This window comes from Cannabis sativa, chromosome 2 (assembly GCF_029168945.1).
Source record: "Cannabis sativa cultivar Pink pepper isolate KNU-18-1 chromosome 2, ASM2916894v1, whole genome shotgun sequence".
Lineage (NCBI taxonomy): Eukaryota > Viridiplantae > Streptophyta > Magnoliopsida > Rosales > Cannabaceae > Cannabis > Cannabis sativa.
This window is the reverse complement of record NC_083602.1, coordinates 22626878-22698966: the sequence shown is the minus strand read 5'-3', so window position 1 is coordinate 22698966 and position 72089 is coordinate 22626878. Positions and strand designations below refer to the sequence as shown.

Genomic DNA, 72089 nt, shown 5'->3' with positions numbered 1-72089 from the left:
TCGTGAAACATAATTGAAATTTTGTTTTTGGAATTATTTTTATTGGATAGTATGGAAAAAATGAAGCAAGTTACTTTTTTTTATAGAAGTCAATTTCGATTTAATTTGAATTAGTTTTGATTTTTTAAAGATTCGAAAAAAAGATAGGGATGTTGCACATCACCCACGCGCGTAGACATAGGGCATTCAGACAAGCAGCTAGCCCAGCGCCTATCTGAAGCCCCCTACGTGCGCGGAAATGCTGCAAGTCCCCCTCAGCGCCGAGGTTTCTCGGCAGGCTCCCCCCCATGCGCCCACGGACGTGTATGCAATGCATACCGTCCGTACAACTCGCAATTTTTTTTTTCGTTTTTCTTCGTTTTTTCATGCTTTTTCATGGATTTAACTTCCGATTTTTTGTGTAGTTTTGTATTTAGACATTTACTATTCATATTTCAATTCTAATTATCATAATTAAATTATTTAATATATTTTTTTTAATTTAATTAATGATATTAGTGTAATTTGAATTTAAAAAAAATAGTAAATATCTATCTTTTTTGCTGAATTATCTATCTTATTTTTAAATTTGATTATATCTTATCTTATTTTTAAATTTAAGGTCAGATATTAAATTTTTTAAATTAAATTCTTTTTAAATTATTTGACCTTATTTAAATTTAAAATAAGATAACTATAATCATGTAATTTTAAATAGATGTAAGATATTTTGCTAACTTTTAAATTTTGTTATTTTATTTATTTAAATTAAATTTAAAATCTGAAAAAAGTATTTAATTTATCTTTTTTAATTTTTAGTTAATTTTTATTTTATAAAATAACATTTAATTTTTAAAAGTAGTTAGCAAATTTTGAAATGATATTTAGGTTAGTTGAAACCTAATTTTTCAAAATTGTAGGTTTAATTTTAAATATTTTTTTTAAATAATTTTGAAATTAATTTTATATTATTTTATTTATTATTTTTCGAAAATAAATAAATATTTTTTTTTATATTTTTTATTTTTCCGAAAAAATTATATATTTTTTATTTATTTAATTAATTATTTTATTTTTCGAAATTTAATTATTTAAAATTAAATAAATCCTACTTCCAACTATCCAGCTAACCTTGTTGCAGGAGTATGTGGTTTTAGCTTGTTTGTAAGTTTTCAAAACCTATTATTACTTGATTGCAAATAGCCATGGTTAACTTGTTGACAGATCCAATGATCTGATTTTAACTCATGGCTCCCTTGGTCAAGTTAATAATTTGTAACAGGTAAATTTAACAATCTTCTTTCATCTGTGTATGACCTAGCAACATGATACGATCCATCCAAGTGTGTGCCTGTGTGAGCCTATATGTTTATTTTATTATATAGATGCATATAGGTTGTTGCTAAATAAAATGTCACATCATGATAGATTTTATTTAGGTCCATTTAGTTTATGGACCTATTCAATTAATAACAATTATTTATTTTAAGGTTAAATTCCTCTCTTTTGGGCCTTGTGTGGGAGTTGGGAGCCATAGAAGTGGGTACGACATACTGAACCCAGCACCACCTCACATGAACTACCCCAATTGTGAAGGCCCATTTGCCTGATTTGAATAATTGTACTAGGTTAATTATATTAGTTTGACCTAATAAAATTGAATTAGCAACATAATTATCTTTTAAAATATATGAAAATTTATTTTCATTTTAATATTTTAAAGTTAATTTTAAGAAAAACACTTTTAGTTTTAGATATTATTTCTAGACAAACTATTTGTATTTTTCTTGTATTTAATTAAATAAAGAATTTTAACTAACTAGATTCTTTCTGGAACTTATTTAATTAAATATTCATATTTAAGTTATAAATTAGTTATTTTAATTGATTTTTAATATCTAACTTAAATTTGAATATTTTATTTAAATTTAAAATTTAAGTTGAGGAATCCTAGGCATTAGTTATTAAAGATTCTTAAGATATTTTTTAAGTTAGTTTTTAAACTTAAAATGGAATATTTTTCAAATTAAGTGGTTGCAACTTAATTTTTGATATTTAATTAAATCTAAATTTGAAATTATTTAAGTTCTATATTTTTTTTCTAAACAACTTAAATAAGATATTTTTCAAATTTTTTGTTGAAAAGATACTTAGTCAAATAAGATATTTTCTAGATAGTTATTTCTAGACTACTTATTATTTCTAATATTTAAATAGGAAAATATTATACATTGTGAAATTAATTATTTAAATAATTAATTTTGGTATAATTTTATTTAAGTATATTTTTCCTAGTATTAAACTAGAAATTAATAATTAAGCCTTCTCTACACTTAATTATTTATTTCTTGAATTTAATACATTTAATTAAATTGAAAAATTTAATTATCTAAGTTGATTCTTATCATGATACTTAAATATTTATTTTTCATGACACTTAATTAAATAGAAAATTATTTTTACTTGGAATTTATTTTTTCAACTTTAATTTAAATAATTTTCAAAATATATTTTTTTTTATTTTTTAATCAATTTCGAAAGTTGCATTTTAATTATGCAATATTTTTGAATTTTCTTGAAAAATAGATTGAGTTGTAAATTAATTATTTATTTTAATTAATTCTTGGACCAACTCAAATCAATGATTTTTTTATTTAATTGATTAATTTAAAATAAATGAATTAAAATATATTATTAGAAATTGAATTAACTAGTCAAAAGAAAATCTAGATAGGTGATATTTTTGCTTGAAGTATTTTTTTTTCTAAGTATTTATTATTTTCGAAAATTTGTATAGTTTTTATACTTTATTTTTCGAATACAATAAATATATTCTTATGGAAATTTTTAAGTTGCTAATTAATTTAAATTAATACAACTTAAATTAATTTCCTTAATATTTATATTTAAAATTACTACTAAGATGGAAACAATTCATTTCATTTCAATCACCATCTAAGTATAATTTTATAAATATTATATTAAATTCTTATTTTTGAATTTTTTAATTCTAAATTTGATATTTAATGAATATATTTATTAGAATAATAAAGAATATACATTTTAAAGAATGAGCTTTATTATTATTAAGATATTCGATCTCCATTGTTGGTTTTACATCGCGTTTGTTTTAGTGAGTAATCCTCCCTAATGGAGGAACGTTCATTAGCAATTTCGCACCGTTTAATCTCGAAAGATAAGTAGTTTGTAAGTGTTTTATATGGTATGGATCACCCTAATGGTGGCGACCATATTTGACTTGCAAATTGCGAAACAATGGTAGTAGCTCATAAAAATAGCCTTGACTCTCGCCTAAACGGGACAACGCTGGATTCCAATCTTGATTGAATAAAAAGTTGCTGGAATGTTTAACATTTTAGATGGTAACTTTGACTCTCGCCTAAACGGGACACTGATATCAGTTTGTTGAAAAACCTTGGAAATTATTTAGGATTGAATTTTTTTTTTAAGTATTTTCTCTTATCATTCCTACATGCTACGTGCTTATAATTTCTGAATTGATTTTGTGTTAAACCATTATTAATTTCTATTTGTTGATTTCTATTATTTTGTAGTATCCTGTATTAGCATGATGAATTCCATGTTATCACTGTTGACTGAAAATAAGCTGAATGGATCTAACTTTCCTAAATGGAATGAGAACATTAGTATTGCTCTCATAGGAGAAAGTGCCTTGTTTGTTTTAACTGAGCCGTCATCTGAAGTGCCTGGGGATAATGCATCCAAAGCTGTGAAAGAAAAGTATGAGCGTTGGCAGAAAGCAAATGACAAAGCTCTATACTTTATGCTTTCCAGCATGGTTGACACCCTCAAAACTCGGTTTTCTAAAATCGAAAAGGCTGCTGAAGTAATGACGAAGTTAAATGAGCTATTCGGTAAGGCATCACTTCAGTCTCGCTTTGACGAGACTAAAAAGTACATCAATGCATGGATGGAACCCCATCAAAACGTGTGTGACCATGTTCTCCTCATGGCAAGTTATTTCCAAGAAGCCCAGGATCATGGTGCTGAAATGGATAGCGCTACTCAAGTAAGCCTTATCTTGAATAGTCTGACTCCAGCATTTCTACCATACACATCAAATTATGTCATGAATAAGAAGGAAATAGACTTTCATGAGTTAGTCAATGACCTTCAAACTTATGAAAATTTGATTGGAGGACCCAAGAAGAAAGGGAGTAAACCTCACAATCCTGGGAATGGTAATGGGACGATCAAACCTGAAGCAAATATTGCCTCTGCTTCGAAACCCAAATCAAAGAAGAAGTGGAAGAACACCAAGAAGCGTGCAAAAGCCATGAAAAACAAAAAGGCTGCTGCTTCTAGTGATGCTACACTTAAAGGAAAGTGTTTCTACTGCAATGAGAAAGGTCATTGGAAACCCCAGTGTCCTAAACTTCTTGCAAAGAAACAAGGTATTTCTATTTATAAACTTTAAGAGTTTTAGTGAATTATTATCCACTTGGATTTATGATTCTGGACTAACTTTGTTTATTTGTTTTCTTCTTCTTATAGGCCAAGCAACTTGAACTCAGATGAATTGGATCGGAAAGCTGGACCAAGGGTGAAATCATCCAGATGAAGATGAAGCTCTTCTTTCTATTTTTTGAATTAATTGTTTTAGTTTAAAGACAATTTGGATTTCGAATTTTAGTTAGGGATATTTATCCCTGTTTTTCTCATATTGTTGTAATACATTTTTTTTTATTATGATTAATAAAGTTTATTTTAAATTTCCTTTTCAAACCAATTGCAATTAATGAGTTTGAGCTTCATTTACTTTATCTTTATCAACAATTACCACATTATATTTATATGTTTTTATATGTAAGTGTTTTTATTATTGATGCAAATTCTATAATATTTACAACTTTTCATAGAGTTATATTAAATAAACACTAGAAATTATTTCTATGTTTATTAATAATTGTTAATTCTAATACAATTATTAAGAATTTGTTTAATAAAAGGATTTATTGATCTGATAGGGGTGGAGAAAAGTTAAGAAAACTATGCAGTTCAATGATCTTTTATATCTAATGAACTCTGGATAGTATTCAACTCCACATAAACTCTATCACACTTATAGAATCATGATCTTTACAACCTTTAGGGGTGGATCATCATCTCTACATACTTAGGGGTGGAATTTATCCACAATACCCTATATGTATATTCTTAGGGGTGGAGTTTACTCCACAGTTCCCTATGTAACACATATCTTCTTTAAACATGTAAGTAATATAATGACTTAGCTATTATCAATATAAATCCTTGATCTTGATTGTATGTTCCATTTCGTTTTACTATTGTAAGTAAAAGTTTGATACCTATAAAAGTTCTTTGATAAAGTTTCACACTACCTTAATTGAGTGGGAGAATTTTAAAATTCTATTCCCATCTTCATCAGGTTGATACTTGTGATAGGTACTTAAGAACACTACTGAAAAGCAAATCTAACCATACACATGGATAGGTATAACTTATCAGAATTATGAGAATAAGATAAAGAACTCTAGTTCAGTCTATTCGAATGACTTGAACCAAGAATTCTTAATCCTCTTAAAATTTTATGGTATCCTAATTTTGATTACTTAATCTCTGGCATGTATTTTTCACTTCAAATACTAGTCTGCTATGTTGATGACTTAGTCTTAACTTAAAGTTTCAGACTAATACAAAAGTCACAACTAGATAACTCTCCAAACAATAAGAGGTTAATAGTATTATTTAACCAGACATCTGCTATTGAGTGGGAGCTATTTGAGATGTAATCAAATAAGGAACATTAGAAGATATTCAAGAAAGATTTATGAAAGTGATCTATATGTTAGATATTAAGGAACTGTGTATCAGTTGTCCTTGTATCTCACCAACTCTTTCGAAACTCATGAGATGGTGCTTACTTTGGGGGTGGAGGAGTTATTTCATAATAATTTAAGCTCTACCAGAGAAGAATTATAACTTTGTGAATTCGAAATTACCAAGAAAGTTATATTACTGAAGAAAAGTCTACACTGTATTATCTCAATTACATATTTTAAAATATGAGAGATATGTCTTCTGTTTATTCAGATGTACTTTAAAACAGTAAAGATTTCAGTATCCCTTGATGAGTAAAGCATATAGTAAAGGATGTTTCATAAGTGTATTTATGAACTAGTTTCCAGAAGTTTGGGTGGATTCAAATGTACTACAATTGATCTGAAGATCAAGACATCAGATTGACATATTTACACACTTTGTTTTATATTTAGTGCAAGTGGGAGTTTGTTGGGTTTTATGCCCTAAATAAAACTCTTTACAATCTGATTAGTTATCAATACAAGAAATTTGAAGTGATTTATGTTTGCATGAATTTTACATGCTAATGGTTTAATATGTTTATTACATTTACACACAAAATGAGTTAAATCCAGATCATATGTTTATTCACAATTACAGTATCGTCAACACAGTGGAATGTGATTGTGATCATATGAATCAAAAGACTAAGTCCCTGTTTCATCAGTGTTTTGGATTTACACTAATGTGATAATCAGCGATGATGTGTACTTACACTTGGAGTAAGTGTTATGTTCTTTCAAGGACATTAGTAAAGTATACAAGTTTTGAATGTATGGAGTATGCATTAGACTTGACCGATATTGCAACTTAGTTAAGATATTACAAACTTACCGTTATATATCTTTCCAAGTCAATATCAGTAGTTGATCTTAAAATTAAAAGAATCTAAATCCTGATATGCTTAGGCTCAACTCAGGAGTGCTATTCATGTTCTTTGATTTATTAGTTAAGCCTACTTTTGGGTCAGGGTGATACGTATATTTTGGGAACATGATAGTATGATTGAGTGGGAGTGCTGAACATAAATATGGAATCTATAGCTTCTACTGGTGTATAGAAGTCAAGTGATGATTCCCTTCGAGCTTAGCAAATAGAAGTAAGTGGATGAGCTCTTGTTTAAGTGACTAATTATTAGATCACTAAACACCATTTACAGGTAGCTAAGTGTTTTAAGGGGCAAAATACATTGAGGGGTGAGAACAGTAAAATTATCCCATCTCGATGTAAATCATCTATATAGAGGATCTTTGATTACAATAAGATTATAACAATGGTTAAATGAGATAGCATATGTATATCGTGGAACATATAATATGCTCTATATAAGTCTGAGAGTGCAATTCTAAGTTCTAAGAGTGGATTCAATGAAGAATTAATAAGTAGGAATTTACTTGGTAAATTCGGTTCACTTATTCGAAGCTCAGCATATAGATCCATGGTCCCCATTCTAGTTTAGAACATACTGCTTGTAAGACTCAATAATTGATTCGTGATTAGTCAATTATAATTCTAAAGTTAGACTATGTCTAATTTGTGAATTTTCACTAAGTAGGGGCGAAATTGTAAAGAAAAGAGATTCTAGGTTTATTTAATTATTAATGGACTTTATATGTCTTGTTAATAATTAAATTAAATGAAAATATTATTTAATAATCTATTTTAGTTATTAAATAATTAGTTTTGGCATTTAAATGGTTAGAATTGGAAAATTGGCGTTTTTGAGAAAATAGAAATAAATTTGTTAAAACTTCAAAATCAAGTGGGGCCCATTATCTACACCTTGGCCGGCCACTTGTTTAAGTTTTTCAAATTGATATTCTCATTATTTTCATGCCAAATAATTCCTAACCTAAACCTAGTAGTTGCATATAAATAGAAAGTGATGGCTCAGTAAAAACACATGCTTTCATAACATCTTCTGACAGAAATTTCTCTCTTCAGAAAAACTGAGCCTTCCCTTTTTCTATACCTTGGCCAAACCCCTCTCTTCTTTTTTCTTCTTCTATATTTCGACCCTAGTGAAAGAGTGAGTGCCCACACACAGCAAGTAGTCACTCAATCATAGATTGGAAGACTGTGAAGGATCAAACTCAAAGAGAAGGACATTTGGGCTCAGATCTTGATAATACTCTGCGTCAGAAAGGATACAAGGGTTAGAGATCTGAGTGGAAGGAGACATTAATTCCGCTGCATCAATGTAAGGTTTTCTTAACTTTATATGTGTTTATTTTATCGTTTTAGAAAGTTCATATTTAGGGTGTTAAACAACATACTTGTGAGTAGATCTAAGATCCTAATAAAATAAATTTCCAACAATAAGGTGAACCAAAACATACACAAATGAATGAAAAATACTTCTATTTCTTTATTGATGTTGAATAAAATAGATTACATTGAAATTGAGTTTTATTTAGGGCATAAAACCCAACAGAACTAACAAGATCATGGGTGATCGATCTAAATGAGAAAATATGTAGTTGCAATCGATTCCAAATTGACGAACTACCGTGTGCTCATGCACTTACTGTGATAAAAAGATATGAACTTAAATGTTTTCAACTACTGTTCACATTATTACACGACAAGAACATGGCTTGAAACATACAGTGGGTCAACATATCCGGTACACAATCACACAACATGGGATGTACCATCAAACAGAAAAGATATTCTTGTTCTGCCACCAAACCAGAAAATAAGATCTGGAAGACCAAGGAAAAGAAGATTTATAGGTGATTGGGATACAAAAAAATAGAATAGGTGCAACAAATGCAGTCAACATGGTCACAACCGAAAGACATGCAACAATCAAGCAATAAAATAGATACAACAAAATTATTTGAATTGTTTAAGTCTCTATGAGAATTTTAACAGGATGAAATGTTATATTTGATAGATTGCTATTAACTGGCAAAGTTTAAATAGTTTGCTAGTAGTTGCAAAATAGTTTCTGAACAATTTTGACACTTATAAAGAATTTATTACATAAAGAATTTCTAAAGAAACAGTTTGTAAAAGTCAGATATGAGTTTTTATAAGTTGTATAATAAGGAGAATGAAAAAGTTGCATAACAGTAGGAAATATACTGAGATAAGATGTCAGAAAATTAATTGACAAGTATTTTGACTACCAAAAATAGTTTGTACACAGTTGCATAATAATTTTTTTTATAGTTGTACGCCTAAAAATAAACCAACAACATTAAATGTAAAATCATAACACTGTTGCTGTTAAAACATAAAAAAAATGAACATATTATAATGGTTAATTTCAAATATCCTATAAGTTGATAACCAGTTCCATAATATAAAACGTATAGAGTACCTACAAACATAAAAAAAACTAAAAAAATTTCTGAAATGAAAATCAACCAAGAACAATAAAGTTTTCCTTAAAATGACCCTACTTTTTCAATTTAGAAGCCTTGGAAGACTTGCTTGCTTCTCATCCTCGCTATCAATACTTTGATCATTTTTCCTTTGACCGTAGGAGAATAAGAGGACAACAAGTCAAGTGCGATAAATTCAATATCAAAGTCACCAGGAACATCTTTCTCATGGATGAAGAACTCTGGAAATGCAGCCACAAATGCTCCGCAATCACTATTTCCAAAAAAGGAAAACAAAAAAGTTAAACAACTATTATACATCATAAAATAAACTTAAAAACAACAACTCACTATTTCTGCTGAGATGGAAGACTAGCAATCTCCACAACTCTTAAAGGAACTTTAGGGTCGGAACCTTAATCAATGGGACCTATTCTTCCAAAATCCAAGGAGATCAAAAAACAAAGGGAGTAAAACAGAGTAAGTCTTCATTGCATTCCTTGCTGTGGAATTCATTTTGGCAGTCCTCAAAGAATTATAAAAAAATATAATCCTCTCATTCAAATCAAGATGGCCAAAAACCCAATGGCTTTCTTTCCTAAGATTTATGATGAATAGGACTTGATCGGCTTCATACAAAGGCTTAGAACACGGAATTTGCAGGCCTCTTATATAATGCGCTATTGGGTGAGCAGCATGGATGTGAGACATCTTTGTTTTAATTTCCTTGGCTTTGCAGAATTTGTGGTATAACGATTGAATGGAATCATCGAAAATGCAGTCAGTTGTTACAAAATTCAGTGTAACAGCAGAAGAATATTTCCCTTTTTTCCTAAGGTAATAGAAGATAGTGTTCATATGCTGAAACAAAACAACAAAGAAACACAAAAAAAAAAGTGAACAAATATTACAGAAACTTAATAACAGTAGCTAAACTTAAAAGCATGTGATAAAACAACTATAGAAAATTTTAAAAGGAAAATGAAAGATTCCGAGTCATTGATAAACATCTGAAAGCAAGCCAAATGATAAAAGCAGGTTTTATCTTCAACATAATTAACACCTAATCTAAACCCAGGGGAAATTTTCTTCGCACCATCCTCGTAACAATGGTAAGGCCTAAATCAACAAAAAAACGACAAAAAAACAACATTGAATTCAAATAATTGGCAAAATAAAACGAAGTTCAAACAAATAAAAAAAATAAAAAACACAATAAAGAAAATTATCACCTAGGATGGTTTAGCAATCCTTTGCCAATCCAAGCATCAAACTTTGCCTCAATTTCAGGAGAGACGGGATCGGAAAATGTATCGTTAAGAGCGTAAAGGTCCTTCACATGCGTAACCATCTTAAAATCCCACTCATTTCCTCCAGATTGAGAACCTGAGGACATTACCTCCATTTGTAATGACCGCTCTAGTAAATGTGGATTAGTAAAGGCAATTAGCACTAATTTTTATTATTTTATTATTATTTGTGAATTAATTTAATTGTGGACCCCAATATTTAGAAATAAATATTAGAGTTATAATTTCTCAATTCCGGAGATTTTATTAAACTCTAGGGGTATTATTTAGCTTATATGTGAAATATGTTAATTTTGTAATTTTTGCTCGGCGACAACGGAAAATGCGATGGATGGCTAGATTGATCACATGGGTAAGTTTAGAACCTTATTTCATAGTGGGAAATAATTTAGAGAAAATAAATTATCGGGATTAAGCGGGGTTATGGATTTTGACCATTTTACCCCTAGCTTTGGAAATACCCTAGTTTTAAGTCTAAAGGGCAATTTAGTCATTTGGTCTATTTGAGGTTAGGTGGCTGGTTATTTTAGTGACACCTAGCATTTTTATTTCAGCAAAGAATCAACCTTATTACTCATTTATCTCATTTTTAGAAAATTAAAAGAAAATACCAAATTGAAGAACTCTCTTTTCCTTCCCTCTCTCTCTCTTCGAAACCAGCTGAGGCAAGGGGTTTTTGGAGCTGAAATTCTGTGTTTTCAGCAAGGGATTCAAGAGGAATCAAGACAAGGTAACCCTAGTTTCTTTCCCCTTAAGTTTTTGAAGTTGTAGTTTAGTTTCATTATGAAATTTCTAGGTTTAGTGGCTGTTAGGTTTTGAAATGTTTGGGGTTCAATTTCTAGGGTTAGTTTGAGTTAATCTAAGTCCCTAGCAACTGGTTTTGATGCTTGATGTTAGTTTTAAGCAAGCTTGAGTTTTGAAACTCAAGGTTTGAGCTTTAATGGCATAATTTGATTTATTGGTTTGTTCTGTGAATTATTGGTTGGAAATGGTTGTTTATACTTTGTATAGGTGTACTGGAGAGTTTGGTAAGGTTTGGGATTGAATTGAATTAAGGGGGATGATTTTTGGGTTCCCAGCACAGAACCGGAATTCCGGTTCTGGGGGACCAGTACCAACCGGTCGACCGGATGGTGACCCAGAACCGGATTTCCGGTTGGGAACCGGTCTGCCTATTGGGGGAAATTCCAGAACCCTAGTTTTGGCTAATTTTGAGATATTTAGGGTATTGCCATGAGGTTTATCGATAGGGAAACTTTTGGTTTCAAGTTTAAATCCCGGAAAGTGATTTAGCGAGTCACTCATCTGTGTTGCAATTATTGTGATTAGGGCATCCATCTAGCACGTGAATTCCGTTTAGGTCGGCCAGCACACTTGAATTTGGAAAACAGGTAAGAACTGTGTATAATGTATGATATGATTATCTGAATGTGTGTATATGTGTTTATATATGCATGCTTGAATTATGTTAAGCACTACCAACACTTGTATGAATAAGTTATAGAGTGCATTGGTATAGTGATTATTGTGGTTGTGAGTACGTTACAGTGATACCAACACGGGCACGGGAAAATGCTAAGGTGTGTGGTACATCACTCAGTATTACTCAGTGTTCGGGGTAAACCCTACCAACACTCGTACAGTGAGGTACGATGTGTATGTGGTATAGTGGTTGTACCACAGTATTGGACGTTCATACTCATACGTTAAGCTCTGTAAATAGGTGTATGGGCGCCTATTGACAGGTCAGAAATTATATGGTATGTTATATGCATTTCTTGCGGGTACGTTGACTCACGAGTTTATAACTTCCATGTGTAGGTAAAGGAAAGGCGAAGGCTGAACAAGAATGAACCTGAGCTCGGGTGAGATTGTACATGTCAAGCAGTGCGACCTGGAGTGTTCGGTCTCGGCACATCTGGGAGTCGTATTTTGATAGTTGCTGTGCGACCTGGAAATTATGTATTTTGAAATGTATAGTTTGAAAAATATATTTTACAAAGTTTAAAAACGGGATCCCGGAATCTGTAAATATTATATTATATTACAAAGTTTAATACTTAAAGCAAAAGTTTTAATTTGACACGTTTTTCGAGAAATATCTTTAATTAGCAAAGATTGCACAATATTTAAAAAGTACTGTAGCGTGCCTTAGTATTAGGGCGTTACAATTTTGGTATCAGAGCCGCCAGGTTTGTCTACCGAAGCTTGCTAAGACATGTACAATCTTCCTCAGAGAAAGCTCGGTTCACGGTTCAGTAAGCCCGTACTTGTTTAGTACTTTAAATAAATATGAATGTGAAAGCATTTTAGGAAGCATATTAGATTTTAATTAATTATTTATAAAAAAAAAGTGTCTGTTGCCTTTAAGTCTTTTAGAGCGGTGTTAAGTTTTGATCGCTGTCTAACCTGCCTGGCTTATGGATTCGCAGGCTAAGTCCTATTAAATGGATGCCCCGCGAAATACAAGAAGTCAGGGTGGCATGGTTGAGACCGGAGGCGGTCAGAGGAATCCTCAAAATCCTCGTGGTCGCGGCTGTGGCCGTGGCAGAGCTCAGGGTGGTCGCCCTGTAAATCCACCTCAAGCTCCTCCTGATTGGGTGCAAAGATTTGCTGAAATGCAAGATAGAATCCGCCAGCAAGATGAAGAGATCCAAAGATTGAGGAAGCAGGGTCCTCCTGCCGTGCCTCCTCAAGTGGTTCAGGCCGTTACAGTTCCTGCGGTGCCAACAGAACAACCTGTTGTTGGCAACCGTATGGAGCCGTTGTACGAAAGATTCTGGAAACAGGCACCTCCAGTGTTTTGGGGAGGCCCTGATGTGATGAAGGCCGAGCAGTGGCTTTCAGTGATTGAACGCATCCTCAATTTTATGGGAGTGGTTGGAAATGACCGGGTGACCTGCGCCACTTTTCAGTTTCAGGAAGACGCTCTCGTGTGGTGGGAGCTGATAACCCTCACTCGAGACGTCACGCTGGTGACCTGGGAAGAATTCAATGAGTTGTTTAACTCCAAGTATTACAATGAAGCGGTCCGCAGTGCGAAGCGGAAAGAGTTCACCGAATTGGTTCAAACCGAGGGAATGTCGGTTACTGAATATACGATGAGGTTTGACCGATTGGCCAAGTTGGCAGCAGAAATTGTGCCAACTGATTTTAGTAAGAAAGAAAAATATTTGGCGGGTTTGAGTGCAAAGATTCGGCATGATTTAGTGATTACTACCACTGAAGCAACCACGTATGCAGAGATGGTTGAAAAGGCTTTGAGAGCCGAGGGTGCAGTGAAATTCCTTCAGGAGCCCCGGGTGACTTCGAGTGTTGGTGGAACCCCCACTGTTCCTACTCCTGTTTATGGTAGGGATGGTGGTGACTCCACCACTGAGCAGAAAAGAAAAGTTGTTCCAGCTTCTGGTGGCTCGGGGCAAAGTAAGCGGTTCCGTGGGAACCAAGGCAGAGGAGGACGCCAGAGTTACTCTTATCCTGAGTGTCCACGGTGCAAGAAACATCATCCGGGAGAGTGTAACCGGAAGACATGCTTCCTGTGTGGCATGGTGGGGCATTTTAAGAAAGATTTCCCCCAGGCAAAGAAAGAGGAGCCGAAAGCTGAGGTGAAACCGGTTCCTGCTCGTGTGTTTGCCATTACCCAAGCTGATGCTGCAGGCAGTCCTTCTATTGTGACAGGTCAGCTTCCCGTCAACAACTTGTTATTTACAGTATTATTTGACTCGGGAGCTACACGTTCATATGTGGCTACAAGAGTAATTGATCTTTTGGGTAGGCCTTGTGATATTTTAGAAAGAGGGTTTGGAACCCTAATGCCTAGCGGGGAATTGGTTATCTCTAATAGGCGCATTAGGTTAATGCCAATTAGGATCGAAGATAGGGAATTGAGTACTGACCTCATAGAATTGAAATTAACTGAGTTTGACATTATACTGGGAATGGATTTTTTATCCAAGTATTCGGCCAGTATAGATTGTAGGCGAAAAATGGTGACTTTTCAGCCGGAAGGTGAAGATCCATTTGTTTATGTTGGATTAGTTCAGGGGTCTCGGATCCCGGTTATTTCTGTGCTGAGGGCTAAAGATTTACTACGCAATGGTTTTGTAGGATTTCTAGCGGTGGTATTTGACTCCAGCAGACACTACTACAAACAAAGGCCTTTAATCTCGGTTTTTAAGGCCTTTTATCCTGGTTTTCGCTAAAATTAAAACCGGGATATATGCCAGTGGGATAAAAAGTCCTTGAAAAAACCGAGATAAAAAGGGACTTTTTATCCCGGTTTTTTTATAACAACAGGGATAAAAGATACCCTTTTATCCCAGTTCTTATGAGAAAAGCGGGATAAAAAGTACCATTTTATCCCAGTTTTCTCATAAGAACCGGGATAAAAGGTCCCTTTTTATCCCACTTTTTTAAAAAAAAAAAAACGGGATAAAAGGTCTTAAAAGGTGACCTTTTATTCAATGTAGGTGTTTCACATTTTTTTTTCCTTTTAAATTTATTGCATTTGTATTTTTGCAATAATTATTAAATTTAATTTTTATATTTATAATTATATTGAATATGTATAAAAAATTTAACTAAAAATTAAATGATTAAAATAATTTTTAAAAATAACAATGATAATTAGTAACTTGAATTAATAAATAATATTTTACATTGTATACAAATCTCTCTAAAATACTACACATAATAAATTGCTAGTGTATAAAAAATACAATAAAATACTACTGATCAATATTTATAAATAAGGAAGTAATTGATTTAACCACTGTTGTCGAAGCGCTACGAGATGTTCTTCCTCACAACATTGGGATAGGTCGCCAAACTGTCAAATTAAAAATTTAAAACTAATTAAAAGGAAAGTATTTTTATATGTTTATATTTATAATAAAGATAAGTATATATTTATTTTTTCCTTTTATGACTTCAATAGGATTTAAATGTTTTGCCCAATTTTATCTTGTTTTGTCCACTTTTAAGATCTTTTATAATAAGGTCACTCTTTCTACGACATTTTCCAATTTCATAAGTACATAACAATACAACAAAAATAACACAACGAATTGGAAAACAAGATAAAATAATCATAATAGCATTTAACAAGACGAATGTAAGTTAGTACATAGTAATCTAAAGCTCTAAACTTATCGTTCTAATATTGATAAATGGGGGTGGCTTCTTAGGCAAAACTTTAAAAGATTGTTGTATTCTTCTTAAAATCGTGGTGTTTCTCTTCTATCATTCATCCACGATTTATCTATTCTAAAAATTAAAAAATAATTTCCTAATAAATAAGTTGCAAGAAACTTAAAAGTTTCAATTACATTCCTAGGCATGGTCATTAATTAAATAATAAAAAATATGTTCATTTATCAAATCCTAAAAAAAAATTGGGCAGAGTTTTCTCTATTTCTATGACATTTCCCAATTTCATAATTAAGTACCTAACAATGCAACAAAAATAACACAACGAATTGGGAAACAAGACAAAATAATCATAATAGCATTTAACAAGACGAATGTAAGTTAGTACATAGTAATCTAAAGCTCTAAACTTACCCTTCCAATATTGATAAATGGGGGGTGGCTTCTTTAGGCAAAATTCTAAAAGATTGTTGTATTCTTCTTAAAATCGTGGTGTTTCTCTTCTATCATTCATCCATGATTTATCTATTCTAAAAAATTAAAACATGATTTTCTAATAAACAAGTTGTAAGAAACTTAAAAGTTTCAAATACATTCCTAAGCATGCTTTTTAATTAAATAATAAAAAAATATGTTCATTTATCAAATCTTAAAAAAAATTGGGCAGAGTTTTTTTTCTTTTTATGACATTTCCCAATTTCATAAGTATGTAACATACAACAAAAACAATACAACAAATTGGAAAACAAGACATAATAATCATAATATATAGCATGTATATATTAATTCTTCGTTCACCACAGTATAGTATATCTCAGAACCTACTTCACTACAAATGAATATCTAATATATTCAAACTCCTCTAATATTTTGATAATTAGTAAATATAAATAAGCAAATAACGTACCTCTAAAAAGTTATTAATGATCACCGAAATTTTACTTTGTTTTCCAATAACGAACCAGAACCTAAAATATTAAATATAATATAAAAAGTTTCAATAAAAGTTAAATTATAATGGTAATAATTAGCTCATACATATATAAATAGTAACTAAATAATTATGTAACTAAGTAAATATAGTATCTAGTAACTACTTACGATAATGCTCTTGATGCCTCTTAAAAATCAAAACCAAAATCACCATGAAGTCACCCAATTCATCTATATTTAAGTTTAAACAAACACAATTAAAAATTATTCACATATAGTTAGTAGATAATAGTTATATAACTAAAAATTTTACAATATCCAATATAATATATCCTTTTGAAAACTATTACTCTTTTAGATAAAAAATTCTCTAAAATCTATTTGAGTTTAAGATAATTGTATATTATTTAATACAATTTCAAATAATTTAAATTTTTTACAAAGTTCTAGCATACAAAATAAAAAAGTACTAGAGATTTTTCCAACTAAGTAAGAATAGTAACTAGTAACTACTTAAAATAATATTCTTGAAGCTCTTAGAAATAAAGAAAAAATCACCACAAAATCACTTAATATATCTACAATTAAGTATAAACAAGCACAAATAAAATTATTTATATAATTAATAGACTATAGTTACTAAGACTTTCTCAATATCAATATATTAGAGCAATTGAAAACTAATCACTCTTTTAAACAAAAATTATTTTTAAAATATATTTTAGTTTCTAATTTACCTACACATTATTTAACTACAACATTCTTTTTTTTTTTTTTTGAAAAAATAATATTGTAACATATTCTAATTCTAGGTGTAAAATAAATTTTAATTTCTAGCATAGGTGTACATTATTTGTGGGTAATTATAACATTCTAATTTAAATAAAATAAATTACTCAAAAAAATACATTTATATGATTAGAACTAAATATATTAATTCAACAACAATAATAAAAAAGAAATAAATAAAAAGTAACAAAAAAAATAATATTCAATGTATTTTATTAAAAAAAAAAATAAACAAACAAATATTTAATCATACCCACTCACAAACCCACTTAAAATTTTCTTAAATTTTCGGACTCAATCATACCACTCAAAAACTCACTTTTTTTCTTCCTAAAAATATGAAAGAAATGATTTTTATTGGTATATTTAACATTTCAAAGTAAAGATAGAAGCAAAAAAAATATTTTTTGATAAAAAAAAAGTCATTAAAATGAAAAAAAAAAAAAGAGGAAGTTATTGTACCTGAAAATGTGTTTCTTCTTCCTTTAGTGATGCTGAAGGAGATGAGTCTTCTCCTTCCTACTTGAAAAAAAAAGAGTTATTGTACAACCAATGCAAAAAAAAAATAAATAAAAAAAAAAAAGAAGAAGAAGAAGAAGAACAACAAAAATCGCACTTGCGATTGAGAGGAGGCTAGGGTTAAAAATGGTCTGACGGCAGCGTGTTATGGTGTGAGACTAAGAGGCAATTTATTTACCTAAAGCTTTTATCCCGGTTTTTCGGTCTGTCCAAAGTGATTAAAGGGTTTTGGGTTAAACCCTTTTATCCCGGTTTTGAGCCAAAAAACCGGGATAAAAGGGTTTAACTAAAGCCTGTTTGGTACTTGCTATTGTTTTATCCTACTTTAAGAGAGAAAAATAGATTTTTAACTTACCAACCAAACAAGGCCCTTGATATACATAAGTCATTTGGAGCTTGTTTGGTTGGTAAATAAAAGTTCAATCTTTAACTCATTTTTTACTATGGTTTTTTTCTTTTTTAATGTTCAACCAAACAGGGCCCTTGTCTAAAAAAATATTATATATTATTTTTGAGATGCCAAATCTAAAAGTGGGATAAAAAGTAGTAACATATCTTTTATCCCACTTTTTATTTTTGTTAAGGATAAAAAGTGGGATAAAAAGTCTCCTTTCTTGTAGTGAGACTTGAAACATTTGGGCCTGAGGTAGTCCGGGTGGTGAAAGATTTTCTTGACGTGTTTCCCGAGGAGTTGCCGGGATTTCCGCCACATCGAGAGATTGACTTTGTAATTGATCTGGCACCTGGAGTCGAACCTGTTTCTAAAGCTCCATATAGGATGGCTCCAGCGGAACTCAAGGAGCTTAAGTTACAACTTCAGGGGATGCTTGACATTGGATTTATTCGACCCAGTGTATCGCTCTGGGGAGCTCCGGTTCTTTTTGTGAAAAAGAAGGATGGTTCCCTCAGAATGTGTATCGATTATCGGGAACTAAACAAGCTGGCGATTAAGAAGAAGTACCAGTTACCCAGAATTGACGATATGCTCGATCAGCTTCAGGGGAAGACAGTGTTTTCGAAGATTGATTTACGGTCTGGCTATCATCAACTCAGAATTCGGGAGGAGGACATACCTAAGACTGCTTTTAGAACCAGATATGGGCACTATGAGTTTCTGGAATGTCATTCGGATTGACTAATGCTCCTGCGACCTTTATGGATCTCATGAATAGGGTATTCAAGGATTTCCTCGATAACTGCGTTATAGTGTTTATCGATGACATTCTTGTATACTCTCAGTCAGAAGAGGAGCACGAGTATCATCTTCGAATGGTATTACAGCGACTTAGGGATCACAAGTTGTATGCCAAGTTCAAAAAGTGCGAATTCTGGTTGTCTGAGGTGTCCTTTCTGGGTCATATTGTTGGAAAGAATGGAATTATGGTTGATCCAAATAAGATAGAATCAGTGAAGAACTGACCGAGGCCTAAATCTGTGACAGAAATTCGAAGTTTTCTCGCAGGGTATAATCGGCGTTTTGTGGAAGGATTTTCTAAACTTTCTATGCCCCTAACCGAATTGACCAAGAAAAATCAGAGGTTTGTGTGGTCAGATAAGTGTGAAACAAGCTTTCAGGAGTTGAAGCAGCGTTTGATAACAGCTCCGGTGTTAGCTTTGCCATCAGATGAAGAAAAATTTGTGGTTTATTGTGATGCCTCCAGACAGGGTCTGGGATGTGTTCTGATGCAAGTTGACAGAGTCATAGCCTATGCCTCTCGCCAATTGAAAGATTATGAGCAGCGTTACCCAACTCATGACTTAGAGCTCACTGCTGTGGTTTTTGCTTTAAAGATATGGCGACATTATCTTTACGGTGAAAAGTGTGCAATTTATACTGATCATAAAAGTCTTAAATACTTTTTCACCCAGAAAGATCTGAATATGAGGCAGAGAAGATGGTTGGAGTTGGTTAAAGACTATGATTGTGAAATTTTGTATCACCCCGGGAAAGCCAATGTTGTGGCTGATGCTTTAAGCAGAAAAGGTCCTGGGCAAGTTTGTACTACGGTTATGATAGCCCCTCAACTAGCCTCGAAAATGGTTAGTGCAAGGATTGAGTTCGTGGTCGGGAAGTTACATAATTTAACACTCCAATCTGATCTGTTGGAAAGAATCAGAAAGGCACAGTTGGAAGATCCCGAGCTAGTTAAGGTTCGAGACGAAGTAATGGCTGGTCGGTCTAGAGGCTTTTCAGTCTCGAACAGTGGAATGTTATTATACAAAGCTCGAGTTTGTGTTCCTAATGTTAGTGAGCTTAAGAAAGAGATACTTGATGAAGCTCACACCACGCCTTATTCGTTGCATCCGGGAACCACCAAAATGTATCAGGATTTGAAACCCTACTTCTGGTGGTATGGGATGAAAAGAGATGTGGTGGACTACGTGTCCAAGTGCTTAACCTACCAGCAAATTAAAGCTGAACATCAGAGGCCGGCAGGGTTACTGCAACCTTTAGTCCTTCCAGAATGGAAGTGGGAGGACATTGCAATGGACTTCGTAACTGGTTTGCCTAGAACTACAGGGATGTATGATTCAGTATGGGTCATTGTGGACAGATTCACAAAGTCGGCTCACTTTCTATCAGTGAAAGTTACATATTCAGTGGATTAGTACGCTGAATTGTATGTGAAGGAGATAGTTCGTCTCCATGGAGCCCCTAAATCTATTGTGTCAGATAGGGATCCAAAGTTCACATCGAAGTTTTGGGTGAGTCTTCAGAAGGCTATGGGTACAAAGTTAAAGTTTAGTACAACCTTTCACCCTCAGACTGATGGTCAGTCAGAAAGAACTATCCAGATCTTGGAAGACTTGCTGCGAGCCTGTGTCATGGATTTTGAGGGTTCATGGAGTAAGTACTTGCCTATAATTGAATTCTCCTACAACAACAGCTACCAGAGTACAATAGGGATGGCTCCCTATGAGATGTTATATGGTAGAAAATGTCGTTCTCCTATTCATTGGGACGAGACAGGAGAAAGGAAGTACTTGGGTCCAGAGTTAGTGCAGAGGACCAATGAAGCTATTGATAAGATTAAGGCTCGGATGCTTGCTGCTCAAAGCAGGCAAAAAAGTTATGCTGATCTGAAGCGTAGGGATGTTACATTTCAGGCAGGGGAACATGTTTTCCTGCGGGTTTCACCAATGAAGGGTATTAGACACTTCGAGAAGAAGGGTAAGTTAAGCCCTAGGTTCATTGGGCCATTTCAGATACTCGAGAAGGTCGGGCAGGTAGCGTATCGGCTAGCCTTACCACCAGCGTTATCGGCTGTTCATGACGTATTTCACATTTCTATGTTAAGGAAATACGTGTCGGACCCGACTCATGTCTTGAGTTATGAAGCCCTTGAACTACAACCAGACTTATCCTATGAAGAGCAACCTGTTCAGATTTTGGATAGAAAGGAAAAAGTTCTTCGGAACAAGACTATTGCACTGGTTAAGGTGCTCTGGAGGAACAGTAAGGTGGAAGAAGCCACCTGGGAATTGGAGTCAGATATGAGGACTCAACATCCAGAGCTATTCAGGTTAGATTTTGAGGACGAAATCCTATTAACGGGGGGATAATTGTAATGACCGCTCTAGTAAATGTGGATTAGTAAAGGCAATTAGCACTAATTTTTATTATTTTATTATTATTTGTGAATTAATTTAATTGTGGACCCCAGTATTTAGAAATAAATATTAGAGTTATAATTTCTCAATTCCGGAGATTTTATTAAACTCTAGGGGTATTATTTAGCTTATATGTGAAATATGTTAATTTTGTAATTTTTGCTCGGCGACAACGGAAAATGCGATGGATGGCTAGATTGATCACATGGGTAAGTTTAGAACCTTATTTCATAGTGGGAAATAATTTAGAGAAAATAAATTATCGGGATTAAGCGGGGTTATGGATTTTGACCATTTTACCCCTAGTTTGGAAATACCCTAGTTTTAAGTCTAAAGGGCAATTTAGTCATTTGGTCTATTTGAGGTTAGGTGGCTGGTTATTTTAGTGACACCTAGCATTTTTATTTCAGCAAAGAATCAACCTTATTACTCATTTATCTCATTTTTAGAAAATTAAAAGAAAATACCAAATTGAAGAACTCTCTTTTCCTTCCCTCTCTCTCTCTCTCTTCGAAACCAGCTGAGGCAAGGGGTTTTTGGAGCTGAAATTCTGTGTTTTCAGCAAGGGATTCAAGAGGAATCAAGACAAGGTAACCCTAGTTTCTTTCCCCTTAAGTTTTTGAAGTTGTAGTTTAGTTTCATTATGAAATTTTTAGGTTTAGTGGCTGTTAGGTTTTGAAATGTTTGGGGTTCAATTTCTAGGGTTAGTTTGAGTTAATCTAAGTCCCTAGCAACTGGTTTTGATGCTTGATGTTAGTTTTAAGCAAGCTTGAGTTTTGAAACTCAAGCTTTGAGCTTTAATGGCATAATTTGATTTATTGGTTTGTTCTGTGAATTATTGGTTGGAAATGGTTGTTTATACTTTGTATAGGTGTACTGGACAGTTTGGTAAGGTTTGGGATTGAATTGAATTAAGGGGGATGATTTTTGGGTTCCCAGCACAGAACCGGAATTCCGGTTCTGGGGGAACCAGTACCAACCGGTCGACCGGATGGTGACCCAGAACTGGATTTCCGGTTGGGAACCGGTCTGCCTGTTGGGGGAAATTCCAGAACCCTAGTTTTGGCTAAGTTTGAGATATTTAAGGTATTGCCATGAGGTTTATCGATAGGGAAACTTTTGGTTTCAAGTTTAAATCCCGGAAAGTGATTTAGCGAGTCACTCATCTGTGTTGCAATTATTGTGATTAGGGCATCCATCTAGCACGTGAATTCCGTTCAGGTCGGCCAGCACACTTGAATTCGGAAAACAGGTAAGAACTGTGTATAATGTATGATATGATTATCTGAATGTGTTTATATATGCATGCTTGAATTATGTTACGCACTACCAACACTTGTATGAATAAGTTATAGAGTGCATTGGTATAGTGATTATTGTGGTTGTGAGTACGTTACAGTGATACCAACACGGGCACGGGAAAATGCTAAGGTGTGTGGTACATCACTCAGTATTACTCAGTGTTCGGGGTAAACCCTACCAACACTCGTACAGTGAGGTACGATGTGTATGTGGTATAGTGGTTGTACCCTGGTATTGGACGTTCATACTCATCTGTTAAGCTCTGTAAATAGGTGTATGTGCGCCTATTTACAAGTCGAAAATTATATGGTATGTTATATGCATTTCTTACTGAGTTTGTTGACTCACAGTTTCTGCTTCCATGTGTAGGTAAAGGAAAGGCGAAGGCTGAACAAGAATGAACCTGAGCTCGGGTGAGATTGTACATGTCAAGCAGCGCGACCTGGAGTGTTCGGTCTCGGGACATCTGGGAGTCGTATTTTGATAGTCGCTGTGCGACCTGGAAATTATGTATTTTGAAATGTATAGTTTGAAAAATATATTTTACAAAGTTTAAAAATGGGATCCCGGAATCTGTAAATATTATATTATATTACAAAGTTTAATACTTAAAGCAAAAGTTTTAATTTGACACGTTTTTCGAGAAATATCTTTAATTAGCAAAGATTGCACAATATTTAAAAAGTACTGTAGCGTGCCTTAGTATTAGGGCGTTACACCATTGGAGTGCTGCTCACATCAGCCGACCCAAAATTAGCAAAAGGTGATTTCAATGCCGGGGCACGCTTTCTCTTATCCAAAAGAGGAGTATAAGTAACAATGTCATCAACTTCTTTACCAGAAGCAATGGCATCTGCCTTTTCAACAACAACATTTGGATTGGAATCTGGAACCTGAAATATAAAATTTGAAAATAAAAAAAAGTAAAAGTTGCAAAACTAACATAAAACTGTCAACCAACTAAAAAAAAACTGGCATGCTAACACAACCTAACAAAGAATATAAACTACACTTACATTGATTTTAGCAACAGCCTCTAAACCAGCCAACACAACTTGCTCATCATCAATTTTAAGCTGGCTTAAACCATTGAAAAAATTATCTCCCTTTACACAAGACTCTTTGGCCTTAACATTTTCAACATCCTTAGCCCTCTCTTCACTGCTTGCAACAGCCTCAGTTTGAATCACATCATCAGCAAGAACATCACAAACAACCTTTTCAACTCCAGAAGCGTCACCACAATCTTTACCCAACTCATCACCATCATCAAAATCAGTATCAATATTCTCTGGATCAGGTAATCCCTTGTCATCATCCTCATCATAATCATCATCATCATCTTGGGTGACAAATTTATTAGATGACTTAACCTGGTTCAAAAACAGTATTGCAACTGAAATAAAACAGGAAAACAACTAATAATAACAGGAGAAAAAATATGAAACAAGACTTGTGAAAATAAATACCTCATCAGAAGGTCGACGATGAATGACATTAACTTTTTCTTGAATATCCTTAATAACAGTCATGATAGACTTGAAATTAAGGTCAACAAAACACCTCAAAGAAATAAAATCTTTGGCCAAGGATTCTTGATTAGAAATGACAAACTCCAACTTAAATTTCAACATTTCTATGTCCTCTGAATCAGACTTTTTAGAAGATGAACTACTCTCGAATGTTTGCTTAGTGGTACCACGATCATCAATAAATTAATCTTAAAATAAGCCTTCCAATTACAACTTCTGCCTCTCCTCATCAGTTGGACGAATGTTCTTAATCTTCAACTGAAAAACAGAAACAAAAAAACAAAACATGAAACAAAAAAAATTAAAAAAACAAAGATTAATAAAGTGGCACAAAAAAATATAAAACAGTAAAGAAACTGAAAATCACCTTGTTCAACGACAAATAAAATTTTTTGCCTTTTAAGTCTCTAAAAGTTGGATTTTCGATCCCAACATCATTGGTCCAATTCAGAATTCTTGAAATCCTGGATGAAACTCTTTTGCAAAAGGTGTTTACCATCGTAGGAAAACATTCATAAAACCAAACTATGAACACTCAAGGACAGTCCAACGCTCTATACCAACCATCATAGGACTGACCTCCCTTCTCCTCTTTTTTATTTTTCATTTTAATACCATGCTCTATTCTTCCTTTAAAAGAATCAATAATCAATTCAAACGACTCCCTACCCTAACAATACTCATCCTATCCACTGCTGTCAATAACATCTAAATCAAACGTAGAAACTTCCTTATCCGGAGTATTGCTAAAAAGGAAACATTGGATGAAATACAAAAATGATAGTTTCAAACTTAGGGACTCATCCTGTCCCAACCTACTACCCAAGAAAGCATTCTCTATAGCCTTATGATCAATGGTTTTTATGCAATGGAAACAAACCTCAATTAACTGGTTTAATTCTTGGGAAAACAACAGTTTATTGCAATCGCCAAAGCAATCAAGACCAATAATCAAGTAATACTCCTCAGCACTGAACCGTATACAATGGCCAGCAACCTTAGCCCAAAATTCTTTGGGATTGGGCTGGTAAACCTCCCTCAAAAGTAGGTTATGAACAACTTGAGGGTGAAAAACAAAGTCAGGAATATCCAATAAAATGCCCAAATTGGGTGTCTCAGAACATAGCTAACAAATTCACAGACAAAGTATCTTAATGTTATTAATTACAGAGAAATTACTCGTACATACACACTTCAATCTGTAGAAATCATTGGAATTGTATTTGTTAACCCAGTCCTGCATTTTACAAAGAAAGCAAATATAATGAAATAACATATGCAAGTAGCAGAACTATTTTAAAACTACAAAATAACTGTAAACAAACTAAAATATATCCCAAAAAAACACATACAGCAAGGTGTTTTAAAAACCCATAAAAGGTCGAATACGAAAAGGTTTTAAAAATGGGAGAAACCAAAAAGAAACCGAAGACAAACCTGAATCGAAGACCAACACTATCTTGATCATTTTTTTGAGCATTATCATGAGGAATTTTTTCCTGGGCAGCCACCTTTGATTTCTTCTTTGGAGGAGCTCGCTCACGTTTCGACAATGGAGGAGCAAAATCAGAGTCATCTTCCTGAACAACAGGTCGTTTGCCTTTGTTTCTATTAGCTAAAGATTTCAATCCCATTTTAGAACTTTTTTTTTGAACAGGGAAAGGAGTGGATGAAGAACGAGTAATAGCCATATTTATATATGGATTAAGAGACAAAATAAAAAGAGGGAAAACGTTTATGGGAATCGGTTAATGTGAGTTAAAAATATAATTGAAGAACTAAAAGAAGAGGGAAACCGAGTTGGGATCGTGGAGGGGGAAGTGTTCAACTATGGAGGTTATGATTTTTTGTTAAAAAAAAAACTGAAAAAAATGGAAAATAATAGAAAAAAGAAGAGAAAAAAGGAGGAAAATGATGTAATGAAGGATTGATGTAATACATCAATCAAAGACGTGTCATCTGCATGTATTGTGTGTGCATGTGGTAAAAATGTAATAAGCTAAAGATAAAGAGTATAAATGTTCATTTAACCGTGTAGTGGTATTTTGGTAATAAAGTGTGCATTTTGTATTTTGATGTAAAATTTCTAAAATTTATATATATTATAATACATATTTAAATATATATGTATATATAAAAAAACCTAAAAAAAAAAAACTATATATAAGAGCTAATATGATTTTTTTTTTTAATTTTACTTTTATACATTTTCATAATGAATAATTAAATGTTTATTATATTTCTCTCATTCAATCATGAGCTTTAAATTTTTTATTATCTTAACTATTTTGTAATAAATTACATACATTTATATTAATTTTAGTGATACTTTTTGATTTTTTTTAATAATTTATACAATATAACTATTAACTAATGCATTAAAAATAAATATATTAGTATTTTTTTTATTAATTATAATTATTTAACTTTCTAAAAAAAATCACATACCTATATATTAATTTTTTATAATTTACACCATTTAATTAATGTATTGAAAATGATATATGTATCATTTTTTAATTAATTTTAATTATTTAACTTTTTAAAAAAGTATTAATTTAAGAAGTTTCTTTTGTTATTGATAAACTTAATTTTGAATTATTAATATTTAATTTTAAGTTGTTTTCTAATTTATCTATTTATCTATATATTTTTATATCTACATATAAATCTAAAAGAAAAATAGGTGTGATGACTTAATTTCCTTTTAATTTTCTACTTTATCTAATTTGTGGGTTTTTAATAATTTTTTTCATTTAATAATATTAAGGAAGAAATTATAACAACCCAATTAAATATATACTTGTTAGGTTTTATGCCCTAAATAAAACTCCATTTCAATGTAATCTATTTTATTCAACATCAATAAAGAAACAGAAGTATTTTTCATTCATTTGTGTATGTTTTGGCTCACTTTATCAATTGCTTGTCTAATTGATTTATAAATTCATCTTAAACCCTTTTCACATACTTGATCATGTTTATTGTGCTGTCATCACATTGGAAAGTAAACATGACTATGTGAATAAAGTTTCCTAGATTTATCAGACACAGGGTTTTACTGATATGATAATCTACAACAAGAGTTTACTTGTATTTGGAGAAATACTATGTTCTTTCCAGAACATTGGTTAAAGTAAAGCTCAGGTTGGATGCATGGAGTATGCATCGGAAGGGACCGATATTGAACTTTGACTTAGATTTAATTAAACTTACCGTAAAATCTATTCAAGTCAATATCGCCAAGTTGATCCTAGATCAAATGATCTTAATCCTGTTATGATTAGGCTCAATCTTGAAAGGCTATTCGTGTTCCTTGAATTGTTAGTTAAGCCTACTTTTAGGTCAGGGTGATACATACTTTTTGGGAACACGGTAGTGCAATTGAGTGGGAGCGCTAGCATAAACATGGAATCTATAGCTTCTACCTGGCGAATAGTAAGCAAAGGATGATCTCCTTCGAGCTTGACCAAACGAAAATAAATGGTGGAGATCTCATTTCACATAAGCTGAAATATCATTTATACGGGGTCAAGTGTTTTAAGGATAAAATACATAGTAGGGTGTTACGGTAATTTAATCCCTTTACTGTGTAGATCATTCATATAGAGGATCATTGATCACATTAGGATTATAACAATGGATAACTAATGATGTGTCTATATGGTGGAACATATAGAGCATTCTATATACTGAGAGTGCAATTCTAAGTTCTATGCGTGGATTCAACGAAGAATTAATAAGTTAGTGAATTTTAGTGCTAAATTCTTGATCTACTTATTGGAAGCTCGGTTATATAGACCCATGGTCCCCCCACTAGTTGAGATAATATTGTTTGTAAGACTCATGTAATTGATTTTGATTAATCAATTATAATTCACAAATTAGACTATGTCTATTTGTGAAATTTTCACTAAGTAAGGGCGAAATTGTAAAGAAAGAGTTAATAGGGGCATATTTGTTAATTATGATACTTTGTATGGTTCAATTAATAAATATGATAAATGACAATATTATTTAATAATTATTTATAGTTATTAAATAGTTAGAATTGGCATTTAAATGGTTGAATTAGGAAATTGGCATTTTTGAGAAAATCAGATACAAAAGGTGTTAAAATTGCAAAATTGCAAAAAGCAAGGCCCAATCCATTAAAGCCATGGCCGGCCACCTATTGTAGTTTTTTTAAGTTGATTTTTTCATTATTTTAATGCCATATAATTCAAATCTAACCCTAGTGGAATGCTATAAATAGATAGTGAAGGCTTCAGGAAAAACACACTTTCTGAATCAGAAAAACCTGAGCCTCCACTTTCTCTTCTCTAGCTGCCACTCTCTCTCTTTCTTCTTCCTTTGAATTTCGAAATTACTTTAGTGATTAGAGTAGTGCCCACACACATCAAGCAATACCTCAATCATAGTGAGGAAGATCGTGAAGAAAGATCATCAGCAAAGGAGATTCAGCATCAAGGATTCAGAGAAAGAGATCCAGGTTCAGATCTTGATAATACTCTGCTACAGAAAGAATTCAAGGGTTAGAGATCTCAACGGAAGGAGTCATTTAATTCCGCTGCACCCAATGTAAGGTTTCTTAAACTTTATATGTGTTTAATTTATCGTTTTAGAAAGTTCTTATTTAGGATGTTAATAAACATACTTGTGAGTAGATCTAAGATCCTGGTAAAATAATTTCCAACAATACTCATATCTTACTACTTATTCATTTATATCACCATACATATTCAACTTCCACCTAAATCAATGAAAATTTTATTGACTACTATTTATATTTTTTTTTTCCATTGAATTTCTACAATTTTTTCTTTCTCTTAATTATTTATTTTCTAATTAATTGATATAATTAATAAATACTTTTCAACTTCTAATCATGCAAATAGTATGTATATAAATAGAAAACAACAAAACCAATCTTATATTAAAAGTAAGTATTCTTAAGCACTATTTTTGAAATTCCGTATTTTAATATTCCCAGTTTGATTATTTAATTAAATGATTAATTAAATGCGGAATAATAAAACTGGTACTGAAAACAGTTTTCTGTAGTTACAGAATGCAACTCCGTAACTCCGCAGAAACCCGGAAAAACAAACGAGGCATAAAAAAAGTAAAAACACACAAGATTTTTGTACGTGGTTTCAACAATCCTTTCAGATTGTTACTAGTCCACGGGGCCACGCCCAGAGATAAGATTCATTAGATCGGTATCAAAAATACAAAGTAATTGACTTATGCATAAATAGACTCCCTCTTATTGTATGCCGCAAGCTTGATGTATTCCACCTACTAACCGAATCTTGATAAAACTCCAAGAGCTCGAACTCCCTTCGATCACCTTGAAGAGTGCTTGAATCCTCCCGATTCAAGGCTTAAAGGCTATCTCCCGAAAGCCTATACAACCATCTCTCGAAGGTTGTGTGCTTGTATCCTCCCGATGCAAGACTTCAAAAGCAATCTCCCGAAAGCTTGTAAATACCCTTCTCCCGAAGGTGCACTGATGTTCTTCTTCGTTGTAGACTTGAATACAGACTCAAGACAATACAAACAACAAATAAACAGAGTAAGAGTAGAACAACTCTTCTCTACAAAACAAAGACACTCTTTTCTTATGATATGAAAGTGAATAAAAGAGTTAACATAACAAAGACACTCTTTCCTTAAGATATGAATATAATTCTAAGTGTATGAAAGAGATACAAAACCTAGCTACTATAAGATGTATTTATAATGAATATACATCTCATAGACAGCTTACATTCGGTCTGAACAAGACCTCAACCCACTAGAAACTTCCCTAAAATAATTCTTCAATCAGTCCAGGAATTTCCGTTTCTGTACCTACAGAATCGTGGGCAGTAACTACAACTTTCCTTTTATAGAAAAGGAAAGTCTAGCTCCGGTTTTCTCTTCAAGAAACCTGATCTTAGAAAATGGGAAACTCAACACAAGATCAGAATAACAGCTGGTTAGCAAAGAATCAATGTGTAATCAAAACTTACCATTTTTACCTCAATTTCCATAAATAGGAAAGCTAGTCAACTTTCCTTCCAAGTTTAGATTTACACAAAATAGGCAACCATATTAAAGTATACCAGCCGAAATTATACAAAGAATAATAAAATATTTTTGTCAATTAAATATGCCAAAAATGGAATTAACAATTTGAAATATATTTTTATTCTATTTGAAAGTCTTCTATAAAAATACACATGGAGATTCATGCCAAAAAAAATAAAAATAAAATAAACATTGGGAAAATAAGGACTAAATTCTCTAACTGTTAGGAGTAAAGGTTAATTTAATTGTGGTGCTCCTTTAATAAGACAATAATATATAGGGTGATTCTACAATGCACCCCCTTAAAAGGGATGTACTAATGCCCTTCTACTTGTTTCGGCATCTAGAAAAAAAAAATTTAGTCTATTTTTTTTTTCATATTCATGTACGTTATAGCTATTTAAGATATCCTACAAAATTTTGAGAAATTCGGAATAACTTACAATATAATGTTCAAACAGTCTATTTTACACTCGTATAAAATAAAATAGTCACGCGTGCAACACACTGCTTAAACACAATTTTTAGCGTGTTAAACTTTTTCGAATTTCTTAAAATTTTGTAGGATGTCTTAAATAACCATAATTTACATGACCATGAGAAAAAATTTGACTAAAAAATTATTTCGGATACTAAAACAGAAAGAGATGTATCGATATATCCCTTTTAAGGGGGTGGATTATAGAATTTCTCTAATATATATATAAGAAATTTAATGATGTTTTTTTTGCTATTTATATGTACTTTTAATATATTTGGTATTAAGTTGTAATTTTATTATTTTTTATATGTAATAAAAAAAAAATTGTGTTTTGTTGTACTAATAAAAAAAATATATAATAAAATTTTCAAAATTAGTATACATATGCACTTCGTGCTTTGTTAACCAGTTTACTTTAATAATATACAGTTAATAGGAAACGAGAGCCCCGTGACATTGTTAATAATCACACCCCTCATTCACAAAAGAGCAAGATAGTAATACCTTGTCAACACCAGCGATTTATTACTGCCCAAAGTCAGAGTCACCTTGAATATGTTTCGTGGTTGTGACTTGTGAGTCAGTGCCGTCTTTCCAACGGAAAATGTTGAGTGGTTTCTCTCCCAACTCCAATTATTTCAACCTTGATTGATATCGCCAACCAGAATCTTTGACATTACTTTTGTTCCCATTAGATTTTCTCGGTCACCACAAACTGTGTTAAGAGTCAATAGTAAAATCTGCCGATTTGAATATGGAAATTAATTAAAGACATTTACCTTGTATATATGCACTGAAAGTTCATTCAGTTAACGTGTGGACTAGGACTCCTACATTCGTATCATTCAGTAGTCTATATATAAAAATGCATAAGAAATTATGACTAGTTCATTAAATTAGGCAATAATGAACCAAATCTTGCATAAAAATATTCTTTACTTTCTTATTCTTCTTTTCGTTCAATCAACATTATGTTCATCCACAACAATCTCTACTAGCAATACTCTGAAGCAAGGTTCATCCCTAAGTGTTGAAAATGCAGACACTGACATTTTGGTTTCATCAAACGGAGATTTCTCGGCAGGATTTTACCCTGTTGGGGAAAATGCATTCTGCTTTAGTGTGTGGTTTACCAAGTCCTCTGTTCCCACCATAGTTTGGATGGCCAATCGAGACCAACCAGTCAACGGAAGAGGGTCAAAACTTTTGCTGACTGAAAACGGTAATCTTGTCTTGCTTGACATAGGCAGAGATCAAGTATGGAGTACCGACACGACACTGGGACTGGGGACCAGGTTCGACGCCGGCCTTGCTGTAAAACTGCAGCTCGATGATTCCGGAAACCTTGTTCTCAGAAGCGCTGTGTTTGGTAAACATGTTACTTACTGGGAAAGCTTCAAATTCCCCACAGATACACTTCTTCCTAACCAAAATTTCACCATGAACACCAACCTTGTGTCTTCAAAATCCCAGACCAACTATTCTTCTGGATACTATAACTTTTATTTTGACGATGACAACATCCTCCGCTTGCGTTTTCAAGGTCCCGACCCGCTCGTATCAAGTGTGTACTGGCCAGCTCCTTGGCTCGGGCCATTTCAGACTGGAAGATTTACATACAACAACACCAAAAATGCAGTGTTTACCTCTACTGGTGACTTTGCTTCATCGGATAATCTCGTGTTTTTATCCTCTGATTACGGTGTTAAGGTTAACCGGCGGTTAACTCTTGATACGGACGGAAATCTTCGACTATATAGTTTTGACATAGAAAATAAAACGTGGAATGTTACTTGGCAAGCTATATCCATTCCATGTAGTATTCATGGAATTTGTGGACCCAATAGTATGTGCTATTACGATCACGTTTTAGGAAGGAGTTGCTATTGTGTGCCTGGATATAAGGTGAAAAATTCTTCAGATTGGGCCTTTGGGTGTGAACCGGAATTCGAATGGAGGTATACACGGGACACCAGTTTTCACCGCATTGCCAACGCTGAGTTCTATGGCTACGACAAGTTCTACTATGAGAATCTTTCCTTAAAACAATGTAAAGAACAGTGTTTGAACGTGTCCGATTGCAAAGGTATCCAATTTCATATGAGTAACAACAATTTTCAGGCTTCTAGATGCTATACTAAGCATCTACTGGTTAATGGAGCTCACACTTCTTCTTTCCCAGGAGATGTCTATATAAGACTCCCTAGAGCAATGATTTCCTCTTTTCAGAGAAAAAATGAAGGAGATCATAATTGTTCTTCTTCTTCTCCCAAGATGGTGATGCTTCAAAGAACGTACAATAAGGCCAAAGAAAATGGACGCTTGAAGGTTTTTGTTTGGATGGCCATTGCATTGGGAGGGATGGAACTGGTATTGATTTCTATAGTGCTTTGCTTCTTGTATTTGACAAGAAAAGAGAGCAGAGATGACTCCCATGGTTACACCCTTGCTGCTGCTACACGGTTTCAAAAATTTACATATGCAGAGCTGAGGAAAGCTACGGCTGGATTCCGCAACTCAGTCGGGAGTGGAGGCGGAGGCACTGTGTACAGGGGTGTACTATCAGACGGTCGTGTCGCGGCAATCAAGCGACTGACAGACACTACCGGAGGTGAAGCTGAATTCCTAGCTGAAGTGAGCACGATTGGGAGGTTGAACCACATGAACTTGATTGAGATGTGGGGTTATTGTGTAGAAGGACAGCATAAAATGTTGGTGTATGAGTACATGGAACATGGATCTCTAGCAGATAATTTGAAAAGCTCAAACAGCATAGTACTCGATTGGGAGAAGCGGTTTGCCATAGCAATGGGGACGTCGAAAGGACTCGCATATTTGCATGATGAATGCTTAGAGTGGGTTTTGCACTGTGATGTGAAGCCTGAGAACATTCTTTTGGACTCTAATTACAATCCAAAGGTTGCGGATTTTGGACTATCAAAGCTGCTAAACAGAGGTGAGTCTCTCGATCCAAGCTTCTCTAGGATTCGAGGTACAAGGGGTTACATGGCGCCTGAGTGGGTGTATAATCTTCCGATTACCTCTAAAGTGGATGTGTATAGTTATGGAATGGTGGTATTGGAATTAGTTACTGGGAGAAAATCGACAGACATGCAGATTTATGATTACGGAGGAGGAATAGGAGATCAACATGGGAGATTGGTAACTTGGGTGAGGGAAAAGATGAATGGAGAAGATGGTATTTTTGCATCAAGGATTGAAGAAATAATTGATCCAACTATGTTGGAATTGGGTGAGTTTGATAAGGACAAAATAATAATTTTAGTTAAACTGGCTTTGCAATGTGTTGAAGAAGACAAGGATGTTCGACCAACCATGAGGCAAGTGGTGGAAATGCTTCAGTGCTATGAAGACGAGCGTGCTGTGTTGTTTTATTAGTTCTCGCTGCAATGGACAACAGCCATCAAATTTATGTCATTTTCAATTTTGTGTTTTTTTTTTGGGTAGAAATAAAAGAAAACATAAGGATAATAAAAAACCAGCTATTACACATTTCTTATTGTATTATTGTAGTACCATTAAAAATCTGACAATTGTTCAATTCCTATATTTCATCCAAGTTACCATATCATTTCTGTTAATTTGAACATGCATGTTACTGACTTTTCCTTATTATTATTTTAGAATGAAAAACTTTCATTAGAAAAGGCTATAAATCAGCCAAAATTATATTGTGCACTTAGTCTTAGTCAGAACCACTACCAATCATATTCACTAACAGCGAAAAATTAAAACTAAGAACTAGTTGTAGATCGGTCGGTTTGGGCGGTTTATTCTAAATTTTCAAACTCAATTTAAGTGCAACCCGCCTAATTCTTAAAAAAATTTGTAAACCGACCAACAGTTTGGGCGGTTTGGTCGGGTTAACCCGCCCAAATCGGGCAATTTTTTTTTTTTTTTTGGTTTTAAAGTCAATAAAAATTAAAAATATCAAATTTCTCCAAAGCACAACACAATATATATGACTTTGAAACTAACAATTAAGTATATAATTTTAGATTATTATATATTTAATCATTTATATTATATATAATGAAAAGTAAAAAGTAAAAAAAAAAAAACCAAAGTCGGGTTGGTCGAGTTATTCGGTTTAATTGGACGTGTTGGACCTATTTTCAACCCGCCCAATTAACAGATTGGGCGGGTTGTAATTTTTCGGGTTATTTCGGTGTGTAATTTTTATCGGTTTTTTCGATTCGGTTTGGGCGGGTTATTCGATTTGGGTGGTTTACTATTTTTTTTGTACAACCCTACTAAGAACTAAAGATTGAATGGAACTGAAACAAATGACAAGTAGACAAAATATCAATTACAACAATATTTGAAGAAAATAGTGTCTTCGGGAAGTAATAATAATTGGCTAAATTGCGGCATAAATATTTAATGTTTCAGATTTTATACACTTAAATACCTAATGTTTATTTTTGGAGGCAAAAATACCTAATGTTATAATTCTCTTACACCGTTACTACTACTTCCGTTATTAACTCATAAATATGGACACGTGGAGGGCCAAAATGCATTACATTTATTTACTTTATTTTAAAATTTAATATTTTTAATATCAAAAACTAAATACTACTTGTTTTTTTTTAAAAAAATAAGAGAAATGCAATATTAAATTATCATAACTGAGTGAACCAGTGTAGTATATGGAACATGATTATCGAATTGAAGTGCCAATATCATGTGAAAATTGTTATGAGAAAATTCTGATATTAAAAATATTAAGTTTTAAGATAAAATAAAAAATAAATGCATTGTATCTGAACTCTCCACGTAACCATATTTACAAGTTAACGGAAGTGGTAGTAACGGTGTAAGAGAATTGTAATATTAAGTATTTTTACCTCTAAAAATAAACATTAAGTATTTAAGTATAAAAAATCAAAAACATTAAGTATTTATGCCACAATTTACCCATAATAATTATTATTAATGTTAAAAAATGGACAAATTGCGACATAAATAACTAATGTTTCAGATTTTATAAACTTAAATACCTAATGTTTATTTTTGGAGGCAAAAATACCTAATGTTACAATTCTCTTACACCGTTACTACTATTTCTGTTAACTCATAAATATAGACACGTGGAGGGTTAAAATGCATTATATTTATTTTTATTTTATTTTAAAACTTAATATTCTTAAAATCAAAAATACTTGTTCAAGAAAAAAAAAACCAGTTCTCATAACAATTTTAACATGATATTGACACTTCAATTCGGTAATCATGTTCCATATACTGCACTGAATCACTCAACTATGATAATTTAGTATTGCATCTTTTTTTTTTTAAACAAGTAGTATTTAGTTTTTGATATTAAGAATATTAAATTTTAAAATAAACAAATAAATGTAATGTATTGGAGCCCTCCACGTGTCTATATTTATGATAAGTTAACGGAAGTGGTAGTAACAGTGTAAGAGAATTGTAACATTAAGTATATTTTTGCCTCCAAAAATAAACATTAGGTATTTAAGTGTATAAAATCTGAAACATTAAATATTTATGCCGCAATTTGTTGGGTTTTATGCCCTAAATAAAACTCCATTTCAATGTAATCCATTTTATTTAACATCAATAAAGAAACAGAAGTATTTCTTCATTCAATTGTGTAAGTTTTGGTTCATGTTATCAATTGTTTGTCTATTTGATTTATAAATTCATCTAAAACCCTTTTCACATACTTGATCCTGTTTATTGTGTTGTCAACACTTTAATAAGTAAACATGACTATGTGAATAAAGTTTCCTAGATTTATCAGACACAGGGTTTTACTGATATGATAATCTACAACAGAGTTTACTTGCATTTGGAGAAATGATATGTTCTTTCCAGGGCATTGGTTAAAGTAAAGCTCAGGTTGGGTGCATGGAGTATGCATCAGAAGGGACCGATATTGAACTTTGACTTAGATTTATTAAACTTACCGTAATATCTATTCAAGTCAATATCGCCTAGTTGATCCTAGATCAAATGATCTTAATCCTATTATGATTAGGCTCAATCTCAAGAGGCTATTCGTGTTCTTTGATTTGTTAGTTAAGCCTACTTTTAGGTCAGGGTGATACGTACATTTTGGAAACACGGGAGTGCAATTGAGTGGGAGCGCTAACATAAACATGGAATCTATAGCTTCTATCTGGCGAATAGTAAGTAAAGGATGATCTCCTTCGAGCTTGACCAAACGAAAATAAATGGTGGAGTACTCATTTCACATAAGCTGAAATATCATTTATACGGGGTTAAGTGTTTTAAGGATAAAATACATAGTAGGGTGTAACGGTAATCTAATCCCTTTACAGTGTAGATCATTCATATAGAGGATCATTGATCAAATTAGGATTATAACAATGGATAACTAATGATGTGTCTATATGGTGGAACATATAGAGCATTCTATATACTGAGAGTGCAATTCTAAGTTCTATGCGTGGATTCAACGAAGAATTAATAAGTCAGTGAATTTAGGTTATAAATTCTTGATCTGCTTATTGGAAGCTCGGTTATATAGACCCATGGTCCCCCCACTAGTTGAGATAATATTGCTTGTAAGACTCATATAATTGGTTTTGATTAATCAATTATAATTCTCAAATTAGACTATGTCTATTTGTGAATTTTTCACTAAGTAAGGGCAAAATTGTAAAGAAAGAATTTTAGGGGCATATTTGTTAATTATGATACTTTGTATGGTTCAATTAATAAATATGATAAATGACAATATTATTTAATAATTATTTATAGTTATTAAATAGTTAGAATTGGTATTTAAATGGTTGAATTAGAAAATAGGCATTTTTTTGAGAAAATGAGATGTAAAAAAATGATAAAACTGCAAAATTGCAAAAAGTGAGGTGCAATTCCATATTGCCAAGGGCCGGCCACTTTTATAGCATTTATAATTTGATATTTTCATTATTTTAATGCCAAATAATTCAAACCTAACCCTAGTGGAATGCTATAAATAGATAGTGAAGGCTTCAGTAAAATTACACTTTTCATTCAGAAAAACCTGAGCCTTCTCTCTCTATACCTAGCCGCCACTTCTCTCTCTCTCTTCTTCCTTGAGATTTCGAAACACTTAGTGATTAGAGTAGCGCCCACACACAGCAAGTGATACCTCAATCATAGTGAGGAAGATCGCGAAGAAAGACTTTCAACAAGAAGGAGTTTCAACACTAAAGAAGGAGAGAAAGAGATTCAGGTTCAGATCTTGATAATACTCTGCGACAGATTGGATACAAGGGTTAGAGATCTGAACGGAAGGAGTCATATTGTTCCGCTGCACCCAATGTAAGGTTTCTAATACTTTATATGTGTTTATTTCATAATCATTTTAGAAGTTCATATTTAGGGTGTTAATCAACATACTTGTGAGTAGATCTTAGATCCTGGTAAAATAATTTCCAACAACTGGCCTCAGAGCCATGGTAATTGATTTGCTTGGAAGAAATTTGGACTTAAAACGATTTGTTTGTGTTTTGGATGGTATCATGTTGTTTTGAGTGTTGTTTGATGATTGATTGATGTTTGTGAATTTTCGTGAAAAATAATTGAATATCTGTTTCTGGAATTATTTTTATTGGATAGTATGAAAAAAATTAAGCAATTTATTTTTTTTAAAGAACTTAATTTCAATTTAATTTGAATTAGTTATGATTTTTTGAAGTTTCGAAAAATATCAGGGCGACATCACTAAGACACGCGCGCGCGGATGGCCTAAATCCTCAGCCAGACGCGTGTTAGGACAAGTTTTTGTCCGAGAACACGCGCATGGGGTGTCTGAAACCCCATTCCGCGCGCGGAAATGCTGCTGGGCTCCTCCAGCGCCGAGCTTGCTCGGCTGTGCACCCTTCTATGCGCGCGCAGACAGTATGCTGTCCGTACAGCTCACGAATTTTTCGTTTTTCTTCGATTTTTCATGCTATTTCATGGATTTAACTTCCGATTTTTTGTGTAGTTTTGTATTTAGACATTTACTATTCCTAATTCAATTCTAAATATCATAATTAATTTAATGAATTTTTTTTTTAAAAAATTAATTCATGATATTAGTGTAATTTGAATTTGAAAATAGTAAATATCTATCTTTTTTGCTTAATTATCTATCTTATTTTTAAATTTGATTATATCTTATCTTTTTTTTAAAAAAAATTTAAGGTCAGATATTTATTTTTTTTAAATTAACTATTTTTTTTTTTAATTTGACCTTATCTAAATTTAAAATAAGATAACTATAATCATGATATTTTAAATAGATGTAAGATATTTGGCTAACTTTTAAATTTTGTTATTTTATTTATTTAAATTAAAACATAAAATCTGAAAAAGATATTTATTTATCTTTTTTAATTTTTATTTATAAAATAACATTAAATTTTTAAAAGTAGTTAGCAAATTTAGAAATGATATTTAGGTTAGTTGAAACCTAATTTTTCAAAATTGTAGGTTTAATTTTAAATATTATTTTTTAATTAATTTCGAAATATATAAATATATATATTTTTTAAAAAAAAAATTGGAAATATTAAATATTTTTTTTTATTATTTAATTATTTTTTCGAAATTTAATTATTTAAAATTAAATAAATCCTACATCCAACTATCCAGCTAACCTTGTTGCAGGAGTATGTGTTTTAGCTTGTTTGTAAGTTTTTAAAACCTATTATTGCTTGATTGCAAATAGCCATGGTTAACTTGTTGACAGATCCAATGATCTGATTTTAACTCATGGCTCCCTTGATCAAGTAAATAATTTGTAACAGGTATATTTACAATCTTTCTTCATCTGTGTATGACCTAGCAACATGATAGGATCCATCCAAATTGTGTGCCTGTGTGAGCCTATGTGTTTAATTTTTATTATAGATGCATATAGGTTGTTGTTGCTAAATAAAATATCATATTTTTTGATAGATTTTATTTAGGCCCATTTAGTTTTGGGCCTATTCAATTAATAACAGTTGTTCATTTTAAGGTTAAATTCCTCTCTTTTGGGCCTTGTGTGAGAGTTGGGAGCCATAGAAGTGGGTACGACATACTGAACCCAGCACCCCCTCACATGAACCACCCCAATTGTGAAGGCCCATTTGCCTGATTTGAATAACTGTACTAGGTTAATTAAATTAGTTTAACCTGATAAAATTGATTAGCAACATAATTAATTTCATTTATTTTGAAATTAATTTAAGAAAACCATAGTTTAAAGAATTTATATTCTAAGCTAAACTATATGTATTTTCTTGTATTTAATTAAATATAGAATTATAACCACCTAGATTCTATCTGAAGCTTAATTTAAATTTTTCATTAAATATTCCTATTTAAGTTGATATTTAGTTATCTATAACTAATAAGCTTAAATCTGAATATCTTTTGGATTTAAAATTTCAAAATTAAGTTGAGGAATTTTAGGAATTGGTTATTAAGATTCTTTAGATATTTTTTAAGTTGATATTTTTTCAAATATTAACTTAAAATGGAATATTTTCAAATTAAGTGGTTACAACTTAATTTTAATTTAATTAAATCTAATTTGAAAGATATTTAAGTTGATTTTTTAGATTCTTCTAAAACAACTTAAACAAGATATTTTCAAATTTGTTTCATTAATTTCGAATTTATTTTTCGAATTTAAATAATAATTGAAATTTAATTAAAGTTGATTTTTTTATTTAAACCAACTTTAATTTGTAATTTTTCATGGAACAGATGATTAAATAAAATACATATTTTTTTTTAAATAATGAGCTTTAATCAAAAGATATTCGATCTCCATTGTTGGTCTTACAATAGTTAAATTTTTTCAATATAACCTCGAGACGCTAGACTTCGTCCCCCTATGTATGGTTATTCATTGAAAACTTTTAACACCGTAAGATTTCATTTGATAAGTGTTTTGTGAGTTTTCGTCTCTATTAGACTCTCCCCGACGGTGACTACTTAGAGATAAACTCATAAAACATGAAACAATGGTGGAAGCTCATAAAATGAGAATAACCTTGACTCTCGCCTACCGGGACAACGTTGGATTCTCATTTTGATCGAATAAAAGGTTGCTAAAATGTTTTATTTTAGATGAGCTGACTACTCTATTCAACTAATGTTATCTTTGACTCTCGCCTACCGGGACACTGTATTTCATTATGTTGGAAACCTTGGAAAATAAACTATGTTAGATTTAGTATTTTATAACATATGTGATTATGTGTTATTTTCTGAACTTGTGTATGAATTTGAACCAAAACCTTACTTCTGTTTTATTGATGTGTTGTAGTGCCAATAACCCTCATCCCATTCCACTCCTAGTTAATATCTTAGCAATTGAACTTGAAGTTATAAACTCCTTGTCAGAGTAATACTTCCCATATGCTCATGATGAACCTAAAATTCAAGAAAGCAGGTAAGCTGGGAATTGTTCACTCTGAAGAGCAAATAGTTCATAACTCCATAAATCCTACTATTTCGAGCTTAGTTGAGAAGATAAGAGAAAGTGATTTCACTTCCTTAAGTTATACTTCACAACAAAATGAACCAGTAAGAACAACAATTAACAAACGAATAAGCAGTGATGCTTTAGTCTTCGAATCATGTGTGTTAGAGAATGATAAATCCTTTTGGATTCTTGATTCTGGGTCTACAAACCATGTAAGTTGTTCATTGCAATTGCTTGAGAATTGGAATTATTTGAAATCCGGAGAGTTGAAACTTAAGGTTGGTAATGGCGAAATGGTTTCGGTTAGAGCTAGAGGAAAAGCCAAACTCAAGTTTCAAAACAGAATTTTGGAATTAGACAATGTCTTATACATTCCAAATTTCAGTAGAAACTTGGTTTCTGTTTCATGCTTACAATTGCAACAATACAAATTAGATTTTTCGAGTTCTGGTTCTACCATTTCTCGAAATGACATTCATATTTGTGTTGCATCCATGGAACAGGGGCTTTATGTTCTTAGACCAGAAACACCATTTGCCCTACATAACGAACTTTTTAAAGTAGCTAAACCTAGAAACCACAAAAAGCAAAAGATCGATGATGATAATGAAACATATCTATGGCATTTACATTTAGTTCATATAGGCTTTGATAGACTCAATAGGCTAACCAAAGACGGTCCATTGAAAAATGTCGTCTTAGGTGAATTGCCAGTATGCGAGTCCTGCCTGGAAGGAAAGATGACCAAACGTTCTTTCTCTGGAAAGGGAGAGCGTGCCAAACAACCCCTAGGGTTAGTGCATTCAGATGTTTGCGGACCTTTTAATGTAAAAGCCCGAGGAGGTTATGAGTACTTTGTCACTTTCATTGACGATTACTCTAGATATGGACATATTTACCTTATGCATAAGAAATCTGAAACATTTGCAAAGTTTCAAGAATTTCACGCATTGGCTCAAAACCAATTGGGTAAAACATTAAAGATCTTGCAAACTGATAGGAGTGGAGAATATATGGATATGCAGTTCAAAGATCATTTAATTGAACTTGGAATTGAATCCCAATTGACCGCCCCTAGCACTCCACAGCAAAATGGAGTTGCAGAAAGACGGAATCGCACGCTTTTGGAAATGGTTAGGTCCATGCTTAGTTACTCAACTCTACCTACGTCCTTCTGGGGATATGCAATTCAGATGGCAACCGACATTCTAAATGTTGTTCCATCTAAATCAATCCCTAAGACACCTTTAGAACTATGGAATGGTCGTACACCTAGTTTACGCCATTACAGAATCTGGGGGTGCCCTGCTCATATCTTAAGAAAGAAAGACGGCAAACTTGAGTCACGAAATGAAGTTTGCATGTTTGTCGAAAATTCTAAAGAGACTAGGGGTGGACTATTTTATAGTCGCAAGGATGATAAAGTGTTTGTTTCCACAAACGCCACTTTCCTTGAAGATGACTATATTAAGAATTTCACACCACAAAGTAAAGTAGTGTTGGAGGAAATGCTTTCAGATATAAGTCCTTCCAATGTTCCGTCCTCTTTCACTCGAGAAGAGGACAATCCCACTCCCTCAGTCGAACCAATTAAGAAAACTACTGCTAAAGTTTCTGTTCAGAAGATCACCACTCCTCGTCGTAGTGGGAGGGTTTCAACAAAACCAGCTCGTTATGGCTTGGATGGTGAAATCAATATGGTCGTTAGTGACGGTATTGAAGACGACCCATTAACCTATAAACAGGCAATGGCTAGTCCGCAACGGAAACGATGGTCAGCCATCATGGATTCAGAAATGGATTCCATGAAAAAGAACAAAGTCTGGGAATATGTAGACGCACCTGATGACTATCATCCGACAGGATGCAAGTGGGTTTACAAGAAGAAAAGAGGAGCTGGAGGCGAAGTCGAAACTTTTAAAGCTAGACTTGTAGCCAAGGGTTATACCCAAAGAGAAGGCGTGGACTATGAGGAAACTTTTAATCCTGTTGCCATGCTCAAATCCATCCGAATTCTTCTCTCCATAGCTGCTACTTTCGATTATGAAATCTGGCAAATGGATGTCAAGACTGCCTTCCTTAATGGGGTACTTGAAGAAACCATCTATATGGAGCAACCAGAAGACTATGTTCTTCCAGGGCAGGAAAAGAAAGTTTGCAAACTAAATAGGTCTATCTATGGACTTAAGCAAGCTTCTCGCTCATGGAATAAAAGGTTTGATGAAATCATCAAGACCTACGGGTTTCTTCAGAATGAAGATGAACCTTGTGTTTACCAACTCAAGGAAGATCAAGTAGTAGTATTCCTGGTCCTTTATGTTGACGACATTTTGATTATTGGAAACAATATCAAGAAAATGACTCCCATCAAGGAATGGCTTAACACTCAATTCGATATGAAAGATTTCGGTGAAGTAGCCTATGTTCTTGGTATTTAGATTATCAGAAACCGGAAGAACATATTTCTTGCTCTCTCTCAAACAACCTACATTGACAAAGTTTTAGAGAGATTCTCCATGAACAACACCAATGGGGCAAACATGCCTTCTAGATATGGTATCCGTCTATCTAAGGAACAGTCTCAGACTGATCCTCAAGAGATAGAGGACATGGCGAAAATTCCTTATGCTTCTGCAGTTAGAAGTCTAATGTATGCAATGTTATGCACTAGACCTGACATTTGCTATGCTGTTGGAATCGTGAGCAGGTATCAGTCAAATCCAGGACAACAACATTGGAATGCAGTTAAGTATATTCTGAAATACTTAAAGAGTACAAGGAATCTTGTGTTAGTCTACAAGGGTGGTGCTTTAAATCCCATAGGCTATACTGATTCAGATTTCCAGGCAAGTCTTGAAGACAGGAAATCTACATCTGGGATGGTGTTTACTCTTGGGGGTGGAGTAGTGGTTTGGAGGAGTGCAAAACAAACCGCGATATCGGAGTCGACGATGGAAGCCGAATACATAGCTGCAGCAGAAGCTGCTAAAGAGCTTGTCTGGCTAAGAAAATTCTTCACCAGTATTGATGTCGTGCCTGGAATGGAAAAGCCTCTGGTCCTACTTTGTGATAATAATGGAGCAATAGCCAACAGTAAGGAATCTCGAAGCCACAAGAGAAGGAAACACATTGAAAGGAAGTATCACATCATCAGAGAATATGTGGCAAGAGGGGATGTACTAGTTGAGAAAGTGGACACAGAAGACAACTTAGCTGATCCATTCACCAAAGTCTTGGCCGTGACTACATTTGAAAAGCACCGTCAGAATTTAGGATTAATTGATATGTACTTATTAGTTTTATATTAGTGCAAGTGGGAGTTTGTTGGGTTTTATGCACTAAATAAAACTCCATTTCAATGTAATCCATTTTATTTAACATCAATAAAGAAACAGAAGTATTTTTTCATTCATTTGTGTATGTTTTGGTTCATGTTATCAATTGTTTGTCTATTTGATTTATAAATTCATCTGAAACCCTTTTCACATACTTGATCCTGTTTATTGTGTTGTCAACACTTTGGAAAGTAAACATGACTATGTGAATAAAGTTTCCTAGATTTATCAGACACAGGGTTTTACTGATATGATAATCTACAACAGAGTTTACTTGCATTTGGAGAAATGCTATGTTCTTTCCAGGGCATTGGTTAAAGTAAAGCTCAGGTTGGGTGCATGGAGTATGCATCGGAAGGGACCGATATTGAACTTTGACTTAGATTTATTAAACTTACCGTAATATCTATTCAAGTCAATATCGCCTAGTTGATCCTAGATCAAATGATCTTAATCCTGTTATGTTTAGGCTCAATCTCAAGAGGCTATTCGTGTTCTTTGATTTGTTAGTTAAGCCTACTTTTAGGTCAGGGTGATACGTACATTTTGGAAACACTAAGAAGGCAAATTGAAAGTGGGAGCGCTAACATAAACATGGAATCTATAGCTTCTATCTGGCGAATAGTAAGTAAAGGATGATCTCCTTCGAGCTTGACCAAACAAAAATAAATGGTGGAGTACTCATTTCACATAAGCTGAAATATCATTTATACGGGGTTAAGTGTTTTAAGGATAAAATACATAGTAGGGTGTAACGGTAATCTAATCCCTTTAGAGTGTAGATCATTCATATAGAGGATCATTGATCAAATTAGGATTATAACAATGGATAACTAATGATGTGTCTATATGGTGGAACATATAGAGCATTCAATATACTGAGAGTGCAATTCTAAGTTCTATGCGTGGATTCAACGAAGAATTAATAAGTCAGTGAATTTAGGTTATAAATTCTTGATCTGCTTATTCGAAGCTCGGTTATATAGACCCATGGTCCCCACACTAGTTGAGATAATATTGCTTGTAAGACTCATATAATTGGTTTTGATTAATCAATTATAATTCTCAAATTACACTATGTCCATTTGTGAATTTTTCACTAAGTAAGGGCGAAATTGTAAAGAAAGAGTTTTAGGGACATATTTGTTAATTATGATACTTTGTATGGTTCAATTAATAAATATGATAAATGACAATATTATTTAGTAATTATTTATAGTTATTAAATAGTTAGAATTGGCATTTAAATGGTTGACTAGAAAATTGGCGTTTTTTGAGAAAATGAGATGCAAAAAATGATAAAACTGCAAAATTGCAAAAAGTGAGGCCAAATTCCATATTGCAAAGGGCCGACCACTTTTATAGCATTTATCATCTGATATTTTTATATTTTAATGCCAAATAATTCAAACCTAACCCTAGTGGAATGCTATAAATAGATGGTGAAGGCTTCAGGAAAATTACACTTTTCATTCAGAAAAACCTGAGCCTTCTCTCTCTATACCTGGCCGCCACTTCTCTCTCTCTCTCTCTTCTTCCTTGAGATTTCGAAACACTTAGTGATTAGAGTAGTGCCCACACACAACAAGTGATACCTCAATCATAGTGAGGAAGATCGTGAAGAAAGACTTTCAGCAAGAAGGAGTTTCAACACTAAAGAAGGAGAGAAAGAGATCCACGTTCAGATCTTGATAATACTCTGCGACAGAAAGGATACAAGGGTTAGAAATCTAAACGGAAGGAGTCATATTATTCCGCTGCACCCAATGTACGGTTTCTAATACTTTATATGTGTTTATTTCATAATCGTTTTAGAAGTTCATATTTAGGGTGTTAATCAACATACTTGTGAGTATATCAAAGATCCTGGTAAAAAAATTTCTAACACAATTTACCCTTAAAGATTATAATTAACATTATCTTCCTATTATAAATATGGCTTATTGGTGTGATAGTTGATGACAAATTTGTTCTTTTTAAAAACAGATATTACTAATATTACTATTTTGTTGACTTCTGGTATTATTCTTCCTTTTTCTTCTATATTAATAATGTCACCATTTTGTTGACTAATTCAACCAAGTCAGCTCCCATAAACTTTATTCTCTTTCTCTTCTTACTCCCAATCTATTTCTCTGTAACTACAGCTCGTCCTCACATTACGTTGGTGATGATGAGTTTGGGTTATTCAACCACAACCTTTATCTACACTTAGTATTATTATTTTTGTTCTATGAAGAGTATATATGTATTTGGAATGGATTTGAATGGTGTGGTGTTGTAAATCTTCAGCTTCGACATGAACATCTCTGGATTGATTTAGATGTTAATACCAGGTATGTTTATTGATTTCAAAATCCCCAATTTCTTTACCTCACTTTCTCTCTATCTGTATATAAAAATGTGAGATGCCTAATTTATTTCTTTTTTTTCAATTTTTTTTTTCATAAATAAAATTTACAACCAGTTACTATTTTGAAGAAATTTATCTTCCTTTACACATATTTTAATTTCAGCTTTTTATTTTTGAATTTCTTGGACTGATGCATGTTTAATAATTTTTCCCTTAAAAGAAAAAGCTAAAAAAAATATAGATAATTTCTGGGGTTTTTTTTTAATAAAGAAAAACAAAAAATATACAACTATTTGTTAATTTATCTATATTTAGCTTACTCATCAAATACGTGTTACAATGCTAAATTTTTTATTTTTCATATTATCGATTTTTCATAATTTCTGAATATCTCTTAGTAGAATTTTCAAAGTATTTGAAGATAAATTTTTGATTTTATCTTATATTTTGCTACGTGTTGAACTAATTGATATATTAGTGCTGAGTCATTACACATACGTGTTATATGATTTGTGAGATTGAGAGTTATCCTATCTTTAAAGGTTAGTATAAGTATACTATTCTAACATGATCAAACTTATCAAATAAACAGTTTTAAGAAGTGGAACTTTGCTGTAGAATACGTAATTGCTTCTCTAATTTTACTTCTTCAAACTCTCAGGTTTGGTTTACTGAGTCATTATATAGACTTGTTTTGTTGTATACTTAAGTCATGCTTTCATGTATATATGATTTTATTTAGAGAAATTTATTATTATGTATTTAAGTTTTATGCTTTGATGGGTATATATGTGTATGTTCTCGGTTTCTGATTGAATCTTTGTGAATCTTTTTGGGTCTTTCTTTCTTATTTATATACTCTTATAGTTGCATTTGTGAGTCTCAACATCTCTTTCTTTGTTTTCTTTTCCTTTTTTGTAGACACGTTTTAACTCTGTTTTGGTGGGTTTGACTTAAAAAATTCTTTCACACATTTAGAGGTCAGTTTTTTGAATTGTAAAACATATTTACAATAATTGGTTATCTCGTTTTATTCCAATTATTGTTAAAGATTTTAAATTTTGGCTTTAAGGGGTTTGAAAAAGTATTCTTGAACTCAATCTTATCTTTTGTTTTGACTCATATAGTTTAAACAAATGAATATATTGCACTAAAATAATCAACCCAATGTTTTAAGAATATGATATATGGGGCTTAATTTTAAAATTTTATATATTATTTAAACTTTTCTTCGACGACTTGATTTTTGGTTTAAGAAATGAATTATTTATATTTGATTCTAAAATAGTATATATACCTCTGCTGCTACCTTTTTTTTCTTTCTCTTTTAAGTAGAAAATTTGACTTTCTATCCATAGATTGGTGTCGATGCACATGTACCTTTTTTTTTATTGAATTTTCATTTTTCCAATTTAGATTTATAAAAATTATTGACATATTAAAATTAGGGTGAGTGCTTCTAGGTTGTGCCTTGGACAAACGAAAGAATACTTAAAAGGTTTTATTGGCAAAGTCAAAATTATGTGACACAAATTGATGTAATCGTGTTATTCTAACAATCACATGATTAAGATACTTTTATAATAGTAAGAAGTAAGATCTTGTGTATTTTTGCATTGAAAATAAAAAAAAAATCATAAAATTTCTCTAAATGATCCTTTCTTGTTGTGATATTAAGTTCTTTTTGTTACTCTTTATATTTGTACCACCGCTTCAAGGACTAGCAGTAATACTCAAAATCTCACACTGTTATTGTTCATTTATTTGCTTTGTTAGTTTGCTCTGTTGTCATCCAACTAACTCTGTAATTAATTGGCTTCTTTAATCTGCTATATATAGATATTGACTTATTTATGAGTGTGTGTAATAATTCATTCAAATCAATAATACAGAAACACATTCTTCTCTCTCTCTCTCTCTCTCTCTCTCTCTCTCTCTCTCTCTCTCTCTCTCTCTCTCTCTCTCTCTCTCTCTCTCTCTCTCTCTCAAACTCAACATCTGTAAACTGAACACAGAAAGAGGAAAATCCTTACAATTATAAATATGGATTATTGGTGTGATAGTTGATGATAAATTTGCCCTTTTTAAAAATAGATATTACCAATATTGCCTTTGTTGGCTGGTCATATTATTCTTCCTTTTTCTTCTATATTATTAATGTCACCAATTTGTTGACTAATTCAACCAAGTCAACTCCCATAAACTTTATTCTCTACCTCTACTTCTCTCCTTCTATTTTTTAGTAACTACACCTCGTCTTCACATTACGTTGGTGATGATGAGTTTGGGTGATTCAACCACAACCTCTATCTACACTTAATATTATTTTTTTTGTTCTGTGAAGAGTATATATCTATTTTGAATGGATTTGAATGGTGTGGTGTGGTAAATCTTCAGCTTCGACATGCACATCTCTAGATTGATTTAAATGTTAATACTAGGTATGTTTATTGATTTCAAAATCCCTAATTCTTTTACCTCTCTTTCTCTTTATCTGTATATAAAAATGTAAATTCCCTTATTTTTTTCGTCAAATTTTTTAATTTTTTTTTTCAAATCCCTAATTTCTTTACCTCCTTTTCTCTCTATCTGTATATAAAAATGTGAGATGCCTAATTTATTTCTATTTTGTCAATTTTTTTTCATAAATAAAATTTACAGCGAGTTACCATTTTGATGGAATTTATCTTCCTTTACACATATTTTTATTTCAATTTTTTATTTTTCAATTTCTTGGACTAATGCATGTTTGGTAATTTTTCTCTTAAAAGAAAAAGCTAAAAAACATAGAGATAATTTCTGGGAAAAAAAAAACAAAAAAATATACTACAATTTGTTAATTTATCTATAATTAGCTTACTCATCAAATACGTGTTACAATGGTAAATTTTTTATTTTTCATAATATCAATTTTTCATAATTTCTGAATATCTGTTAGTAGAGTTTTCAAAGTATTTGAAGATAAATTTTTGAATTTATCTCATATTTTGTTACGTGTTGAACTAATTGATATATTAGTGTTGAGTCATTATATATATGTGTTATATGATTTGTCAGATTGAGAGTTATCTTCTCTTTAAAGGTTATTATAAGTATACTATTCTAACATGATCAAACTTATCAAATAAACAGTTTTAAGAAGTGGAACTTTGCTGTAGAATACGTAATTGCTTCTCTGATTTAACTTCTTCAAACTCTCAGTTTGGTTTACTGAGTCATTATATAGACTTTTTTTGTTGTATACTTAAGTCATGCTTTCATGTATATATGGTTTTATCTGGTGAAATTTATTATTATGTAATTAAGTTTTATGCTTTGATGGGTATATATGTGTATGTTCTCGGTTTGTGATTGAATCTTTGTGAATCTTTTTGGGTCTTTCTTTCTTATTTAAATACTCTTATAGTTGCATCTGTGAGTCTCAACATCTCTCTCTCTGTTTTATTTTTCTTTTTTCCAGGCATGTTTTAACTCTGTTTTGGTGGATTTGGCTTACAAAATTCTCTCACACCTTTAGATGTTAGTTTTTTGAATTGTAAAACATATTTACAGTAATTAGTTATCTTGTTTTATTCCAATTATTGTTAAAGATTTTAAATTTTGGCTTTAAGGGGTTCGAAAAAGTATTCTTGAACTCAATCTTATCTTTTGTTTTGACTCATATAGTTTAAACAAATGAATATATTGCACTAAAATAATCAACTCTATGTTTTAAGAATCTGATATATGGGGCTTAATTTTAAAATTTTATATATTATTTAAATTTGTCTTTGACCACTTGATTTTTGGTTTAAGAAATGAATTATTTACATTTGATTCTAAAATAGTGTATATACCTCTGCTTCTATCTTTTTTCTTTCTCTTTTAAATGGAAAATTTGACTTTTTATTCATAGATTGGTGTGGATGCATTGAAAATAGTAAGATCTTGTGTATTTTTTCCTTGAAAATAAAAAAAAAAAATCATAAAATTTCTCTAAATGATCCGTTCTTGTTGTGAGATTAAGTTCTTTTTCTTACTCTTTATATTTGTACTACAGCTTCAAGGACTAGCAGTAATACTCAAAATCTCACACTGTTATTGTTCATTTATTTGCTTTGTTAGTTTGCTCTGTTGTCAACCAACTAACTCTATAATTAATTGGCTTCTTCAATCTGCTGTATATAAATACTGACTTATTTATCAGTGTGTAATAATTCATTCAAATCAATAATACAGAAACACATTCTTCCCTTTCGTTCTCTCTCTCTCTCAAACTCAACATCTGTAAACTGAACACAGAAAGAAGAAAATCCTTACAATTATAAATATTGCTTATTGGTATGATAGTTGATGATAAATTTACCCTTTTAAAAAATATATATTACCAATATTGCCTTTTTGTTGGGTGGTCAGATTATTCTTCCTTTTTCTTCTATATTAATAATGTCACCATTTTGTGAACTAATTCAACCAAGTCAACTCCCATAAACTTTATTCTGTTCCTCTTCTTCTCTCCTTATATTTCTTAGTAACTACACCTCGTCTTCACACTATGTTGGTTGGTGATGATGAGTTTGGGTGATTCAACCACAATCTCTATCTACACTTAGTACTTTTTTTTTTGTTATGTGAAGAGTATATATGTATTTGGAATGGATTTGAATGGTGTGGTGTGGTAAATCTTCAGCTTCGACATGCAGATCTCTGGATTGATTTAGATGGTAATACCATATATGTTTATTGATTTCAAAATCCTTAATTCTTTTACCTTTCTTTCTCTCTATCTGTATATAAATATGTAAAATTCCCTAATTTTTTTATTCATATTTCTCAATTTGTTTTTTCAAATCTCTAATTTCTTTACCTCTTTTTCTCTTTAACTGTATATAAAAATGTGAGATGCCTAATTTATTTCTATTTTTTCAATTTTTTTTCATAAATAAAATTTACAGCCAGTTACCATTTTGATGAAATTTATCTTCAGTTACACATATTTTAATTTCAGTTTTTTATTTTTGAATTTTTTGGACTGATGCATGTTTGGTAATTTTTCCCTTAAAAGAAAAAGCTAAAAAAAAATATAGATAATTTCTAGGGTTTTTTTTTTTTTTTAAAAAAAAAACAAACAAAAAAATATACAACTATTTGTTAATTTATCTATATTTAGCTTACTCATCAAATACGTGTTACAATGGTAAATTTTTTATTTTTCATAATTTCTGAATATCACTTAGTAGAGTTTTCAAAGTATTTGAAGATAAATTTTTGATTTTATCTCATATTTTGCTACGTGTTGAACTAATTGATATATTAGTACTGAGTCATTATATATACGTGATATATGATTTGTCAGATTGAGAGTTATCCTCTCTTTAAGGGTTAGTATAAGTATACTATTCATACATAATCAAACTTATCAAATAAACAGTTTTAAGAAATGGAACTTTGCTGTAGAATACGTAATTGTTTCTCTAATTTAACTTCTTCAACCTCTCAGGTTTGGTTTACTAAGTCATTATATAGACTTGTTTTGTTGTATACTTAAGTCATGCTTTCATGTATATATGGTTTTATTTGGTGAAATTTATTATTATGTATTTAAGTTTTATGCTTTGATTGGTATATATGTGTATGTTCTTGGTTTGTGATTGAATCTTTTGGAATCTTTTTGGGTCTATCTTTCTTATTTATATATTCTTATAGTTGCATATGCGAGTCTCAACATCTATCTCTCTGTTTTCTTTTTCTTTTTTCCAGGCATGTTTTAACTCTGTTTTGGTGGGTTTGACTTAAAAAATTCTCTCACACATTTAGAGGTGAGTTTTTTAAATTGTAAAACATATTTACAATAATTGGTTATCTCGTTTTATTCCAATTATTGTTAAAGATTTTAAATTTTAGCTTGAAGGGGTTTGAAAAAGCGTTGTTGAACTCAATCTTATCTTCTATTTTGACTCATATAGTTTAAACAAATGAATATATTGCACTAAAATAATAAACTCTATGTTTTAAGAATGTGATATATGGGGCTTAATTTTAAAATTTTATATATTATTTAAATTTTTCTTCGATGACTTGATTTTTGATTTAAGAAATGAATTCTTTACATTTGATTCTAAAATAGTATATATATATACTTGTGCTGCTATCTTTTTTTTTTTTTTCTTTCTCTATTATATGGAAAATTTGACTTTCTATTCATAGATTGGTGTTGATGCACATGTACCTTTTTTTTTTATTGGATTTTCTTTTTTTCCAATTTAGATTTAATAGAAATTATTGACATACTAAAATTAGGGTGAGTGCTTCTAGGTTGTGCTTTGGACAAACGAAAGAATAATTAAAAGGTTTTTCTGGCTGAGTCAAAATTATATGAAAAAAAAATTATGTAATCATGTTATTCTAACAATCACATGATTAAGATACTTTTATAATAGTAAGAAGTAAGATCTTGTGTATTTTTGCATTGAAAATAAAAAAATCATAAAATTTCGCTAAATGATTTTTTCTTGTTGTGATATTAAGTTCTTTTTGTTACTCTTTATATTTGTACTACCGCTTCAAGGACTAGAAGTAATACTTAAAATCTCACACTGATATTGTTCATTTATTTGTTTTGTTAGTTTGCTCTGCTGTCATGCAACTAACTCTGTAATTAATTGGCTTCTTTAATCTGTTGTATATAAATACTGACTTATTTATCAGTGTGTGTAATAATTCATTCAAATCAATAATACAGAAACACATTCTTCTCTCTCTCTCTCTCTCTCTCTCTCTCTCTCTCTCTCTCTCTCTCTCTCTCTCTCTCTCTCTCTCTCTCTCTCTCTCTCTCTCTCTCAAACTCAACATCTGTAAAATGAACACAGAAAGAGGGAAATTCTTACTATTATAAATATTGCTTATAGGTGTGATAGTTGATGACAAATTTGCCCTTTTTAAAAATTAATATTACCAATATTGCCATTTTGTTGACTGGTCATATTATTCTTCCTTTTTCTTCTATATTAATAATGTCACCATTTTGTTGACTAATTCAACCAAGTTAGCTCCCATAAACTTTATTCTCTTCCTCTTCTTCTCTCCTTCTATTTCTCTGTAACTACACCTCGTCTTCACATTACGTTGGTGATGATGAGTTTGGGTGATTCAACCACAACCTCTATCTACACTTAGTATTATTTTTTTTGTTATGTATAGAGGATATATCTATTTGGAATGGATTTGAATGGTGTGGTGTGGTAAATCTTCAGCTTCGGCATGCACATCTCTAGATTGATTTAGATGTTAATACCAAGTATTTTTATTGATTTCAAAATCACTAATTCTTTTACCTTTTTTTCTCTCTATTTGTATATAAAAATGTAAAATCCCTAATTTTTTTTATTCATATTTCTCAATTTTTTTTTTTTTTTCAAATCCCTAATTTCTTTACCTCTTTTTCTCTCTATCTGTATATAAAAATGTGAGATGCCTAATTTTTTTTTTTTTCTATTTTTTCAATTTTTTTCATAAATAAAATTTACAGCTAATTACTATTTTGATGAAATTTATCTTCCTTTACACATATTTTAATTTCAATTTTTTATTTTTGAATTTCTTGGACTGATGCATGTTTGGTAATTTCTCCCTTAAAAGAAATAGCTAATATATATATATATATATAATTTCTGGGGTTTTATTTTTTTTTTTAAAAAACAAAAAATATACAACTATTTATTAACTTATCTATATTTAGCTTTCTCATCAAATACGTGTTACAATGCTAAATTTTTTTATTTTTCATAATATCAATTTTTCATAATTTCTGAATATCTGTTAGTAGAGTTTTCAAAGTATTTGAAGATAAACTTTTTATTTTATCTCATATTTTGTTACGTGTTGAACTAATTGATATATTAGTGCTGAGTCATTATATATGTGTTATATGATTTGTCAGATTGAGAGTTATCCTTTCTTTAAAGGTTAGTATAAGTATACTATTCTAACATGATCAAACTTATCAAATAATCAGTTTTAAGAAGTGGAACTTTGCTGTAGAATACGTAATTGCTTCTCTGATTTATCTTCAAACTCTCAGGTTTTGTTTACTGAGTCATTATATAATTTGTATACTTAAGTCATGCTTTCATGTATATATGATTTTATTTGGTAAAATTTAGTATTATGTATTTAAATTTTATGCTTTGATGTGTATGTTCTAAGTTTGTGATTGAATCTTTGTGAATCTTTTTGGGTCTTTCTTTCTTATTTATATACTCTTATAGTTGCATCTGTGAGTCTCAACATCTCTCTCTCTCTCTGGTTTCTTTTTCTTTTTTTCAGGCATGTTTTAACTCTGTTTTGGCGGGTTTGGCTTGCAAAATTCTTTCACACTTTTAAAGGTCAATTTTTTGAATCGTAAAACATATTTACAGTAATTGGTTCCCCCGTTTTATTTCAATTATCGATAAAGATTTCAAATTTCAGCTTTAAGGGGTTCAAAAAAGTATTCTTGAACTCAATCTTATCTTTTGTTTTGACTCATATAGTTTAAACATATGAATATATTGCACTAAAATAATCAACTCTATGTTTTAAGAATATGATATATGGGGCTTAATTTTAAAATTTTATATATTATTTAAACTTTTCTTCGACGACTTGATTTTTGGTTAAAAATGAATTATTTACTTTTGATTCTAAAATAGTATATATACCTCTGCTTCTATCTTTTTTTCTTTCTTTTTTAAATGGAAAATTTGACTTTCTATTCGTAGATTGGTTTTGATGCACATGTACCTTTTTTTTATTGGATTTTCATTTTTCTAATTTAGATTTAATAGAAACTATTGACATATTAAAATTAGGGTAAGTGCTTCTAGGTTGTGCCTTGGACAAACGAAAGAACACTTAAAAGATTTTACTTTTTGAGTCAAAATTATATGAAAAAAATTGATGTAATCATGTTCTTCTAACAATCACATGATTAATATACTTTTATAATAGTAAGAAGTAAAATCTTGTGTATTTGTGCATTGAAAATAAAAAAAATCATAAAATTTCTCTAAATGATCCTTTCTAGTTGTGATATTAAGTTTTTTTTCTTACTCTTTATATTTGTACTACAGCTTCAAGGACTAGCAGTAATACTCAAAATCTCACACTGTTATTGTTAATTTATTTGTTTTGTTAGTTTGCTCTGCTGTCATCCAACTAACTCTATAATTAATTGACTTCTTTAATCTGTTGTTCATAAATACTGACTTATTTTTCAGTGTATGTAATAATTCATTCAAATCAATAATACAGAAACACACTCTTCTCTTTCATTCTCTCTCTCTCAAACTCAACATGTGTAAACTGAACATAGAAAGAGGGAAATGGAAATGAGCGTCAAAATTATGAAACAAATAGCAAAGACTCAGAACTTCACCAATTTTTGCACATAGAAAAACTATTAGAAATTGATACACATTTCTACAGTACTCAAATTAAGTCTAGAATTTTCTACACATTTGTCGAAAAACATACTCTAAACTTTTAGATAATTGTAGAATAATTTAGAATTTTCTAGACATGTAAAAATACAATAGAACATAGGCATTTCTAGAAAACTTTAGTCTAGAGGTTTCTAGTTATGCATGCTTAAGAAATATGTAGAAATTATTAGAATATTTTAATTATAGAAATGAATTTTCTATTTATCGAAATAATTTTCTATTTATGGAAATGATTTTCTATTTAAGGAAATAAATAAATAATTGATTTTCTGATAAATGAATATTTTATATTCATTGAATCTGGACAAAATCAATTATGTAATATTCTATATATGGTCAGATTTCTATATTCATTTCCTGATTTGATTTCCTGAATTAATTGTCAAAATATTCTAACAATTAATGTGGCGCAGATACTGATGGAGTATCTCACCTATAAATATAGGGTCTCGGTCCCCGAGCTTCTCACTCATTCTGAATTCATTCAGCAAATTCCATCTAAAGAGAGTTGAGAGAGCGAGGAAGCCCGAACTCCAATACCAAAGCTATCGCAGGGATTGAAGCTCAAAGATCAATGACTGGAGGCATATCGATCCTTTCATTGCATATATTATTGATATGATTACAATTTGTTTTCCGCATTTCATATCATTTGTATATGCTATATTACATACACTATATTATAGTCTAACAGTTGGTATCAGAGCGGTTTTATCTCTGCCTTGATTTTGGTTGAGTTTCATATATATACACATATACACTGTTCATATATATATATATTTGTTTTCGGTTCAGTTTGTGTGTATATATATATACTTATATTCATACCATTTATATTATATATACATTTTCATCAGTATATACATATATATATCTTTATTCATACAATTCATATATATATATATACTATATACATACACGTACGGTATATATAATTTTCATTTTTGGTATATTTACATATATATGTATGTATGTTTATATATATATTGTATATTATATATATGTTTTATCGTATAATATATTCATAATATTCATTTTCATTTATGTGATATATACATGCATATATATATAACATGAAGTTCATCGGTCCATTGTTTGGTTTTTTCCGTTTTTCATTTTTTCTGTGTTTATTTCGAATTCTAAATATAATACTATATTCGTATAGTATTATAGATCGATCTAAGCATTGAAAATCCCTTGAAAAACTTAAGGATGGAAAATTTTTTCAGTTAAAACTTTTTCGGACCCGATTAACTTCGTGATATTAAAGTTTATATTTTTTCGTGTTTTCGTGCATAAAATCTATGTGAATCTCTTTATTATTTGATTTAGAACATTTTATATTTGAAAACACGCAATTTGGTCGTCGGAAATGCCATTTCCGATCGGGTTTGGGTCGGGTCGGGTCTGTCGGACCCGCGTGCAGAAAAACGGGTCAAAACGACCCAGTTTGGCTGAGGAAGACAGCCCAAACGACGTGTCGTTTTCCACTGAGTAGAAAAACGACAGGTCGTTTTTCATGTATATTGGCTGCTGTCGTTTTCCCAAACGACGTGTCGTTTTTCATAATTTGGGGCAGCCTTTCAGGGTTCAAAACGACGTGTCATTTTTCCCTTTGTGGAAAACGACATGTCGTTTTATTCATGCATTTTCAGCACCCGTAAGCTTGGAAAAACGACGTGTCGTTTTTCTTGTTAGCAAAAAACGACATGTCGTTTACAGGCAATGTGTTTTTCAAAAAAAAAAAGGGGAAAAATTCCGAATTTTTTTTTTATAAATTTTATTTATTTGGAATATTAAATATTTTCCTATTTTTGTGTTAATTTAGTCAATAAATTACATTTAGTTAATTTTCCATTTTTGTTTAATACATATATCAAGTATAAATTGAAAATGGAAATTTGTTTAATTTGGTAATTTATTACATGATTTATTTAGGCATGTAAAAATTGTGCTAATTTGTGAATTTAATTATATATTACCAAATTTATGCAATTTATTGTCTAAATTAATTTTGAAAAATCTGCCATTAATTTCATATTAAAGAATTTGTATTTAATTAATTATCATACATTAATTGTATTATTTTATATTTATTTGACAAATTTATGTTTAATGCAATTAATTTAGATTTGTATGATTTAAATGCTATACATAAATTTCTTTTATAGTGCTAGATATATTTAGAAATATTCAAACATTAAGATAGGTTGAATATTTTATTTAGCAATTACGTTTCATAAAACTTCATAAAATTATTCATAAAATATTCATAAAACTTTATAAAATAAATAAAATATGAATAAAACGTAAGTAATTTTGTGGTTTGACATAAGAAAACATGAACCTGGGACAAATGCTCATATCTAGAACAGTTTTTAATGATCTTCAGACGACCACACTAGGAGCACTGATCTCAGTGATTGTCTATTATGTTAATAACGAAATTACTTTTAGGTAGAACCCAATACCTAATGTCTAAGTGAAAATATAATTTTAAATAATTAAAGAGTAGCCACAACATCTTTAATTATATAAAATTATATATTAATTAAAATTCACCTTAATGGATAAAACTTGTAATTAATTATTTGGATATAATAATTTTACCCCACAGGGATTTTATTATATTTTTATAATTAATTATGATAATATATTAAGTTAAATTCTCTTAATTTACCCCACAGGGAGTTATGAGAATTTGATTTAATAGTGTTATCACAAATTTTAATTAAAGATAGATTTCATTCCTCCATTAATCTAAATTAAATATTTCATTAAATCTATCATAAAGTTCATATAATTTTATTAGATTTAAAATTTAGCCCACATGCAATTTTAGATTTAATAAAATTTTCATCTTCATCATGTTTCTACATTGGTAAAATATGAATTCATTAAAGCCTCAATTTTCTTTTAACATCTAAATTTGTAATCCTATTCTTGCAGCTATTTCATCCACCTCTAAATATGCTAAAATCACTAGTGAAATCCCTGAGCTTAGGAGTGACAACTTCAAAATCTAAAAGGAACGAGTTCTTCTCCACCTAGCTTGCACTGACATGGACTATGCAATAAGGAAAGATTAACCAGCTGCTATCAGTGATACCAGCACTGCTGCTGAGATTGCACTGCGTGAAAAGTGGGAGCAATCTAATCGTCTTTGCATCATGTTCATTATGTCCAGAATTCCTATGGGAATGCGTGGATCGGTGGAGGCACCTGAGAAGGTGAAAGATTTTATCAAAGTGATTGATGAGCAATTTGACACTTCAGATAAATCTTTGTCCATCAATGTCATCCAAGAGTTCTCGTCCACAAAACTCACCGGTGTGAAAGGAGTTCGAGAACACATTTCTAAAATGAGGGACATCACTGCTCATTTGAAGAAACTCGACATTATCATTCCTGATACCTTCCTGGTTCATTACATTCTTCACAATCTTCCTCCACAGTATGGGCCTTTCCTACAGTATGTGTGTTCAAGAGGAAGCCAGGCTCCTACAGGAGCAAGTCGAAAGTGTTCACCTGACCACTCAACCTAAGAAACGCAAGCCATTCAAGAAGAACAAAGGGAAAAAGACTATGGCTCCCAAGACTGCCATAAAGAAAGATTCCATTAAATGTTTCTTTTGTAAACAAAAGGGACATGCGAAAAAGGAGTGCAGCTAGTTCAAGAAATGGATAGATGACAAAGGTAATCCAATTTCCTTAGTATGTTATGAATCTAATATGGCTAATGTTAATCTTAACACATGGTGGATTGATTCCGGTTCAACAATTCACATAACAAATTCCTTGCAGGATATTCAAAATCTAAGGAAGCCAGTGGCAAGTGAGCAAAGCATCTTATCTGGAAACAAGATGGGCTCACATGTGGAAGCTATTGGAACATGCAATTTAGTTTTAAGTAGTGGTTTTATTTTAAAGTTTGAAAAGACTTTTTATGTACCAAGTTTCTCTAGAAACTTGATTTCAGTTTCAAGACTTATACCCTTTGGTTTTTCCTTTACATTTTCAGACAAATATTTCAATTTATATTATAAATCTGAATGTTTTGGAAATAATATTTTGTCTGATGGTCTTTACTGCCTTAATTTACAAATTAATACCACTAATAATGTTATGCATGTTCACGCTGGCACCAAAAGATATGTTCTGAAAGAGGATTCCTGTACATTGTGGCACCGGAGATTGGGACATATCTCCATTGATAGAATTAAAAGGTTGGTAAAAGATGGGGTACTCAATACCTTAGATTTTACTGACTTTGATACTTGTGTGGATTGCATTAAGGGAAAACAAACCTCCAAGTCTGTCAAAACTGGTGTCCATAGGAGTTCTGAAATATTCGAAATCATACATACTGATATATGTAGTCCAGATATGGAGTCACATGGTCAGAAATACTTCATCTCATTCATAGATGATTACTCACGCTACATGTATATCTACTTACTTCATAATAAAAGTGAAGCATTAGATGTCTTTAAGATATTTAAAGCTGACGTAGAGAAACAATGCAACAAGCAAATTAAGATAGTGAGATCAGATAGAGGAGGTGAGTATTATGGTAGGTACACAGAAGATGGACAAGCACCTGGTGCATTTGCGAAGTTTCTTGAAGAAAATGGGATTGTTGGCCATTACACCTTGCCCGGTACACCCGAGCAAAATGGTGTTGCAGAAAGAAGAAACCGAACATTAATGGACATGGTGCGGAGTATGCTTAGTAGCAACTCTAACCTTCCTAAATCCTTGTGGAATGAAGCTTTAAAGACATCTGTGTACATATTAAACCGAGTTCCAACAAAGGCAGTCTCAAAAACTCCTTTTGAATTATGGAAAGGTTGGAAACCAAGTTTAAATCATGTACGCATTTGGGGATGTCCATCTGAAGTCGGAATATATAATCCACAAGAGAAGAAATTGGACCCAAGGACCATAAGCGGATTCTTTATAGGGTACGCTGAAAAGTCTAAAGGTTACAAGTTTTATTGTCCATCTCATAGCACAAGAATTGTGGAATCAAGGAATGCAAAATTTCTTGAGAATGCCTTGATTAGTGGGAGTGATCAATTAAAGGACTTAGGTCCTGAGAAAGATCCTTCAGAACCTTCCACTTCAAAAGCAAGATTGATAATGGTTAACACTCCTGTAGTTCAAACGAATGTTGAACAACCATTACCAATCACTGAAGATCCACAAGTTGGTAATGATAATCCAGTAGATCAAGATGTTCAAGAGTTGCCTGCACCTGTTGAACAACCTGCTGAACTACCGTCGCTCCCAAGAGCCTGTTGGTGAAGTCTTAAGAAGATCTACTAGACCTGTCAAACCAAAGATTTACAAAGACTATGTTGTGTATTTATTAGAATCTGATATTGGAATTGGAAATGATCCAGAAACGTTTTTACAAGCTATGAACAGTAGAGAATCAAAATTGTGGTACAATGCTATGGATGATGAAATGAATTCTATGAGGTGCAACAGAGTCTGGGAACTTGTAAAGTTGCCTAATGGGGCGAGAGCCATTGGTTGTAAATGGGTCTATAAAACTAAGAAAGACTCATTAGGCAACACTGAGAGGTACAAAGCGAGACTTGTTGCTAAAGGATTCACTCAAGAGGAAGGAATTGACTATACGGAGACTTTTTCTCCTGTATCAAAGAAAGATTCCCTCAGAGTCATCTTGGCATTAGTTACTCATTTTGATTTAGAGCTAGAGCAGATGGATGTAAAAACTGCTTTTCTGAATGGTGATCTAGAGGAGGAGGTATACATAAAACAACCAGAAGGATTCTCCTCTAGTGAAGGTCAGGATTTGGTATGCAAGCTTAAGAAGTCCATCTATGGATTAAAACAAGCATCCCGTCAATGGTATTTAAAGTTTCATGATGTCATCTCTTGCTTTGGATTTGAAGAGAATGTCATGGATCAATGCATATACCTGAAGGAAAGTGGGAGTAAAATCTGTTTTCTTATTTTATATGTGGACGATATTCTTCTTGCATCCAATGATAAAGGGTTGCTACGTGAAGTGAAACAATTTCTTTCAAAGAACTTTGAGATGAAAGACATGGGTGAAGCATCCTATGTCATAGGCATTAAGATTCATAGAGATAGATACCGAGGTATCTTAGGTTTATCTCAAGAAGCCTACATCAACAAAGTTTTAGAAAGATTTCATATGAAAGATTGTTCACCGAGCGTTGCTCCAATTGTGAAGGGTGATAAATTAAATTTGAGCCAGTGTCCAAAGAATGATTTTGAAAGAGAACAAATGAAGAACATTCCTTATGCTTCTGCTGTCGAAAGCCTAATGTATGCTCAGGTGTGCACAAGACCCGACATTGCTTATTCTGTCGGAATGTTAGGAAGATTTCAGAGGAACCTAGGGATAGACCACTGGAAAGCTGCAAAGAAAGTAATGAGGTATCTTCAGGGTACTAAGGATTACAAACTGATGTTCAAACGAACTGACAATCTAGAAGTAGTTGGCTACTCAGACTCAGATTTTGCTGGTTGTATTGATTCACGTAAATCTACATCTGGTTACGTGTTTATGTTTGCTGGTGGAGCTGTGTCCTGGAGGAGTAACAAACAAACTTTGACTGCTACTTCTACTATGGAGGCTGAGTTTGTTTCTTGTTTTGAGGCTACATCACATGGTGTATGGCTAAAGAGTTTCATTTCAGGCCTTAGAGTGGTTGATTCCATTGCAAGGCCACTAAAGATGTTCTGTGACAATTCAGCTGCTGTTTTCATGGCTAAGAATAACAAAAGTGGAAGTCAAAGCAAGCACATCGACATTAAGTACTTAGCTATTAGAGAACGTGTTAAAGAAAATAAAGTGGTCATTCAACACATTAGCACTGAATTGATGATTGCTGATCCTATGACAAAAGGCTTGCCACCTCATAAATTCAAGGATCATGTAGAGAACATGGGACTTGGTTCCCTTATGTAATTTGTACAAATAAAGTTATTATTAATGAAAAATTTACATTTGAGAAAAATTTCAGAGGACCTGAATAAATATAAAGTTTAAGGTTTATTCACTTAAGTACATTGCCACATAAAGTACATTGTTATATAGTAAATGTATTGTAATACATGGAAGATAATACTCGATTCATAATGAGGACATGTCGCTATGATTCGTATGTTTATTATATAATGAGGAACGTTGGGTTTGAATGTTTTAGTTTAAATGCGGACCAAGTGGGAGAATATTAGAATATTTTAATTATAGAAATGAATTTTCTATTTATGGAAATGATTTTCTATTTAAGGAAATAAATAAATAATTGATTTTCTGATAAATGAATATTTTATATTCATTGAATCTGGACAAAATCAATTATGTAATATTCTATATATGGTCAGATTTCTATATTCATTACCTGATTTGATTTCCTGAATTAATTGTCAAAATATTCTGACAATTAATGTGGCGCAGATACTGATGGAGTATCTCACCTATAAATATAGGGTCTCAGTCTCCGAGCTTCTCACTCATTCTGAATTCATTCAGCAAATTCCATCTAAAGAGAGTTGAGAGAGCGAGGAAGCCCGAACTCCAATACCAAAGCTATCGTACGGATTGAAGCTCAAAGATCAATGGCTGGAGGTATATCGATCCTTTCATTGCATATATTATTGATATGATTACAGTTTGTTTTCCGCATTTCATATCATTTGTATATGCTATATTACATACACTATATTATAGTCTAACATAAATTTATGGAAAAAATTCTTAAACTAGAAAGATCTAGAGAAAACAATTCTAGCCTCAAATGCTTGAAGGCTAGCAACTATAAATACCCATCAAGGGTTCCAAATTGTAACTAAGCTTGAGTAAGCCAAATCAATTCTTTTACTACTAACTTACTACCTTGTCTCCTCTCTTACTACACACATAAAAATTAAACACATAACTCTTCCTTGTCCCACCAATCATCCAACTTATCAACTTATCAACATCATCATACTACACTACCTAATATCCATCATCATACTACACTTCCTTTTCTCTTCTTTTTAATTGCAAATTACTAATGATGTTTCTTTCAATGTTAATTACAGATATTGTTGCAGTTGTATTAAGTGTTGATCCAATAAAAAAAAATCCGCACAAGGTCTGGACCTGCAAATATTCAAGAATTCCTCCTTGTTGATCAAAGGTCTAAAGTTAATATGTTTTATATTTTCAAGAATTACTGCATATGTTATGTTAATATTTAACAAAATATATGTAACGTCCCCGCTTCAAGCCTCCATTGGGCCCTTACATCCACGGAATGAATGGCTCTTATACACAAGTACGTCACTTTAGCTGCTTCATGGACTGACGACTGACCCTACAGACCAACATGAGTGTTTCTAGCATGCTTTGTCCTCACTCGCACGCTTCCTGGGAAAACTTCCCAGGAGGTCACCCATCCTGAAATATCCCCAGGTCAAGCACGCTTAACTGTGGAGTTCGTTCGAGATGGTTTACCGAAAAACAAGATGCACCTTGTTGATATAAGTAGTACCTACAATTCATTTAAGCCCTCTTCAACTGTGTAGTCCCATACCTACACAGTCTCAGAATCATCACACTTGACCTTCCCCATGTGATGTGGGATTGCACAGCTTACCCGGTGTTTCCCCTTACGGATCGCGGGACTACTGACTGTCACAATCACCCCCCTTACGGGGTACGACGTCCTCATCAACCACACTTCCAGCTAGGTCAAGGCTCTGATACCATTTGTAATGTCCCCGCTTCAAGCCTCCATTGGGCCCTTACACCCACAAACTGAATGGCTCTTATACACGAGTACGTCACTCTGGCTGCTTCGTGGACTGATGATTGACCCTACTGACCAACACGAGTGTTTCCAGCGTGCTTTGTCCTCAATCACACGCTTCCTGGGAAAACTTCCCAGGAGGTCACCCATCCTGAAATTGCCCTAGGTCAAGCACGCTTAACTGTGGAGTTCTTTCGAGATGGGCTACTGAAAAACAAGATCCACCTTGTTGATATAGGTAGTACCTATCAATTCATTTAAGCCCTCTTTAACTGTGTAGTCCCATACCGACACAGTCTCAGAATCATCACACTTGACCTTCCCCATGGGATGTGGGATTGCACAGCTTACCCGGTATTTCCCCTTACGGATCACGGGACTACTAATCGTCACAATCACCCCCCCTTACGGGGTCTGACGTCCTCGTCGACCACACTTCTGGCTGGGTCAAGGCTCTGATACCATTTGTAACGTCCCCGCTTCAAGCCTCCATTGGGCCCTTACACCCACAGACTGAATGGCTCTTATACACGAGTACGTCACTCTAGCTGCTTCTTGGACTGATGACTGACCCTACAGACCAACACGAGTATTTCCAGCGTGCTTTGTCCTCACTCACACGCTTCTTGGGAAAACTTCCCAGGAGGTCACCCATCCTGAAATTGCCCCAGATCAAGCACGCTTAACTGTAAAGTTCTTTCGAGATGGGCTACTGAAATACGTCCCCGCTTCAAGCCTCCATTGGGCCCTTGCACCCACAAACTGAATGGCTCTTATACACGAGTACGTCACTCTGGCTGCTTCGTGGACTGATGATTGACCCTACTGACCAACACGAGTGTTTCCAGCGTGCTTTGTCCTCAATCACACGCTTCCTGGGAAAACTTCCCAGGAGGTCACCCATCCTGAAATTGCCCTAGGTCAAGCACGCTTAACTGTGGAGTTCTTTCGAGATGGGCTACTGAAAAACAAGATGCACCTTGTTGATATAGGTAGTACCTATCAATTCATTTAAGCCCTCTTTAACTGTGTAGTCCCATACCGACACAGTCTCAGAATCATCACACTTGACCTTCCCCATGGGATGTGGGATTGCACAGCTTACCCGGTATTTCCCCTTACGGATCACGGGACTACTGGCTATCACAATCACCCCCCCTTACGGGGTCCGACGTCCTCGTGTATAAGAGTCATTCATTGTGTGGGTGTAAGGACCCAATGGAGGCTTGAAGCGGGGACGTTACAACATATTTGTGCAGCTTGCAACCAAAAACTGTAACTATGTGGGACGAACTAACTGAGACCGTTGGAAAAGCAATATGTGAAATTCTTCCAAAAAATCCTATTATAATAGGAACACGCCTGAAAGTTGTTTCACACAATGGTTAGATTTATTTCAACTAATTATTTAGTATTATTAAAAGTCATCTTATAATATATTTTTTTAATAATTCAATAATTATATCTTTATCATCCAAGCAACAAAGTTCATTTATCATCAACTTTACGAACATTCCACAAATAAATGAGCTTCGTCAATAGTAAACTAATTTATACTTATTTTTTATATATTATTTCTTATTACACCTATCCATAAGTAATTCTTATATATCTTGTAATTTTATCCTATAAATTAATAGGAGCATTAACAATGAAGAATACCAATCTGCCATTATCAGTGAGAAGAGACTCTTCCCAACCCAAACTGTTCTAAGAAATCTTCAATATAATAATATCATTATTATTAATGGCATTCAAAATCTTCCACAAGAGGTAACAACTTTTAATTAACTGGTTAGTTTCTTTTCTCAGTGTTTATAATTATTGTTGGTTTTACATAATATTATATACTTTATTTCAATAACTATATTATGCTTTATTAGCAAACTACTTTTTGAATCAATGCATCCATCTCCATCAAAAATTTAAGACGACCCTTCTGGTACATGGCTTACACAAGATGCCGTCAAAAAGCAGATCTTGACAATGAAACATCATGTTTTAAATGCTACATATGCAACGAATCATCTGTTGAGACAATTCCAAGGTTTATATTAACTCAATTTAGCACAAATCTTATTATCATAATTTGTTACTTAAATAAATTAATTTGTATTTGAATATATTAAATGCCGCTTTCAAGCTCAACTAACACACCACACAGGCTCAGTAATAGCAACATTCTTCGGCGAAAATGCAAAAAAGTTTTTAAATTGTACCGCACAAGAGCTTATTCACATCCCAAATATAAATTCTACTACTTAAACTCATTCATTTCATTAACATACATTAATATTACTATCTTTCTCAATGATGTTGTTAATAACATGATCAAAACATATTATCGGCTGCAAGGCTTTCTACAACGAGTAAATTTTTTATTTACTTAAAAGCAAGAGCGGATGCATATAGTGGCGAAAGTCAAACCAAATACAACGTTATCTCACTACTCGAAAGTGATGCTGAGTCGAGCACTTCAAATACTGTTAATGATACTTTAAGTATCTACAAAATAATATAAATAAATATATAACTTATGTACAAATATTATAAATACTATGTAAAATATATTTAAATAATGAGCTTCTTATATAGGACACGTTATATATGTAGTTAAAATGCTTAGTTTTAATTAGCTTGTAATTATTATTGTATAATATAATATATATTTACACTTTTTATTTCATTTTAAAATATTAAATCTCAATTTTACATTTTTTATTTTATCACAATTAATTATACAGTAAAAATGAAAATAAAAAAAATCAAATGAAGAGTTTGACACGTACAATTGCACCTAGTTTTAAAAAAAGTGGCAAGTCAACCTATATAAATAAATTTGGAAAATTGTACATGCGCCCTTTTAAAAAGGATGTATCGATATATTTTAATCTATTTCGGCATTCGAGAGAATTTTTTAATCCATTTTTTTATATTGTATATGTTGTAGTTATTTAAGATATCTTATAAAATTTTGAGACATTCAGATAAATTTAACACACTGAAATTAGGGTTTAAACAGTCAGTTGTACACGTAACTCTTTTATTTTATACGCGCATAAAATAGATTATTTAAACAATACTTTCTATATTATAAATTATTTCAAATTTTTAAAATTTTTGTAAAATATCTTAAGTAACTATAACATACGTGACTATGTAAAAAATTCAAACTAAAAAATCCTTCCAAATGCTAAAATAAAAAAACGGTGTATCAGTACACCCTTTTTAAAAGTATGCATTGTAAAATAAATTTAACCTAAAAATAACCAAATTAAATAAATTACAAGTATCCTATTATATCAGCATAAAATATATTGGAAAACTCTTTGATGGAGACCCTTAGATTGGACACACCAATATTCCCAGATTCTATTATTTTTATTGAGAAATGTTAAGGTAAGTACCAAGTAGATAAAAAGTGTTATATTCTCTCGTATATTTTGATTTAATAAATAATATAAGAAACCATTAATTAATTATAAGATATTACATTGATAAAATTTTGAGTACCTTAAAATGTTAAATAACAATGTTCATTTATATTGATTGTAAACTTTTTTGGATGCTTCTACAATGCACTGCCATAAAACAGATTCATTGATGCACTCCCTATCTGTTTTGATATTTAGAAGAAATTTTATTCTATTTTTTTTATAATCGTGTATAATATAATTAGTCAAGATATCATGCAAAATTTTGAAAAATTCAGAATAATTTATAATAGAGAAAATAATATTTAAATAGTTTATTTCACACGTGTAAAAAATAAAAGAGTCACGCGTGCAACATACTGTTTGAACCGTATTTTTAGTGTGTTAAATTTTTTTCGAATTTCTCAAAATTTTGTAAAATGTGTTAAATAACTACAACAAATACGACCATAAAAAAATTAGACTAAAAAATTCTCTCAAATGCCAAAATAGATAAGGATAGTGCACCTATTTTAAGAGTGTGCATTGTAGAATTTCCCAAACTTTTTTGTGGGGCAATTTCAATTGTTGTTTGTAGGTGATTGAGAAATGCTAAAAGGCACCAATAGTGCCTAGCATCCTCTAAGTGTCAATATCGTTATTGGTTCAACTAAGTATCGAGTCTCATATAATTTAATGTAATAATTTTCAAAGAGTATCGCTAGCCAATCATAAAACAACACGTCTAGAAGATGCTATTACTCCTTAAGAAATTGGGTACATGTAATTCCTTTTTTCTGTTTTTTTAAAGAAATTCAACACTTATTTCACTATTTTTGTAATGTAAACCCATATTTTGTAGTGTAAACCCATTTAGTATAATAATACAAACAAATAAAATTAAATATTGTCGTTGATTTCATTTGATTTTTCTTTTTGTCCAGGGTATTATGTTGTTTCGAATTTTGTTGAAAACGTTGGTATTTTTTTTCCCAGTTAATAAAACTTGCAGTAAGTTAAAAAATTGGTAGCTATAAAGTGTCCACACAAAAATCATACATTGGTCGATTCACATCACCGGATAAAAATCTTTAATAATGCTATCTCTTTAATACAGTGAGAAAAATAAGAAATGCTTCTCATTAAAACTAACCCACACCGCACATTAAAAGAAATTGACTAACATCCTTACATTTTTTTTAAAGAAGAAAATATTATTAAGCGACACTAGGCACATCTGCTATTAAAAAAGCAACAGCACAATTCGGTAACAAATCAGTCCACATCTCGGACTTTTGAGTCAAATGACTCCACTTAGCTAAACTATTAGCAACTCTATTATAACTTCTAGTAAAAAATAAAAATTGTAAAGTCTGAAACTTGTTTCTCAAAAGCTTGATGTCTTGCACCAGTTGCCCCCAATCCGTGGGGTAAGACGTATCTGAATTTAAAGCTTTTATGAGAGAATGGCTGTCGGATCCAACTTGAGCATTTGTAATTGACCATCTGATAGCTAGCTGAATGCCTAAGTGGACGACATTAGCTTCAGCAAGCAGAATCGATAGGCAGCCAGGTATGAAGGAAGTTGCAGCAACCACTAAACCACCTTTCGGGTCTCTTATCACAGCACTAAGACCACAACCTTGTTGTCCAGCAATTAAAGATGCATCTGTATTGATGAGGAAGTAGTTCTGTGGAGGAGGAATCCGAGCAGAATTTAGTTTCATAGCAGGATTTTTACTGGTTTTTTGGTGCGGCTCCAAGTGAGTAGAGATGAGATCAATAGCCCAAGATGTCCAAATCTTTTCATCTAGAATTTTGTGTTGGAAGACAAAGTTATTCCTTCTTTGCCAAACCAACCAAGTCAATCCCATGAACTTGAAAAATTCCTCATTAGGAAGGTGTTCATGCAGCCACCAAAGCACATCAGCAGCTTTTGTGAGAATCAGTGGTATGAGTTTGGGGAAACCAAACAACTTCCAGAAGTTTTGGACCTTCGAGCAGTGCCATAGAGCATGACATATGTCTTCATTTTGGAAAGTGCACAGTTCACAGTGAGTATCAATAACCATACCTCGCTTTGCAAGCTCCAATTTTATTGGAATCCAATGATTAAACACCCGCCATATGAAATTCTTTATTTTTGGAGTGAGATGAGAACCCCAAATGAATTTCCACCATGATTTAATTTGTGATTTGTTAGAACATTCTGCTACATTCAGATTTTGGAAGCGAAGTTTGTATCCACTTAAAATACGTGACTTAAAATAAATTGTACCAAAATTAATTATATAAATAATTAATTTCACAATGTATAATATTTTCTTATTTAATATTAGAAATAATAAGTAGTCTAGAAATAACTATCTAGAAAATATCTTATTTGACTAAGTATCTTTTCCACAAAATTTGAAAAAAAATATCTTATTTAAGTTGTATTAGAAAAAATCTAGAACTTAAATATTTTTCAAATTTAAATTTAATTAAATATCAAAAATTAAGTTGTAACCACTTAATTCAAAAATATTCCATTTTAAGTTAATATTCGAAAAGATATTAACTTAAAAAATATCTAAAGAATCTTAATAACCAATGCCTAAAATTCCTCAACTTAATTTTGAAATTTGAAATTCAAAAGATATTCAGATTTAAGTTGGTTAGTTGTAGATAACTAAATATCAACTTAAATAAGAATATTTAATGAAAAATTTAAATTAAGTTCCAGAAAGAATCTAGATGGTTATAATTCTATATTTAATTAAATACAAGAAAATACATATAGTTTAGCTTAGAATAAAGAATTCTTTAAACTATAATTTTCTTAAATTAATTTCAAAATAAATGAAATTAATTATGTTGCTAATCAATTTTATTAGGCTAAACTAGTGTAATTAACCTAGTACAGTTGTTCAAATCAGGCAAATGGGCCTTCACAATTGGGGTGGTTCATGTGAGGGGGTGCAGGGTTCAGTATGTCGTACTCACTTCTATGGCTCCCAACTCTCACACAAGGCCCAAAAGAGAGGAATTTAACCTTAATAAGAACAACTGTTATTAATTGAATAAGCCCAATAACTAAATGGGCCTAAATAAATTCTATCAAGAACTATGATAATTTATTTTAGCAACAACAACCTATATGTATCTATAATCAAATTAAACACATAGGCTCACACAGGCACACTTTGGATGGGTCCTATCATGTTGCTAGGTCATACACATATGAAAGAAGATTGTAAATATACCTGTTACAAATTATTAACTTGACCAAAGGAGCCATCAAATCATTAGATCTGGCAAAAAGTAACTATGGCTATTTGCAATCAAGTAATAATAGGTTTTGAAAACTTACACATAAGCTAAAACACATAGTCCTGCAACAAG

General features: G+C 32.0%; 1 protein-coding gene and 1 long non-coding RNA gene across 2 annotated transcripts; both read left to right on the top strand.

Annotated features, from left to right (window-relative positions):
• Nucleotides 1-31696: 31696 nt before the first annotated feature.
• On the top strand, nt 31697-34447 carry LOC115719169 (putative receptor protein kinase ZmPK1). The gene has a single exon (XM_030648105.2). The coding sequence runs from the start codon at nt 31784-31786 to the stop codon at nt 34274-34276; it is 2493 nt and encodes an 830-aa protein (XP_030503965.2). The 5' UTR covers nt 31697-31783; the 3' UTR covers nt 34277-34447.
• An 11812-nt stretch (nt 34448-46259) lies between these two features.
• LOC133034846 (uncharacterized) lies at nt 46260-57285 on the top strand. The gene is made up of 2 exons (XR_009686197.1): nt 46260-49471; nt 56905-57285. It is a non-coding gene; the product is annotated as an uncharacterized LOC133034846 (long non-coding RNA).
• The last annotated feature ends 14804 nt before the right edge of the window (nt 57286-72089 follow it).

Excerpts from the sequence above, each read along its gene's own strand:
- LOC115719169 (XM_030648105.2), top strand. The coding sequence starts at position 31,784 with ATGAACCAAATCTTGCATAAAAATATTCTTTACTTTCTTATTCTTCTT.